A 72089-nucleotide genomic window follows, 5' to 3' on the forward strand; every position below is an offset into this window, starting at 1 on the left:
TAGGTGCCCCAAGAAGTCCTAACGGTCTTGTCACAGAGCACCGCGGAAATACATTTAACCAGGAAGTTCACACCTCGTTCCTTACCGTGACGCGAAAATATGTCCGTTCGAACTTGAACCTCCTACTTATAAAGCAAGCGCTTTAATCACTGCGCCACGGCCGCGCAAATATTAAAAATATTTAAATATTTAAAAATTCTTTAGTTTTTTAAAATTTTGCTGCATGCTTCTGATGTTTATATGCAAAACTGAAAAAGAACAATGATCTTTTATTATTTTAAAATCAAAATGATCAATAAATATTTCTATTAATATTTTTAATCAAGCGCTTTTTTCTGAAAACTGGAACCAAATTATAAAAATAAAAACCACTAACGAAGCATATGACAGTTTTCTTCAAACATTTCAAAAGCATTATAATAATACATTTCCGGAGATAACAAAAGTTGTTAAAACCAAAACATTTTTGAACCCGTGGATAACCACAGGAATAATAAAATAATAAAAAAACAAAAACAACGTTTGTTTGAAAAATTTCTTAAAAAAAGAACATTTGAAAATGAATCCAAATATAAAAAATATAAAATTATTTTTGACGCAATTTTAAATCGTTCTAAGAAAATATATTATACTAACCAATTACTAATATTTAAAGGCGACCCTAAGAAAATCTGGAATGTCATTAAAGAACTAATTGGTAAAAAAAAACAATTAAATTTAATGATATAGATATATATAGCGAATCATCAATAGCTAAAACATTTAATCAGGTTTTTGTAAGCACATGATTTAATTTAGCCTTAAAGCTAAAACCTGGTAAATTTAGCGTCGAATCATATTTAACTGACCAGTTAAATAACAAAACAACAATGAAAAACGATAAAATAACTGAAGATGAGTTATTAAATGCAGCTCATTTTTTAAAACCCAATAAAGGACTAGGGGTAGATCAAATAAGTAGTAACGTTGTAATCAAATCTATACCTTATATAACAATACCATTATTGCATATTTTTAATCTTTCGTTAAAGCAAGGAGTATTTCCAGAAAATTTTAAAATTGCAAGAGTTATTCCAGTTTTTAAATCGGGAGATACTTCTAATGTGTCTAATTATAGGCCTATCTCCATTCTTCCTTGCTTCTCTAAAATACTAGAACGAAAAATGTACAATAGGTTCTTCACTTCTTTAAAAACAAATAATATCTTTTACAACAAACAATTTGGGTTCAAAAAAGCTCATTCTACTGATCATGCTATTCTTAAACTCGCTCATGGTATTTAACAGGCGTTTGATAAAAATAAGTTTACATTAGGTATCTGACTAATAGAAAACAGTACGTTTCGTATGATTGCGTAAAAACCAACATTGAGATAATCACTTGTGGAGTTCCACAAGGATCCATATTAGGACCGCTTTTGTTTTTAATTTACATCAACGACCTAAATAAAGCTTCTAATGTTTTAGACTCGATTTTATTTGCTGACGGCACTAATTTATTTTATTCCCACAGTGATATAAAAACGCTATTTGAAACAGTCAACAAAGAACTTTTGAAAATAACCGAATGGTTTAATACTAATAAACTATCTGTAAACTTAAGCAAAACTAAGTATACCTTTTTTCATCGCCTTCATCAAAGTGACAAAATTCCCTTACAACTTCCAAATGTTAGTATTGGGAAATACAATATTAAAAGAGAAAAAACAATGAAGTTTCTAGACGTTCTCCTTGATGTCACGTGGAAAAATTATTTAAACTTAATCAAAAATAAAATTTCTAAAAATATTGGTATACTTTATAAGGTAAAAACTTACCCGAACCAAATATGCTTTAAATACATCTATTTCTCTTTTATTCATTGTTATCTCAATTATGCTAATTATGCTTGGTGCAGCACTAATATTGCTTGATGCAGAACCAATAAAACAAAAATTAAAAAACTTCTCAACAAACAAAAACATGCAATCAGAATAAAATCCAATGCACATCGTCTCTCGCCTTCACAAACATTGTTTAAAAATCTCAAAATACTGAATGTTTACCTTTCATATTTTAATTTTTATGTAAAAAGTCAATAATGAAACGATCCCTAATATATTCAAAACCTTATTTAAAAAAATACAGCACAAATACCCTACTAAATATTCAATCAATAATTATATTCATGATAAAAATTATTATGAAGTCACCATGTTTTCTATTACTACTAGGGAACCTGAAGTATAGAATATACTAATTAATAACGAGATCAAAACGCTTGAAAAACTAAACAATTTCAAATTAAAATTAAAAGAGTTAATTTTATTTAATGTAAACAAAGAAGACTTCTTCTTGAGCTGTATTTATAAATGGGTCATCAAAATAGATTGTGTTGTATATTTTAATGTTATATGGAAAGATTTAAGTTTATAAATTGTTATTTATTCTACTTTTCATTTTTATTGCAATACAAAAATGTACATATGTTTTTTTAAATTCTTTTAAATTCTTAATAATATATTTCTTAATACAAAATTCTATTTTTATTTGTTTTTTCAAATTTATTTGAAACATTTTTTATTTTACGTTTTACTTTTTTGTGATCTTTTATATCGATATTAATATCGATATTAATATCGATATTAATATCGATATTAATATCGATATTATTATCGCAATTGCTTATTTATTATTTTTTTATTTATTTTTATTTTTATTTTTTTTAATTTTTATGTATAATATTTAATGACATATATTAGCATAACCGTATGTGTGTATATGATGTGAATATATTATTTACGGAATTTTAGGGGCTTGGTGACAAGACAATTGTGTCTTCTTCTTGCCCCAGCCATTGGTAAATTTTAAATACGAAATTTATAAATATGTATTGACGGCAAACTTACAGAGAAAAAAATAATAATAAGCGGTGTGTCAAATAAGTTCATTTGAATTTCCTGGAAAATAATTATGTTTTCTTCAGACAGCTTATTTATAAGATTATCCTCAATAGGGTGTAAATTTTGAAAATGCGTTGTCATTTTAATAAATAATTTAAAAAGATTCCAAAAAAAATTTATACATAAAAACCATGAATTAAATCAAAAATTTAAAAAAGCTTACTCATTTCTGTGCGACAAATTGACAGCTGTGCTGCTGTCGATTTCTTCATTTCTGTGCGTCATATTAACAACTACTTTGTGTATATTTTCTTTAAATTCATGAACAATAAGTTTATTGTCAATGCGGCTCAGCCAGCTCATAAAGTTTTTCTCGTATTTTACGAGTCGTAAAACTAAAATCTTTATTTATAAAAACATTGCGACCTTTTAATTTCATTGCTTTTCCTAAGATTATTTTTTTATCTTCATAATCGCGAAGCTTCAGAACAATTGTTTGCTCTCGTTCTACTTTAGCGAGCCCCATTCGATGCGCTCGTTTAATTTTAATATCTTTCGCGATTGCAAGTTGCACTTTAAAAAGTTACTTTATTTTTTCTTTAGCCATATCCCAATCTTTTTCATCGCTCATTTTAATAACTCCATCTATTCTTAGGTTATTTCGTCTGTATCGATCTTTATTATCTACGCTCTTTAGTTTAAGTTCAGTATTGTCCTAAGATAATTTTCCCTGCATTTTTCTGACATTAGTTAAATCTTAAGAAATATTATTTATTTTTTCGTTTACAGCTTTAACTTTGTCTTTACATACACCACCAACAAAACTTAATCCTTTCGTGTAGCTCGCGTCGAACATCTTGAAAACTCGTTTGAAAATTATCAAACTTTTGATTTATGCTTGATATAGATTCTTAAAAAAAAGATAAAATTGTTTCTTTTTATAGGTTTAGCATTTCTCTCATTATGACAACGGAAACAAATTCATCCAATTTAGTCATTCCAGATAAATAATCGGTCAGATATTCGTCACTAATTTTAAAATAATGATGTAATTGGTCACTATTTTTAAAGTAATGGTGCAGAATAAATATGTGTTCTACAATGTAATATCAAAATTTTTATTGTAATTGTTTTATTACTACATATACCGTTTTCATTCTATAGACAAAAATATTGATTTGCAATTTGAAGCTTGACTTGAATTGGCTTTGCATAGCGTAAATATCAATATTTTCTAAAGTATAAACTACTGCCTGTAAATATAGTTAATGATTATTTTAAAGCTAACGATCGATTAGCGTTACTTGTAAATAATTATATATGTATAAACATATGTATATACAATGTTCATAAATGTATATGTTTGTAAGATCTTTTTAATATGAAACAACAAGCTATTTCGAAAAAAATATCGACTTAAATTGATTTAAAGTTAATTTTGGAGTTTAGTGGAAACGATCAACAATCAGTTGCAGAATGGCTGGAAAAAGTTGAGCTGGTATGCAAACTATTTGGTGTAACCAAATGTTGAAACAAAAAATCTAGCAGGTGTTGTCCCTCTCCGACTCACAAATGGTACATTTACAGTATATCAACAATTAGCAGAAACTTATAAAAGGAGATTTTGACCGGATAAAAAAGGCTTTGCTAAAAGCATTTGCCGTTGATACATTTACAACTTTCGAACAGTTTATTATAAGAAAGTTAAAGCTTGGAGAGGTAGTTGATGTTTGTTTTGGCAGAACTGCGAGAATTATCTTCGCTAATTGGTGGGCTACCAGACAGAGCAATTGCATTTGCCTTGGTTTATGGGCTCCCAGAGAAGTTCAACGGATGCTGAGTTCAAGTTCTCGTATGGATGATCTTACTACTATACAAGTACTTGCGCGAGGAAGAGCACTCGTGATTGAAGAACGAAACAATGGAACAAATAAAAATTTTGTTGCGTTTAAGTAAATACAAAATTTAAAAACAAATAAATATTAGGGATAAACCAAAAATACGTCAAAGCCAAGTTATGTTTACCGAATCATCAGCTTCGAAAAATTATTTTTTTTTAATTAAAATTGCTTAAGCTGGTTTCCAATAGTTGTAGAAAAATGTAAAATACTTGTGCAATTTTATTGTACAGTAACTTTTGCATTAACCAATTGGTTTCTATTTCCAAAACAATTTACAACCTAAATTTCAGGTTTCCATTGAAAAAATAAATTTGTTGTGCAACTGTTAAACGACTTTCCAACAACTATTAGAAACAGCAAGTTTTAGCAAGTGATATATCATTTATTAAATTTAACGCTTTAGTTCTTTTTTTTTTTTTTTTTTTTTTTGTGAATTCACCTCCCAAGGCCCAGACAGCTACTACAGACGAGGAGACTACTTAATTGTGTTTATAACCTTCTCTCAACTCTATAACTCCGAAACACGAACCTTGAAGAACAAGGCCGCTGCGCAGAGAAATAGGTTGAGCGCAGTACTACCAGGGACATGGTGGAGATAGAACTCGGAACCTTTCGCTTATGAAGTGAGCGCTCTACCAATACTCCACTACCGCATTTGTCTCGATAGTTTTAAGAGATTAAATCCAATATTATTACTCAGCGTAAAAAATAAAGAGGGTCAACGGCATTTTTTAACTTTAAAAAATGAGTACTTGCAGGTCATTCAGGTAGACCAGTAAACAAACAAAAAAAAGTAGAATAATGGAAAATAAGGTTTTACAAAACATAATGTGGTTATTAAATATAATATGATAATATGGAAAATAAGGTTTTATGAAATATAAAAATAAATTATATTAAAAATAAGGTTCGAAAAAAGCAAGGATGTATTTTGAAAGCACATACTTTGCCTGAGCATGAAGAACAAATTGCATTTTTAAATGTCTATTTTTATCGAATCTTTCTTATTTAGGTAGTAATAGACTAATATCTTGTATTAATATTATTAAGTTCACTCATTTGTACTAAGTGATTTTGCTATACTTTAAAGTTCAAACTAATTTATAGTTTATGATTTTATAGTTTATTAGGATTGATTAAATTGAAGCAATGAAGTGAATCAAATTCCATAACCCATACATTTGTTCATTCACCATGTAGTAACTACTAAATACTAATTAGAAAAAAGTTTTGCTATAACTTAAAGAACAAAATCTAATTTCAAACATTAAAGACCAGTGCCCAAATGCTAAGTTCAATGGATTCAAAGTTCAAATTAGAATATTCAATAAATATAAGTTATAAGAACTGTAAAGTTCTTATGCAAAGAGTCAAAGTGAAGACTTTACTTTATACCATGTATTATTTACCTTATAAGTAATGAGTCGCTAATTAGTAACTAATTTAAGTAGTAAATTAGTTACTAGTAACTTCTAACTGCACAAATAAAAAATTATTTTCTTTATGCAACTGCTTCCTGTATTGTTTCCTTTGTATGGCTATAATTTTGTATTTTTTTAAAAAATTTTGTAAAAATAATTTAGCAAAAAGGCAAAGTCATGCCTAAAAATTCTTTAACCTTGCAAGGGTATTTTATGATAATCATGATAGTTCACAAAGTGATAATGAAATATCTTGTGCATTAAAACAAGTGTAACTGTAGTATTGCAATATATACCATATATTGCAATACTACATTTGAAATGCTTGAAATTATAATAAATAGTTAATAAAATTAATCTAACCAAATAATTACAGTAATTTTTTTTAATACTTTTACACCTAAATTTTGTAATTTTTATAAACCACCTGATCAAATAGTTTTCTACTTTAAAAAATCTTTAAATGAAAAGGAAATTAATATTATTATTGAACAAGAATTGAATAATATAAATAACAAGGCTACAAGCCACCACTATTTGGTTAGAAGTTATTAGAGAACAATAGAGTTAAAGAGCAAGGAAACGGTTAAAAAAAGGTTGAAAAGTTGTATGTTTTATGAATCAGGAAAACATGAAGATGGGAAAGAGTTCCGAAAAGTTGAAGTGCAGAGAAAAAAACTTGACGAATAAAAGTGTTTAAAGCATGCGGGGACAGACACTGTTAAAGGATGTCACTCTGCTGAATACGATTCAAGCAAGAATGAGTTTTTGATGGAACAAAAGATGATATCTCCTTTAAGCTATCATGATAGTATTTGCAGAAAAAAGAAAGAGATGCAACTTTACGACGATAGGAGAGTTTGGCAGATAAAGCAGGTCCGACTATGTTTAATAATGCATTTTAGACTTTGTCTAGAAGAGATAGAGCATCATTAGATGAACCAGCCTAAATATGATAACAGTATTCCGTACAGGTAAGATTAAAATATTTTTAGAGGTAGAGAATAGAATCAAGAGTAAGATAATGGCGAGCACGATAAAAAAAAATAGCAGGTGCTAACTAGGCTATCAATTGTATATATGGTTTCCATAAGAAGTCAGTAATGAACGATAATCCAAGAAGACGTAAAGAAGAGGATTTTTTTTTTTTTTTTTAATTTCCTTTAGCAAAATTTGAAAAGAATATCGTAGTATGTTAAAATACGTAACAAAATTTCAATAAAATGTCGCAATAAAATGAGTAGTATGCTAATAAGATTATTAGCGCACTACTCATGAAACAGAACAGATTTTAGTTATAAATAGATGTTGTGATTTTTTTTTAAAAAAAAAACACAAAAACTATTTATAGTAACTTTAACCAAAATCTCAAGTTTTTTTTATTGCTAAGCTTTTATTGATTGTTATTTTCATGTATGTAACGATACATAAAAATTCACCATTTTCGAATCATAGCATTAAGATTTTTGCATCTTTACGTCTACCTTTAGAGTAAATGATTCTGCAAGCGTGTTTTCGTAAATTATTAAGTTGAAATGTTTGCATAGCTAATGAAGCTATTAGTTAGCTCCAAGTGATTTAAAACTTTGACTTTGAGAACTCAAAGAGAGAGTTATCATTCATCAATATAGGAATGTCAACAGTATTACAATTTCTTGTTGCAGTAAATAACTGAGTTTTTTTCTTGAGTAAAAATTTAAAAACCACTGCAAGTCCCAATCTGTAGCAGATGTGAGATCAACTGTCTGTTCTAAGCGATCAAAATGAAAAGACTTTTTGTCGAGACAGGACAATTAAAAAGAAATGATTTGATAATGTTTCAAAAACTTTCCCAGATACACCATATGAAGCAAACGTATTGAGAAGACCAGTATGCCAAACTTTGTTGAAAGCTTTAGATATGTCAAGAGTATTAATCCTGGCCTTGCCGTCTTCATTCAATACATAATAGAATTTTTAAATCACAGCAGTTAGCAAATCAACCGCAAAGCAAGAGAATCAAAAACCGTATTAGCTGTCTGACAGTAAGTTATTTTAATGAGATGTTAAAAATTTGTTGATCAAAGACTCAAAAGCCTTGCTAATAACAGGTAAAACACTGATTGGACAAAAGTTGGAGGGGTCAGAATGATCTTAAGAGTTTTTAAAATTAGAACCACCGGTATCATTTCCATCAGGAGAAAAGAAAACTTAGTCAAACATTTATTAAACAGTTTAGAGCGAATTGAAGAGAGTTCTGGTGAACACTTTTGGAAGACTATGAAAGGAATTTTTTCTGGATCACAAGCCATATAATAACTTAATTGAGACATGTCTTTAGCATCAGAAGCTGATGATAGGAATGTCTAACAATGGGTTTATCTGTTTAACTAGAATGGTAGGCAGAGTATCGCCAGTGTGATTCAAGAGTTGAATTGGAAGAAAAGTTCTTTACAAATAATTCAGCCTTATTCTTGGGAGGGGTAATAGTTCAGTCCTATGAATTAGAGACGGAATGTTAGACTAACCTTTCTTAATAACGCTGCTGAAGATATTCCAAAAGTCTCTAAAGTCAAACTTCTGAGATAAGACACGAGATTTAGTAAACTGGGGATAATAGAGTTTAGCATTAGACAGCACCTTTTTACATTGATTTCTTGCAATGATAAGTAGGCGTTTGTTCTCAAGAAAGTTATTCTTTAAAAAAGATGAAAAAAATGATTACAAAGGCAGCTAGACAAGAAGGTGAAAACTATGGAGTAGAATGAGCCTTAACTTGGAACGGAAGAGAAGAAATAAAAGCTTCCATTCCTCCATGGATTCAGGAGGTAATTTGAGAGGCGCATTAATCAGCGGAGAGAGAAAAGACATCAGCCCAAAGACTGTCGCAAACACAAGCTAGGGTACGTGACAAGATAAAAATCAAGGAGTTAAGGTAAGTGATTAAGGTTGTCAGGAAAACAAGTCACAAAGTTAACTATCTGAGATTGAGAAATGCAGAAGTTATGGGCTATAGTGCCAGTAGGGTCAGTGATGTTAGAGTCAAACCATTTAGTGTAGTGAGCGTTAAACCAATAGCTATAATATTGGCGGAGGAGTAAAGAAAAAGGACATGGTCAATTGGCTCAGAAATTATATCTGAAAGAGTTTATTCTTGAGGAAAGAAGAACTATAAAGAGCAAAGAGAAATAGAATAATAAAGAACAAAGAGTGAAGAGGTGCTGAGCGGAAGTACGTAAAAGAATGGTCAAGAGATTCAAACCAGATTTCCCAAAAATAAGGGACTTGACACATAATGATGTATACCCCCAAGCCAAACATGTGACTATTGGAGTAAACTGCAACTTTGACTAGCTTTTTTACTTTTTTGCTTGCGTTTATGTGCTGTTCGCGTAAAACGTTTGCGATTGTGTGCTGTTCGAGTAAAAACTTGTTTTTGCTAATAGCTATAATAAATTTGCATTTCGTTTTAACAGCGTTTTCGACGTCTTTGGTCACTCACGTTTTGTGCTTCATAGTATAAGAAATAGTCATTATTTCTTATACTTTTTTTAAGGGACGTATAATGATGTTGCTTTGTTATATTTTTTTATAAATAGTTGGAAATTATTAACCCGTCAAAAGCCAAACTCTAGTCGAACGTCGAAATATGCGTAGAGGTTGAGCTGTAGTCGGCATTGCTCCATATGCTTAATAAGCTTGTTATTTCTACGAGCTTTAATTAGTGTAAGTCGTGAGAGCGATAGTTACAGCCAAGAAGGATCAGTTTGTCGCGAAACTTAAATTTGACTTCAAATTAATCCTTCTAGTCTGTATCTACTGACCTACCACCAAATCATGCAGTAAATGTATGCAGACGGCTGTAAAATAATTGGGTTTATTAAATCGGTTGCTGTCGCTTTTGTTTGAAGGTGTGGTGAATATTGGTCTTGCTTTTTTGGGGCTTCCAGCAAAATTACGAGGAGTGCGTTGAAAAATAAGCTAGGCACTTGCCTTTGTCAGCTCGATTTAAATCGATTATTTTATTGATTTCACTTTGATCGTGTTTCGTTCAAGTTGACTGAATTCAATATGCTTATACTTTGGATAACGATGTTTTTTGATCGGATTTTGCGTTTTATGGAAATAAAATATGGACATAAAATGTTAGAAGCTTTGTTTAATTTTTTAATGTGAATTAAAAATAAAAGCGACCTTAATATAGATCCTTGAGGAACTCCAAAAGTAATTATTTTAATGTTATTATTTCCACTATCATAAAAAGCTGTTTTTTCTCTAATCATAGTTATTAAATCAAGCTGTTTTTTTTTGTTTTTTATTAATTCCGTAGTTTAAAACCGTCTTTTACTAATTAGATAGAATAATATGGTTAACTTTGTTAAAGGATTTGCTGAGATTTTTAAAAATATGTAATGTATTGTTATTTTTATCAAACGCCTGGAAAGTATCATAAATTAAAAATAGCAAAATCAGTAAAATGAACTTTTTTAAGCCTGATGTTGAATATCATTTATTAAACCATAACGTGTATGAAACAATCAGTGTTAACAAAGTCCATTCTTGTGTTCTCAAAGAACGTTCAAAATCACTCGTTATCGCTAATCTTTAAAATGTCATATTATAGTGGTGTTATACCAAATGAATGGTTAATTGCAAACCCAACTCTCTTGTTCAAAAAAAGAAATAAGTTGGATCCTTTAAACTATTGACAAATATCATTAACATCAATAGGTTGCAAAATTATCAATAAAATTATTTTCAATGTTATGACGAACCATTTGACTTTGAAAAAATTAATATCTTATATATTCTAATGGTGTAAAGATTCTTTTGTAATAGAAAACAAAGAGCTGTACTGGGTGAATTTGCTTCAAGTTGGGAAGAATTTACAAGTGGAATAACTCAAGACTCAGTTCTTGATTCACCCCTAATTTATATAAATGACTCAAAAATAAATATGTTAGAAAATTAAAATTATTTGCAGATGATACAAAAGTTGTTATGAAAGTAATAACAATGCTATTTAAGAAGATTTAAATAAGTTGTTAGACAGGTCAAATAATTGGGGCTGATACAAAGTTTGTAAAACCATCAAAAAATACTTTTAGCAGCATGTAATTTTTATAAATTAATACATAAACATTAGTTTTGAAATAAATTAAGCTTTGATTTATTTAGGACATTAGTATATTTCATCACAGCGGAAGGATTCTCTAATCTCTTTACTATAATTAATTGGTTTACATGCTTGGTTTTGGTGGTTAACATAATAGCCTAGGTGAGATGACAATGAACAAGGCTAAAGTAAAACATTTTTCAAGATTTAATATCCTTTGTTATAATATTTATAACAAAGGATATTATTGTTTCAATAAGGTTAATATATTTTCTCCATGATAGATTCTTAGTAAATAAAGATCTCAAAACTTTGTATTTTATTCTCTCTTTATTTAACTTTTATTATTTAACGGTTTTGGCAACTTTAACAGGAGGTTAATAGATTGGGTTAGCATTATGGTTACCCACTTATTTTATTAATTCATTAATTGATTGGGTTAGGATTAGGTAGTTATCCATAGACTCATATGTTTTAGTTTTATTGAACTTTTTTGTTTCTAGAAATGTATTGTTGCAATGGTTTTAATTTATTTGCAAAAATATCATGCTTTTTTAGGGTTTTTTATTCGTAAGATTTTTTTTGAGCTTTCAGAAAATAGAACTTGATTTAAAAATTCAATAGGGACGTTATTAACTACTCGTATATATAGGTATAATACATTTTTGAATTGTTAAAAGTATTGAAAAATGATTCCATATATCGGATGAAAATAATCCAATTATAATTTTTGTGTATGTAAACTCGTGTGTTATAATTTGATCCATTGAGGTCGCTTTATTTTTGGTGATTTTAGTTGGTTTAATGTATATATGGTCGGAACAAATTCATTGAAAATCATATTAGATTAAGGTTATTTCTGATTTTTCTATTTGAGTCGCATGCTTAAACATTTAAAAACACGCAAAGTAAATACACTATCAAACACTGGGCGAAGTTTAGCTCAAGTTAATTGCACAATTTTATTACTTCGTTAATAAATCTTTAGTAACATCAGATATCTGAGTCAAAGTCAGGGAAAAACAAGTCGGATTGTTCAGTAGTCTGATAAACAGATTTAATTTGTTTCAAATGAAGGTGGCAGATATGTCATCAACTTTAAAGAAGGGATGCAGGTAGTTTTTGCTGTTCTTTGATAGATTAACGAGGAATTTTAATCCTGACCTTCCAACAGCGTCCAATTTATTAAGAAGTGAATTATTATAGCAACAAATTTCTTCGTCGTATGATAGATTCGGTACAGCCAGAGGTTTGAACAAATGTACTATAATTTATGGTTGACAAAAACGAATACCAGATTGAATAACCAGAAGAATACTCTGCTTTGTCAAGATTTTTATATATTATATGTAAGATGTTATATGTCATTAGGTGAAATACTTTGATGTTACAATGCTCTTTGTACATTTCGGCGAATCGATGTTGAAGCGTAAGTCACATGACTTTTTATTTTCAAAATGGCGTCAAGGAAGTTGACGCCATTGATTCATTTACAAGGTAAAACGGGCAATTTTAAATTACTTAGTACTATCTTGTCAGTAATTTTCATTATGGTTTTAACTTTATAATTTAACGCTTAGAGTCAATAAAAAAATCCATTTAATAACGTTTTCTTAATATTGCGTTGTTTTTAAACTTAGCTATAATTTATATTATTATTTCTGCAATGTTAATTTAAGTTTAAATAATGAGGTACGGCATACCGATTTTGAAACAACTGTGACATCAGAGCAAGTATGAGAATAGGAATTAAATGATAAAAAGAAAGAGAGAAATCCGTAATAGAATGGACTGCAATGACTAGGAATTTAAATGCCTCAGTTAATTCCCACAAGAGAAACGAGAGTTACTGTTTAACAGCTTTTGGGAGCTTAATGATATTCTCAAACCACACTTTTTATGTGAAAATGCAAAACATGTCATGCGAAAAGAAAAAATAAACAAACACAAACAGTTTTATCCAGGCAAAAGTTGTCATTTGCTTACTTTTTATATCCTTAAGGTATTACTGTCAGAGTTTGTAAATCTTTCTTTTTAAATATTCTGGACATTTGCCGACGATGAACTTTATATTTTTTTAAAAATCATTTCCAAACGGATAAAAGCACACCTACCCCAAGAAAACAAGGCAAGCATACAAAATAGGCTAACGCTATTGCGGCACAGAAAGTAAATACTTTGAATTTGAATTGTCTATTTGACGACTGTATTAGCTCTACCAAGAATTTTGTCAGCAAAAGGTACTTCAACCTTGAGTGAGACTGAATGCCACAAATGATATTGGCTAACTTCATGTCACATGCAATAATGAAAGGCACATCAATTTTCTCAATTAAACTTAAATTTTTTTTGACATTTTCATAAGTTTCTGAAACATTTTCAGCAACAGCAACAAGTAGCTGACGCTTGGCACTTGTTTCTTTCCCATGTTTTACAGTCAGTAAGCTTTTGTCATTTGAGGCTGAAGTTTTTGTGACATTTCGACATCCAACATTGGAGATAACACTCAAGCTGAACTTTAGAAAAGATCCTCCACCATCAATACCTAGTTTGATGAGAGGCGATGAAGTGATTGCTCTAACACTAAGAATTGAGTTATAAAAATCTCCTAAACTCTTGCAATGCACAACATCCACCAAATCTTCAGTTTTTGTTGATGGCTTTGTAAGTGAGATTTTAGAAACTTTGAATAAACCTTCAACTTTTCGACCAGCAATTGTAAAATTTTCCCTAAATTTTGTTTCAACAATTTTTGAATTTGTAGTCTTGTTTAATGTTACAGCCAGTTCTTGCATCTTTTTATTTGAAATACCAGTATTGATTTGAACTTGAACCATGTCCAAAGTAGTTAGAGAAGTTCTTGATATGCACTGAGCTCTGGAGATACCTGGAGTAATAGTTAATGCTTTACCACTTTCTCTGCTCAACCTAATTGTGCCCTGTGGAGAGGATACCTTTTGAGTTATTACAGAGGACGCAAATTTTTCAGCAGCTCTTGAATCAGTTGCTATCATTTTCTTTAAGTTTTCATACTTGGTGGTTTGTGAACAAACATGTGCTATTCCTCTTTTGACTACACTGAGACAGTTTGAGCATAGTTTATCAAAGCTACTTGATGTTTCTTTCAAATCTTGATTGGTTAAAAAAGTGAGCTTTGTAAAATGTCCTTTTAGTTTGCCAACTTGGCAAATTAAACAATTACAAGAATCCAATCTTCTGGTTTTGGTCTAATAATCACTTTGTTATAGTCATGAAGCTTGGGAAGAGGCAAGTTTCTATCACCCTTGCCATGCTTTTGTACCATCGCTCTGCAGGAATTGCATATGCCCAATGGAATTCTATCATCCTTAAAGTCAATAGAATTTCCAGAAAAAATATCTAATATCCTTTCCTTGATGAAACCAGTAATATGTCTGTCACATTTTGAAAAACAAAAAAAGCATACAGATTGCCGACATTCATGATGAGTTTTTCTTTTATATGGCATTTCAATGGTTAAAAAACTGATCTTTGAAAAATAATTTCAGAACAAGCTTGTGTTGATAAAAAATCTTTTTAGTTGTTTAGGTTTTAATTACTTTGAAGTTGCGGCTTTTGTAATTACTTATAAGTAATTACTTTGAAGTTGTGGCTTTTGATTTTTAAATAGTAGAAACAAACTTGGTCAGAGCAATAAAAGATAGGAGGTCTAGGAGATACTTCAAAACAAAAAAAAAGCACAACAAGATTATGCATTTTTGATTTATATAAAAAAAACTTGATTCTAACATTAATACTGAAATTATTTTATAAATTACCAACTAATTTTGAATTTACAATTCAATTATAATTTTTACAATATGAAAAAAGTTGTTATTATATCCAATTTTTGTTCAATAATGTTTAGAAAAAACAACAAAGCAAACCTGTGGGTTTAACTACTAAAACAAAAAGAGGTTTTTATGCGTTTTAAATTCAGAACAACTAGAAAAAAATTTCTCTATGTGTTTTTTGCTCCTACTTTTGTACAAACAAGGTCAAAAAAAGCACTCTTTTTGCAGACAAAGTACACACAGATGCGATGTCTAACAACCATAGAATCCCATATCCACTAGTCACCTCATATTGTTACTAGATTAGTTATTTAATGTAACTTTGAATCTTTAAAAGACATAAAAACCACGAAAAACTGCTACATTACGGCTGCTTTTTCAAAGGCAGGTTTTTACTTTAAGAGCTATATCTTTTCACAGATAAAAGATATCTTGCTCCTATTTTTTTTGCCTAAAATATACATGCCAAGGCTTCATTCTATTAAATTTTGAAACTTCCATAGTCAATAATAAGGTTATAATAAAAACGTTAAGCATCCGTTGTCTCTTTTTGAAGAGGTTTTAGTGCTATACTCTATACTTGAGGTCCCTGTACACAAACCACAAATGTTGAAGAGCTAATTTTTTGTCAGGTTATAGCCAACACATATATGTAAAGAGTTTTTGATATTTTTTCAAAACTCCATAACCCAAAAGTGAAAAAAAAACAAAATAGATTCACAACGGAGCTCCAAGTGCAATCAGTAGCGCAAAGAGCTATAAAACTTTAAATGTGTTTTTCTTCTTAGGCTATAGAGATTAGATTTTAATTTTTACATCTGGTGATACAAGAGACCTTGCAGATAAATGTCCAATAGGTCGTTTTTTTGGTCCTCAAAATTGAGGTTGGGACCATTTTTGGATAGGTGTGTGCTATCCACCATATTCAAGTTTTGAAATAAGAACTTTCTAATTATCTTGAAACAGTAGTTCAACTTATACTTTACATGAGCCATTACTATAAATTTAAAAAAGTAAAGATCCTTGCATGGATTTTTGTTTACATGTTCAATTAAGTTTGGTGATATTAGTTATTGATTATAATTGGTGATATATTGATGTAAATAGTTGTATTATATATACTTAATGCCGAATTAACCTAAGCGCATGGGCACAGCTGTACCCGGCCACAAAAAAATTGGAGCAGGGTGCCCTAAGCAGAGGTCCTTGAGATTTTAAACATTTTATGCCATTTATTGTGGATTTGTTGAGACTTTTATATCACTACTGTAAAGGCATAAAAGTGTATAAAATTTCTCGCTTTTTAATACATGAAATATTATGACCGAGCAGAATAAGAAAGTTGATCAAAACAATTGAAACAAAAATTTTTACAGTTAGTTTGATAAGAGTTTGTTTTTCGTCAAATGTTTATTTTTATTTTTCGTTTTTAAATGTAGTTTACAAACATTTTTTACTAAACTGATAAAAAAGCTGAAAGAGCATAGTTTGTTATGAGCATAACTTAAATTTAAAAAGTATAGAGCGTGACTGAAGCATTATTAAGCTAATCTTACTATTACCTTAAAGTACAAGCATTAAAATACAAAAAATTAAAAATGCAATTTTTTAAAAGTAGAATAGAGGTTTTAAATGGCAGTGATGAATTTGGAGTTAAACACTTTTTTATTATCATAGACAAGTCTAAAATGTGCTTGAAAGAAAGGTTTTCTGCTTACAATTCTGTAGAGAAAAAGTATTATTTTCTAACTAGTTTTCCAACCAAGACTGCTCATGTCATTGTTGCTGCAGCCAAATCCTTGAGTAATAATTATCCTTCAGATACACAATTTTATAATGAAATTATCCAATTTTACAAGTTCTTGACAAATAAGGAAATATATAAGCACTAGGATGTTCGCAAGGAAGTCGTAGGAATAAATTGGAATCACTTTTTCCAAAGAATGTTGATAATTTTTGCATCCGGCCCCCAAGACCCTTTATCCGGCCTTGTATATACTATATAAATATATACAAAATATAAGTAATATAAAAAATTAAATTTAAATTTGTTAGAGCAAATTGTTAGCGGTTAGAAACAAAAAAAAATAATTTCAATACTACATAATTTTAACTTATTTGTTAAAATATTTATAAATTGTGTGAGTTGGACAAAATGTAATGTAAATCTTGTCGTAGAAAAAAGAATTTTCAATTTTGACTATTTCTAAGTTGATTAAGTAAGTTGATTTCTAAAATGTCTTTTTTACCACATTTAGTTGTATAGTACAAAAAAAATTAAAGTTTTATAAAAAGATATTGTGAAAAACAACAACAAAAACTTAAGTCAAAAGGAAAACAAATTTTAATAATTCAATTCCTTTTTCTTTGATCTTGCAAAAAATAAATACTAGCAAAAAGCCATATAATAAAATAATTCGAGAAAATAAAAGATATAGACGTGAAATCCAAAAAAAGCAACAACAAAAAAAAACACGAAACAAACACGAGAAAAAAACAAAACAAAAAAACACCGCGTTTATGCTTTGACACTTCAGATAAAAAATAAAAAATTGTAGTAAAAAATAAGCTGAACTTATAGATTTTTCAGAGAGATTTTTAAATTTTTTACAGACTTGTACTTGCATTTAATTAATTTAATTTAAAAAAAAACAGTAAGATATAAATGAAGGCACTAATAAAAATATATTGACGAATATTTACAAAAATGAACACATGTAGAAAAAAAATTGCATTTAACGTCACTGTGTTTTACGCGCGCTTAAATATTTACGTTTTAATATTTAGAAAGTTTTTCGATTTATATATATTTTTAAAAGATTACAAAAAGTGAAAAAAAAAAGTTTAAATCGCTTTGCGCATATAAATTAGTACTATATATAATAATTTAATATTTGGTATCTGGATTTTTTATATACATATAGCTATAAATTTAAAAATTCAACGGATGTGCGAAAATAAATTAAGTTCCGACCTTGACTCCTAAAATAGAGACGTATGTCATAAACTTTAAAAAAAAAAGGTTACAATAAAATTTTAAATTATTCAATTTACCTTATGCGTATGGCTCTTGCTAAACGTATTCCAAAAACGCAATGTTTCATCGCCAGCGCCAGTAACTACTGACTCTCCATCCGGAGACATAGACTGAGTAACAAAGAAATTTAACTTAACCTTTTTTTACATTAATAGTATTAATAAATAAATAAATGAGGTATTACCAAGTACAAAACTCGAAATGTGTGACCAGTAAGCTTTGCAACTTGGGTCAAGCTTGGATATCTCCACACCAGAACTTGATTTTGTGAATAGCCGTGGGTACTCACCTAATTTTAATACAATATTTAAAAAAAAATTCAAATAAAAATATGAAAAACTTAATAACATAACTTTAAAAAATAACTGACCAACTCATTTGAATGCTTAGACCAAGCCAAGTTGCAAACCTAAATATTACAGTAAGCACAAAATTTAATTCACTTATTTACTTTTATAATTATAATAAACAACATATATATAAATAAATTTTATATATATAAATAAATTGTTGTTTATAATATAAATAGTTGTTTATAATAATTTAAAAAAGTAAATAAATGAATTAAATCTTAAATAAAAAGGGTGGGTTATACTATTTAAATTTTTAAAAAGGAAGGGCATGGAATTTTTTTTTTTTTCAAATATCACGATGTTGAAAGATAATAACGGCTTTTTTTTAATATATCTTGTGGGACTCACGGCTTTTGAAAAATGTTAATTTATAAAACCTTATTTTATAAATTTATAAAAATGTTTCTACAATTCATAGCGAATGAGAATTCAAAAGAGAAAAAACAAAAAATATTTAGAAATAATTCAGATGCAAAAATTCAACATGAACTTTTAATGATGCAATTCTTAGAGCTTTAAATGGGCAGTAAAATTAAGAAAAATGATTCATAAAAATTAAAAGTTAAAGAAAAGCTGAATTTCGATATTTCCATAAGAAATTGTAACTTTTTTTTATATAAAAATTAATAAAAACTAGTTTTATAAGATTTTGCAATTGAGCATTCTTCCAACCTAATTAATTAATATAATTAATCATAAATCTATATAAGAATTTAATCTTAGACATTTTAAATAAAAGTTTAAAAAGCTGTTAAATAATATTCTTTTTTTACTGTCACATTGCAAGTAGTTAAAATGGTTGCCAATTCAAAGCCCATGTGAAATTAGGGTGGGGCAAAAAACAAAAACTTTCAAAAATTGCCTAACAATACCTCTAAATGAATTCTATATAATAAAATAATATCAGAAATGAAAAAAAATATTAGGGATCCTGTAAATGTTCCCATGAAAAAAATATTTTAATAAATTTAAAAAAAAATACACCTTTTTTAACTTTTAGATAAAAAGCCATATTTTTTATGCAAAAGATCCATAACAAAATTTTTTTTATGAAAAAATTATTCTTTTTGAAATCATATTATGTAATGAGCAACTTAATAATAGTATTAGTTTGCACAGAACTTGCGGCACCATATAACCCAAGTTAATGGCGAGAAAGAGTCACAGCACTTTTTAATTATAAGAAAATGTGAATGAAAGTGTATGCAAATATCTAACTTATGTTATATATATCTAAATATATAACTTCAAATTATGTAATGTTAAAACATATATCAAGTTTTACAGTTTTACTTTTACTTAAAAGTTGCATTGCAGCTACATCTCCTTAATTTTGATTTATAGCACTTATTTGCTGTTTTATAGAGTCTTTTATATATAAATATTTCCAAATGAAGACAAATCTTCAATATTATTTCAAGACAATGCTCCATGCCATATTGCACATCATACCAAGGAATGGTTGGTAAAAAATAAAGTCCAAATTTTAGAATGGCCAGCATAGTTGCCTGACCTTAACCGTAGAAAATTAATGGGTAATGCTTAAAAGAAGGGTCAGGACACATGGGATCACTTCAAAAAAAACATTTTATAGAAGTTATTGCTCTTAAATGGGCTAAAATCACACAGGCAGATTGTGAAAAATTAGTTGGTAATATGAAGCAAAGAATTACAGAGATGATAAAGGCCAAAGGAGGTGCAATAAAATATTAAAATATTAATATATTGTTTATAAAATAAATACTTTTAATGAAAAACACGCTTATTTCACTAAAATCAAACTTAGTTGTATATTTTCAAATAAGGGAAAGTGGATTTTAACTTATAGCCTCGGCTGTATATAAAACCCATGTAACATGTATATGTGCGATGGTTGTCTATTTATAGCTAATGTAATATGTCAAATGGTTGCTCATTTAAAGCTGACGAATATGCAGAGGTGAAAAATAACAAACTACTAACAAACTTGTGTTACTGTAATTGAGTAGTTTTTTTGTAAATTTTTACTTTTAAAGTATTTTTTTAAATGATTACTTTTACTTAAGTATTTTTTCTTTAAATATCGTACTTCGCTACATTTAATCATATACGTTACTGAGTAAAAAAATTTAATGTGTATGAGTATTTTAAATTCACAAAAAATATGATTTAATTTTTAAAGTTGTTAAAAATTAGCGCCTGTTTTATAAAATTGTTTCCTTTTTATTTTCACTAATGTTTTGAATCTGAAGTTACAAAGAAATTAATAACCTGCCTCACTTTTGTTTCAAATTTTAATCTTTCTTTTAAACTTTTAAAAGAAACTTTAAAACGAAGGTTTAATGTTTCCATTTTATACAAAGTACTATAAAAAACATGAAAAATAACTTTATTTTTCATGTTTTTGCAAAAAAAACATGAAAAAATATATACATTTTTATTAGTAATATATATATTTATAAATAAGTATATTTAAATATATTTTTTAGTTATTTTTAATTAATTACATATATATATATATATATATATATATATATATATATATATATATATATATATATATATATATATATATATATATATATATATATATATATATATATGTAAATTATGTTAGTGTATTTTACAAATAGAGTGCTCCATGTTCTTAAAGAACAGAGCAATAATAAATTAGTAAAAACACTATATATATATATATATATATATATATATATATATATATATATATATATATATATATTTATATATATATATATATATATATATATATATATATATATATATATATATATATATATATATATATATATATATATATATATATATTTATATATATATATATATATATATATATATATATATATATATATATATATATATATATATATATATATATATATATATATATATATATATATATATACCATCATTTTAAAGATGTTCCTTTTACATGCTTTTTGTACTAAAAAAAAAATTATTTATTCAAAGCATTTTTTTCATATATGCATTGCCCGCATATCTTATCAAAATATAATGATAAATTTGCCAATTCTATATGCTTCTGCTAATTTTGCAAGAACTGAAAAAAAAACACGCTTTAACTGATAAAATGAGTATTAATGACTAACTTTAATAGAATTAAAAATAGTAGTTAAATATATCAATTGTAAAGATATACAGAAAAAATAGACCACCTTGTTTATGTTTTGTTATTTGACAGGTTACCTGAAAATGATTGTTAAAAAAGTAGCGCAGTAACTTTTATTCTGAGTACATATTTAATGAGCTTTTTACTTTTACTGGAGTAAACACTTTGACAAGTAATTTTTACTTGTACTTAAGTAAAATTTAACTCAAGTAACAGTACATTTGCTTAAGTACAAAATTTTATACATGTATTTGTCACACATCCATTTGACATGTATTTGTCACACATCCATGTGATATGTATTTGTTACACATCCATGTGACATGTATTTGTCACACATCCATGTGACATGTACATGTCCAAAAAATATCAAGATACCAAAAAATGAAATATTTTTTCTATAAGCTTAAAAAAATAAAATCGGTGACAAAAGTAGATTACAAATACAACTAGTTGATATATCAGAGACTAATCATTAGTAAAATATTTCAATGCAGATATCATGGGACTAATTTTAAAGAAGAAAAATGCCATATGTTTTATCATCTTTATAGTATCATACTCAAAATTTTAATCAATCATTTTATTAGTGAATATTTTTTTAACACATGATGAAAGTGGAGTGCTGTATCTCTTAATACAAATAAAAAAATTATTTTGAGTTTGGCATTACCTTGTTATAATTGATTTTAACTTAAATTGCAGTAATTAGTTGTGATCAAATTTGATCTATTTTTTTCGCCTCTAGATTTTATAAAATTCATCAAGCCTTTCAAAATGTTTTAGATCTTTTTTGCTGATTTTCTTTGTTTTGCTTCTTTACAAAAAAGATCAGATATACCCATTTTGTTTTTATTATTACCATAAAGTTGTGAAAGTTAGTTAAAAAAGTAGAAAACAGTTGTCACATTGTTAAACTAATAAAAAGAGGATATTTGTTGATAAAAGGACAGCATTTGATGAACAGAAGTTGATGAACAGCATTTGATGAGAGTTTTTGTTGATAAAATGAGTTATGATATTAACAAATAAAAGGACTATGAATGAATTATTAGTGTGAATAAAACTATTGGAGTGACATAAAATGAAATAAATAGGAGAAACAATTAAAAACTATAAAACATAAATAAAAACCTGGGAACCAGTATCTACACATTGCAGCTGTTGAGTATTTAATGTATTCCAAAATCGAATTGTCTTATCTTGTGTGCCTCCTCCACTGGCTAGCAAACCATGCTAAAGAAAATACTTTTTATTTATTTTAAACTTTAAAATGAAAATCATTAAAAGATTTTATACATTTAATGCATGGCTCAAACTGCTAGACAGACAAAATAAATTATATACTTGATGGGGTGACCAAGCAATAGCTTTTACAGCAGCAGTGTGATCATTATACTGTTGGAAAGGGGTTGTCAAAGATTGATTCCAAACAAGTAACTGAAAAATATTTAAAGATTCTTTAATTTCTAATAAAAAATAAGCCTTAATGATTTAAAACCTCATAGCTCTACTTCATAATGACGTAAAACACAAAGTATACAACTAAAAAAAAAATCATAAAAAAACTAAAAATCAAATACTTTATTATCATTTCCACCAGATGCCAACAGTTGCTTGTCAGGTGACCACTTTAAACCACAAACCTAATAAGAAAAGAAAATATTTTTTGTAAATTAGAACAAATATAATTTAAATGTGTTAGATTGATTGGTAAATTTCTTTATTTCTTAGCAGTTTTCTAACATGTAAGAAAAAAAACTTTTTTGATAAAATCTCAAGATTTATTAGTTGTTTTTTTTTAATTCACTTTTCTAAGGCTAATGCAACCTTTAAAGTTATTGAGGTTACTGTTTCTGTTTCTAATTATTTTTATTTTTAATTGTTGTTAAAATCTCATTTAAATTTTAGGACTATAAATGATGAATATTTATGAACAATGCCAATGTGCAAAGAGACATGAATATTAATGAACAATGTTAAATTGCAGAGTAAAATATGTGTCTTATTAGAGCTCATAGTAAAATCCTTATGAATTGGAGCTCATAGAAAAATACTTAATACATAAATGTTTGCATTCTAAAATGGTTGGTATGAAGAACTAAAATCAATTTTTGAATTGATTCTAATTTATTCAAAAAATCATGATTTGTATTCAGAGAAGTTGCCACCTCAATTGTATATAAAATTTATTTTTTACCTCTTGACGATGACCAACCAATCGCTTTTCAGATGTTGTTGGACATCTAAAATATATTAGTTTTCTCAAGGTACTTGACACTTTAACATAATAAATGTAACTAAATAAATTCAAAAAAAATAATTTCAAACCTGACATCACGTTGAATGATATTCCGGTCTCTACTACCCGAACAAAGGATATCATTATTCCATGCTAAAGATCCTAAAATATTGTTAAATATGTTTAATACAAAAACTATTAAAAATGTACAAACACATTAATATTGTATTAAAAGTTATGTTTTCTCAGAGTTGCTATACCTGCTGATTACAAACAAAATGTATACAAAATTTAAGGTAAGCATAAATTATTAATCATTCCTGAGCATACATGTTTACTTGCGGTGGAACCTAAACCATGTATTTAAGACATGCAAACTCCAAAAAACAATTGCACATTAAAACCGTTATAGTGGTAATTTTTAAATGCCTAAAGTTTATAAAAAAAATTATAAAAAATTGTGATAATGTAGCATCATCTTAAGTAGATGTTTTCATTATATACTATGACAAACCATTTTCATCAAATACTATGACAAACCATTTTTATTAAAGTTTTTGTTAAAAAACTAAATTTAATTTTTTTTGAAACAAAATTACAACTAAATAGACGAAAATGTGTAAACTTTTCTCATGTCTGGTTCAAGACACCCAGAAAACTAAGAAAAATCAGCTTCCTTATAAAAAAACACATTTTTTCTTTGATCTCTTAGGAAACATCTGAGAAAATTTTAAAAAATTTTAAAATCCGTAAAAAAAATTCTCTTATGACTTAAATATTTTTAACATAGTAACTATGTTTACTTTATGTCTGTGAAATTAAGTTTCACTTTGATATAATCTGAAAAGAAATTTTTTTAAATTTTGAAAATTTGATTTTCAAACTGAAAATTCTATTACATCTAAAATATACATATTTTCTTCTAAAATAAAGTAAACATAGAAAAAAAATTACCAAGCATTAATCTAGAATATTTTTTTTTAAATCAAAACAAATTATATTTATAAAGGTAGTTTTGGGTAACACCACTCTAAACGCCTGGTACTCTGGAGAAAAACATAGATAACGGTAACCTTTATTAAAACTGCTGTCTAGGGAAGAATGCACAGAGTACTGCGACAACACAAGTGATGGTACTATATTGGAGAAACCCACATAAAGTACTTTAATACAAGTGATGGTACTATATTGGAGGTACTATACAAAACCAGTGGAAATTTGTTTAAGTTATTTGATACACTGACATTAGTTTTATGCAAAAAAAAAAATTATATTTGTTTTGAAGAAAAATAAAAAAATTTATTTGTATAGAAAAAACTCACCAACTCTTGTTGTGTGACCTTGCAACACCTGGATTCGTTTTGAAACAGCAATATCCCAAATTTGAATGTATCCTTTGTGTGTACCAACAGCCAAATGATTTCCCTAAAATTATATACCTTACTTAGTAAAAAACATATAACTTAATCAAAAAATCATATATTATAAAAAACATATAATAACTATGCACAAAACTATTCTACCTTATCATTCCAAGCAACAGAAGTAACAGGATCACCTTCAGATGATAGATCACACAACTTGGTCACCTTATATGTTCAGTAGTAAGTCATTTTAAATTAACTTTGTAATATAAAAAAATTTCTTTTATTAACATTATTATTAGTAGTATGATTTATCACTTCACTATAAAGCATACCTGACTGGTATAAGCACTCCAAAGATACACACAAGATCCCAACCCAACACTTAAAATATTTTGACACGACCAGTCAACCAAATTCAAGTAAAAATCATCCTAAAGAAATAATATAATTTTAGAAAGAAAAAAAGTATGGAAGTACTTAATTACAACTATAATACTTACTTGTAAATCAGGTGCATCAAGAACCTTATAAGGAACTTTTGGTATTTTGCGAACTGCCTAAAAGTAAATTTTTTATAAGCAAAGGTTGATTTAATTGAATTAAATAAGCAGTAAACAAAATAAAAATTGAAATACTTTATTAGCTACATTGTAATTATAAGCATAAACTATAAGGATGCGTTAAACAGTAGTAGTGTGCTCATTACAGCAGAACATTTAAAAAAATTGCTTTTACCTTTTTAGGAGATCGTAGAAGTCTGTGGCTAAAGAAACAGTATTAATTACTATAATAATATTTATAATTGAACTATTTTTATAAGCAAAAAAAAAAAAAAAACCTGTTTGTTCCAATAGGAGATATAGTGTAAGGGGATGAGATATCAATTGAATCAAGTAAATATTTGCGTTTATTAGGAGCTCGACTCTAGTAATAATAACAAATTTTGATACAAATAATGGTGGAAGTTTTTGCAACATGAAACAGCTCATAAGAAACTTACTTTAAACAGTGAACGCACGTGCTTGGGAGTAGACAAAGCATGGCGTTCATCATTTTCATCCTAGAGTACAAAAAATTTCATTTTAAAAACATGAAGTTAAAATTATTTACAAAAACCAATTAAGTATTTTTAAAAAAAAAACAGTATATGCTGAAAAAAAAAACAGTATACGGTGAGAGTTTCAATCTCGTCTCTTAAGAGTTCATTTCGAAGAAGTGAATTATAGAGAAGAAATTCTAAAAAAGATTAAAATATTAAAAACAAATATATAAAAATTAGGAATAAAAACTTTATTCATAACAACAACATATAAAATACAAGTTTTATTAAAGAAATTATGAAAATCTTATTAAAGAAATTATAAAAAATAAAATTATATTTTGCTGTACCTTTATTTTCTGAACAGGGAACATGGTCTCTAAAAGATAAACGAAAAATGCCATATTTAGAAAGTTTTATTTCTTAAAATAAATCATAAAATATCTACTATATAGTAGACAAAAGTATCCTCAAAATCCTCATTATTTTTTATACCAAAATTAAAAAATAATAAGGATTTTGACAATGCTTTTGATGCTCTTAGTGGTATAATATACATATATATATATATATATATATATATATATATATATATATATATATATATATATATATATATATATATATATATATATATATATATATATATATATATATATATATATATATATATATATATATATATATATATATATATATATATATATATATATATATATTTGAGAGTTTATTTAAGGAAAAACAAAGTAAATATTTGTAAGAAATATTTACTGCTAGTTACATAATATATTACATAAGTTATAAATTTTCAACAAATTCATAAACTAAAAATGTTCAATGATTTTTTCAAAATCTACACAAAGTTTTTTAATGTTGATAAACTAAGGTGTCCCAAAAATGTTTTTGTTTATATTATTTACATTTGTCTGGTAGGTTTTATAAAATATACTGTTTATGTTTTTTACATTTGTCTGGTAGTTTTTATATTTTTGACATTTGTCTGGTAGTTGTTTATATTTTTTATATTTGTCTTGTAGATGTTTATATTTGTTACATTTGTTTGGAAGCTGTTTATATTTTTTTAGGTTTGTCTGGTTGCTATTTATATTTTTTATATTTGTCAGGTAAATGTTTATATTTTTTACATATGTCTGGTAGATGTTTATACTTGTTACATTTGTCTGGTGGCTGTTTATATTTATTACATTTGTCTGGTGGCTGTTTATATTTTTTACATTTTTTACATTTGTCTGGTAGCTGTTTATATTTTTTTTACTTTATTATATTACAAACAAAATGGCATAACTTTTCTTTTGCTATCAATTTATAAGAACTGGCATGTTAGCCAATGTATGCTAAAGGGGCCTGCATGTTTCAAGATTATTATATTTCTATTAGCAGTAGTCAACATTAAATATGGAAAGTTTGATTACAAAGCCAGTGAAGACTTACTTGACATATTTGGTAAATTCACTTTCAATTGAAAATGAATATTTACATTTTATTATATGAAAAATGTTTTAATGAATCTTAAAACAAGTAAGTTTTTAACTAATTTTATCAAATTTATGGATGGATATTTTATCAAATTTATGGATGAGGTTAGTAAGTTCTTTTCTGTTTCCTTTAAATATCAAAGTAGTGATAACAATTTTTTTTACAAAAACACCAAAAAAAATTATAAGAATTTAGAATAAAGTTTTTTATTTAATAGACACCTCTACTAAAAATGTTACAATTTTATTATCTTTTTAAGCAAATAGTGGCATCGAATTTGAGTTTAAATTTCATTTCTGAAAAATTGAACAATTAAAATAAAATATTTTATTGTGCCGTTGAAGTAACAGATTCAAATAAAATAACAAATTCACATAAAATGTCTGATTTTCCAAAAAATTTATTTTTTTGAAAATCAGTTTTTTTTTTTTTTTTTTTTTGTGACTCTTTATGAAGATTTTATCAAGTAACTGATTTCAATTGCTCATATGGTGAGCAATTGAAATCAGTAAAGAAAGTAAATAAATATTATAAATTGAAATCAGTAAATAAACAGTATAAATAAGAAAAAGATAAGTGTTGATAAAACAATGGCTACATTAAAGTCTTATTATACACACTTCAGAGAAAGTCTTACTGATATGTTATACTCACTTTAATTTTAATAATTGCTGATGCATAAAGTCCAATTCTTTAAAACCCAGGCTAAGCATGTAAAACAATACTAAGATCACAAGATGAGACAGCTGAACTCAAATTAGTCTCACAAAGTGTAAGTAGGTCTGGTGAACTTTGCAAGAGATAAGACTCAATAGAAAAAAAGACTACGAATATTAGTGAGTAATAGATTTAGAGAACTTGGTGATGACAATGGCTTTTTGTGTCTTATAGTTTTGGTACTTTAGTTATATTTTTGGATTTGTTAAATAAATTGACTCAGATAGTGAACATATTTTGATTAAAGTGAATAAATTTGATTAGAGTGAATATACAAGTGAATACAGTAAAAAAAAAAACAATTTAAATTTGTGTCTAAATTTTTAGCAATTACAGAACATCAATTATCTTATTATTTTGCAGAGATGAAATTTAAAAACAAAGCCTAAAATAGTTGCCATTCAAAACTTCTGTATAAAAATTTTATACAGCATGAAGCAATTTCTTTGCATTTGTTACTTTGAAAACTTACAAAATGCCAGTAAAACTCATACCAACCATACCATAACCATACCAACTTTTATACATTTAACCTAAAAGATTTGTACCCCCACTATTTTAGATTAACCTTTTTTTGATGTTACGTATATGAGAAACTGCATTTAAAAGTATTTTAAACACTAAAGCTAATTGTGTTACTCAATGCGCCTAATGAATGGTGCAACAGGAAAATTTGCAGAAAGAGGCAATCATCTTAGGCAAAAATCTTCTAAATTTGAGTGTCAAACTCCTTTTTTTGTTAAAGGAGTTTGACACTCAAATTTAGAAGATTTTTTTCACAAATATTGAAACAAGTCATTGAAATCAGTTAAAACATGATAAATATAAATACACAATATTTCTACATTATTTTTGCAATAATTTCTTACTTTGTTCCAGATAATAATGCAGGATCCACATTTTCCTAACATAAAAACATAATACTATTTTTATAAAAGTAAAATTATATAGTTAGAAATTTACCAGTCAAATTGTTTGATTAATTTAAAACAATTTACAAAAACAAAAAGGTTCAATTAATTTTCTTACATTTGGAGGCGTTGAAAGAAATCCTTTACTTAAGTTAACCACAGCTCGATTAGGAATAAATCTAAAACAAGAATACAACATACAGATTAGAGGCAGAAAAATGCTTTTTTATTTGTTTGTTTATTGTATTTTTTTAAATAAAAGTTAAACTCTTACTCTCGAGTCCTTAATACAAGGGAGGGGGGAGGAGAGAGGGGGGAGGGGGAATAAAAGGATGGGGAAAATTTTAGTCCAGATCAAACAAACGGAGGGGGGGAGGGGTTAATAAAAGGTGGGGGGAACTTTTTTACTTTACAATATATATATTTATTATAAAAATGTTCAGTTTATAAATCTGAACTTATATTTATAAAAAACACGCTTAAAACTATTTTTAAACAGCTGTTTTATCATAATTTCAATAGGATTTAATATGCTGATATAAGTTTTATACCTTAGTGAGAAATAAACCAAAAGCTCATTTTCGACAAATTGAGATTTATTAGGCCAGCAATTTTTAAAGCCTGTTTACGCTGAAAGCTTTAGTTTTTATCAGTTACTGATTGAATTATTTTCTAATTTTTAAGACCAATTTTTTTTTTTTTCTTAAGAGATATAAAGTTTTTGCTGACAACAAGTGAAAATTAATAAACAGGGGTGTCTTAATAAGCTTGGGGTGAATGGGAAAATTTTCCAAAAGTTAATAAACATCCCTCTCCCCCTTTTATTAAGGACTCGAGAGTAAAGGTATTCTAGTTTTATGTCTTAAAGCAGTACAGGCTAATTTTTATTTCAAATAAAACTTGGAGTTTCTTATTTGAATCAAAGTATTTAAAATGCATTAATTATCTATTGTATTATATATTATCCACAATACTCTTGAATATCTACATTCTCAAAATTATCAATTCATTCTTTCGCATTCTCCTGAACATTTGAGCTCCATTTGAAATCTATCATTGCATTTTTAAGCAAATAATGTCAATACTGAAAGATACTTTTATAATACAATAAAAGGCTAACTAGTTTACACTAAGTTACCTGCCTTCATAAAATTTAATGCGAGACAGTCTTTCAAATCAAGTATACATTAGTAAAATCTGCATAGACGAGCCTCTTTAGAAAAATCCTGCATGGGCTTTTTGGAGATCGCCTCTGAGTGTGATGAGAGTGTGAGTCCAAAGCAGAAGTATGAGATAAAAGATTTAGAGATGTTGCATAGTCCAAATCACTTAAAGGGAAACTTAAGGGAGGAGAAACTGAACACAAGCTATGGTTAAAGATAAAACACAAATTAAAAAGTGAAGGTAAGTGACTAGGATTGGCTGGAAAATATCTGAATAAGCAATTGAGAAATACAGAAGTTATGAGCTTTAGTGCCAGCAGGATCAGTGGTGTTAGGGCCAAATCATTCAGCAAGATAGCATTAAAGTCACCAAAAACAACATTATTATCTGAGAGATAAAGAGAAAGGGTTTAGTCAATTTGATTGTAAATTATATCTAAAAGAGTGCAGTCATGAGAAGGATAATAATATAAAACAAAAAGAAAGGTGATTGAGTGAAGTGGTGCTAGACAGAAGCACCTAAAAGATTAGTCACAAAATTAAAATTTGATTTCACTGCAGATAGATGAAATGATGCATTAGTATATGTCCAGGTCACACATGTGATTATCGAAGTATTTGCAAATCAATGAATAATAACAGTCAAATATAAACTAGTCTCACAAAGAACAAGTAGGTCTGGTGAATTCTGCAAGAGGTAAGATCCAACTGGTGAATAGTTATTTATACTTATTATATTATAAGATAGAAACAATTGGTGGCGAGGGTTTTTTTATATAATAATTTTAAGTACTTTAGCCATGCTTTATATTAAAGAGAACTCAACTCAATTATAGAGCATGCTACCCTAAGCAATCAGCTATGCAATCGCCTCACTCCTGCTAACTAACTTATAAAGTTAGCACTTAAATTCATAACTAAGGAATTCTATTGTGGTCTCAATGCCCACCAATAGCACTAAGAGGAATATCATTCATGCACAAAATTGCACTTTTAATACTTTGATGTTTTACACCTGCTGATGAAGTCAGCCTATTTGAAAACTAACACAGATTTCAGAAAACCTTACTACCAGTTGGCTTCAGAACTATTTAACTAAGTCTTTGAGCTGAACCCACATTAGAAGATGACAGAAAGAGTTGCATAGCTTCTATCAAAAAGGCCTAAGATGAGTATTTTATTGAGACACTGTTTCTATTCAAAGCCCTAAGGTACTTAAGTCAGTTGATTACTTGAATAATGGGGGTATAAATAACCCCTAGAAATATTGTATTATATTATAAAGAATTTTATAAGGATAAGTTTATATACTATAAACAGATGTTTTTACTTAATTTAAGTATTTAAGTCAAAGTTTATTTTACCTAACCTTTGCCTAGAAAATTAAATCCTGCAAGGCAGCAGGATATGGGGCAGTATATGTCACCAGAAGCAGGTTGATAATGATGATCCTTTTGTAAAAAAAACTTCTGTAAGCAGTACTTTAACATATTGAACATGAAAAACATATTATCTATTTGAATACTGGAAATTAAGGTGAATGGTAAAATATACAGTTGTAATTAGAAGGTAGTAACTGACCTAACACTACACCAGAGGTTCAGACAGAACACAAACATACATACATGATAAATAACGGAGGAGTGAACAGAGTAACTAAGACACCTTTAACTATATAACAGACAAAAGCAGATACCACTGTAGACATGACAGATATGAGATAGCATTTGATAACAGGAAGTTCACTTTTAGCCTTTGCTTAGAAAATGAATCCTACAAGGCAGCAGGACATTCAACAGGTTGTAATGGATTACATAATACCATTAACAGGGAGATCATGATGATCCAAGTCTGACCTAACCTAAATTAGGGCCTATATTCAGCAATATCGACCTAACTGCCTATATAAGAGTGTCTGAGGTCAGCAATTATTTGACAACCTTGTTTCTATATTATTCTGGTGAAACCTTTGCATTAAAAATTTTGTGCAGAACTTATGCCAACCAAAAATAATTTTTTTTTTTTTTGATTTGGAGAGCTGCCTAATGATTTTTATTGTTATTGTTATTATTTGATACATTAAATATATTATATACAATACATTGACTTTATAGATATTATTATAAATTACATGTAACGTTTATATAAAAGGAACAAATATCTACCTATCTAACCCAGCATCTTGCAACCGCTTGGTAGGCGTTACCTGCCCAGGACTTTTTCCAAATGGTGAAGACTAGGTAAAAGTTAAATCTTTAATAAAATTTGAATAAAAAATAAATGATTTCAAAAAAGATTAGCAAGTTTACATAAATGCTATATATATTATATAGTGCCAGTGCCTAGTAAACATCCGAGCTATAAGGTTTACTGTCTTTATTGAAACTACCAACTTGTTGTGTACCAACTGATTATAAATGTTGAAGTGCATATAAGCATGTTAATAAGTCAAGAAAGTAGTCTGACAAACAGGATAATAAAAGTTATATGCAACCTGATTAAGTCATTTTAGTTCATAAATCACTAAAATGGATTACTTAATAGCTCTCTACTTCATACTATATCTTGAAAAATCTTGAACAATCTTTTAATTTTAGAATTAAATTTCTATATGATTAATGTAAATAAAAAACTATTTAATAGAATCACAAATAGTGTACTAATAAGATAAATACTGTTTATGTCATACAGCTCTAATATTATATATTGTTTAATATAAATGGTATTTTGTATATCAGCTACAAAATACAGCAAACTGTTTTATGAATGCATGTTCACAAAGCTCTTTCACAGAGTTTGAACAATACTATCTGTTTAGAATATTTAGAATTATTCTTTATTTAGATTACTTTAGGTATTTTACAGAAGATTACTATCCAAAGTAATAATAACAGTAATATCCAAAATGTAAAACTGTATACTGTGTAAAATTTTGTGCTTTTTACACTATAGGAGCAAACTAGCTTAATTACAAATCTGTTTAATAGTTTAATAAAAATAAAAAAATGACTTAAAAACTTTAATAAAGACTAAATATATGTATGTATATATATATATATATATATATATATATATATATATATATATATATATATATATATATATATATATATATATATATATATATATATATATATATACATATATATATATATATATTTATGTTTATATATATATATATATATATATATATATATATATTTATATATATATATATATATATATATATATATATATATATATATATATATATATATATATATATATATATATATATATATATATATATATATATATATATAACATTTGCACAAACACTGGCTTAACTGGAGATTGCTATAAACACAGAATAGCAAAAATGATAAGTAAAAACAAAAACAAGATTTTTCAGATAAATTTTTGAAATAAAAGTGTTTTGCATCATAATCAAAGTTGGAAAACTTAAAAAACTAATAACCAGCTCAATGAAATTGTAGCTCAGCTTTTAATTATGCTAATAACCTCATGGTCATTTGCTACTTTTCTGTAAAACTTACGATGGAGTAGTTATTCAACCAACTCATTACAGGTGACCTTTATCAGAGATATCATGAAAATAGTTAAATGATGAAGAGTATAAAAATGTTAAACTAAAATTTGTTTTACACCAACATTCATTGCTTGCAAAATTACCATCACAATAACTTAAATAAAGTACTATCTTAATTATTTTGAAGTATTTCCAACATTTTTTTATTGTGACTACACACATATTATACTATTTGAACATTCTTAGTGTAAAATACAAAGAGAAAAAAACAATTTATATAAATTTTCTGACTGAGTTTAAGTTTTTTATACCATTAAGTTATTTAAAATACCTTTAAGTTAAAGTTAAGTTAAAATAACTTCAAGTTATTTAAAATTCTTTGACTGAGTTTAAGTTTGTTATACCTTTAAGTTATTTAAAAATTAATGCATATACGCTAAAATAAAAATGAAAACATCTTAACTTACAATTGGACTTTTTGTTGGAGTTTTAATTCCATTAACTTGTCTGAATAAACGTTGTTCATAAGCCGGATCCATTTGATTGAGAATACAAAGTTTCAAAATAAGAAATATAATTGTTTGTATGTTTAAATTAAGAACTGTTAAAAAATAAATAAAAATTAAAAAAAAGTAACTCTTATATGTGTATACATAAAAATTTATGAGTTATTTAGAAAATATTCTTTAGTAGCTCTTTGCATTCTTTTTACAGCATAACATTTGTAGATGTTTTTTTACAATATTTGACATATAAAACAGACAGGAAATTATTGTAAACATTCAATATATTTTATATCCGGAGGGATGTTCTATTAATTACAAAAATTAAAAAAATACATTAATTAGATATTACCATGTATTTCTATTGTTTTATATTTGAATACTGTCGTTTGTTTTTTGTTGTTGTTGTTTTTTATTACTGTGTTGTTATTTTTCTAACTTTATATTTTTACTTTTTATAAAACAAACGATAATATATATGTAATATAAAGTAAATAGAAAAAAATACATAGGTCAAGAAAACAATAAAATTAAATAAATTTTGAACATATATAAATTATAATATAGTATTGTAAATGCAAACTGTAAAAGATAGCTTGTGTCAAACACTTTTTTTTTAATGCAATTTATAGTCCATTTAAAAAGTAGCGGAGATCAAAACAAAATTTGAAAATTTGAACTTACGATCAAACCGAAACACCAATTTTTAACGGTTTTTTTAATTAAAATAGTTTCGAGTGATTTCTGTATGATTGCCAACATCTACGAAAATACGCAATATCTTAAATTTTAGAAATTTAATATTTATTAAAGTTTATTAACCAAAAATTGAAAAATTACACACTTTATTATAATTTTACAAAATTAGGTTAGATGTCACTCATAAAGTTGAAAACTAGTCATTGGAGTTACTATAAATCACTATAAATGCTATAAGCGCACAGTTTTATCATATCGTTAAAAAAAATTTCAAAACTAGTTTTTTTTTTTATCCAACTGAAGCATATATAATAGATTATCGCATATAGTATATATTATTTACATAATAGATTATAGAATATTTGTTAGAGCGTATCTCCTAACTCACGGGAAATAAAAATGTATTTTTTGATAATACAGGTCTTATAAAAAAAATGAGTTTGACTAAATACAATTGAAGGGCTATTGTTTTAGCCATGTTATCCAATTCTACCATAGAATTAAAGTTTAGAATACACATTTAAATTCTCAGTTAGTAATTTTACAATAACCTCAGCTTGTTCTACATATTGTAAAATGTTTCCGGTATATTATTATTATATTATATTAGTATATTATTATTTTAGTATTGTTGTTTAAGTTATTATTTTAAGTTTACGAGCTTTAACTATCGTTTACTTTTTTTATATGATGATATCAATGTAGATAACAACGGATATTTTGATAAGCAATAATAACAATAATCACAAAAATAATAGCAATAATAATAACAATAATAATAATAATAATAAAACTTTTTATTCTTACTTTTTATTAAAAAGTCTATTATTATCTTATAGAACTATTTTAAAATCTTGAACCATCACTTAATCTACGCAACAACAAAACATATTTCTTATATTTATAAATACTTTTAAAATGTGTTCATATTTACTGAAGTTAATATTTATAAGCCATTCCAAGAAGTAGTCAATCTCGGGATGATTTTTCCGAATCCAATTTAAACCAAACAAACTATAACTATTAAAGAATTAATATAGTAAAAAAAATTTTTTACTGCACAATAAACTTTTTGCTATAATGTTAATAATAATTTTGTTATAATGTTAAATATAATCTTAACATAAATAATAACATGTTAATAATAACAATCTTCTCTTTACTTCATTTAGAAAGAAAAGATCTTCCTTTCACTTAAAAAAGATATTGAATATTTTTGAAATCATTTTTTAGGCTAGCAGGTGTTAGAAATATTGTACATACATTATGTCCTATTTACCAAATCATTTTGAAAAAAAGAACTCTTGAAAATCAGGACCTAAATAGTCATACTTGAGTCTTAATTATTGAATTTAATTTTTTTTTTCTCTTGAAAAAGAGCAAAATTAAATATAGTCAAGCAAAAAAATATTAATTATATAGAAGCAAAAAAATATTAATTATATAGAAGCAAAAAAATATTAATTATATAGAAGCAAAAAAATATTAATTATATAGAAGCAAAAAAATATTAATTATATAGAAATTACCACAGCAATGCTAAAAATGATAGCCTTAGATAAAAATAAAAAAAATATACAAAAATACAGCACAGTTTCATCGAAATAATAAGATTAAAATACCATTTTTACCCCAAAACCCAGCTGTTATCGTTTAAAGTCATGCCAGTAAATTTGGCGATAAAGTTAAAAATTTCTTTTTTAGAACAGTCATTGCACTATACTAAGGAAAATAGATGAAAAGGAGATTAACCTCATCAACTTTTTTCCAGTGTTTGGAATTATATAAATGTATGTTATGAGGTCAAACTCGGGACAAATTCAAAACTTTGGTCTAACTTTTTTGATCCTTATAGTTACAGGGCCAAGACATGGGTTGTTATTTTTTTTTAAAAAAAAGGTCCTTTAGAAAAAAGTGTCTCCGGCACCCCAACCCCCTCCCTGGTGTTGTCGGCTCTGGGTTAGGCAGCATAGTAAACATTCAACTGCTCTTAGAACAAAGAAATGACCAAGCAGCCATAGGCAAATGTGATGCATCAATAGCAACTCATGAGCGACTTATTAGACTGAAAAGCTAAAAGGACTGTCTACAATTGAATGCGTTAGTGCAACATAAAAGAATGAATTTTTGTAAGAAATTATTCTCTTTGTATTCTATATACTTAATGTTGAAAAGATTTCATATTGCAAGGCAACAGATAATTTTCATCAAAAAGGTTATATAACTTAAATAATAAATTTAACTTTTTTATAGTTCTTAGTGTAATAACTTATAATTCGAACAATGTAGATTACGTCACAAAATTTAGTTCGTTGCATTACAACTTTAATAACAATTACCAGCAAACATTAAGTTCGAAAATAAACTTTTTGGAAAAAAGGTTTGTCTAACATAGCAAGGTTGTGGTCTAGAAACTCACACTTGACGTATTTCAGCTCACAAAAACTGCACTTAGTTACCTGTTAATTAAAATAAGCAGTTATTGGACAGCGGTTATTTTGAGCTGCCATGACGCAGTGGTTAGAGCGCTTGCTTTAAAAGCAAGAGATCCAGGATTTGATGGAAGCTCTTGGGAATATTTCGCGCCATTGGTAAGAAAGAAAGCGTGAGCTTCCGAGTTAAATGCTTATTTGCAATGCTTTGTGACAAGACCGTTAGGTTTTCTTGGGTCACTGAAAACAAAAATCATCAAAAAAAATTATTATAATAATAATGAGTACTCTCTATTTCTTCGTTACGTCACATACCAAAGTATAAACATTTTTTATGATTTTTGAAGTTTTTTGACAATCCTTAAAATAGGTTATTTCAAAAAATTATCCAATGATTTTATAAAAGATTTTTTTTTATTCTATCTTGCAAACTCTTTAACTGTACGCTACGTTACATTAGAAATAACTGGTATAAAAGTAAGAATTTAAAATCAAAAACCAAGAATTTAAATGTCAATTTTTCTTTTATTAATTACGATTGTAAAAATTTTTTCTTTACTAACTGGCAAATACATAACATTATATTTAACTAACTTCAATATGTCAAATATGTTCGTGTATTTTATAAAAACTTATGATGTTCCGTACGAGAATCATGAGTTTTTGTAAAATACACCACCTGTTAGTGATTTGAGACAAAGAACTGTCGCATACAACATGTTATTGTAGACGTTTATTATAATTAGGGTTTTAGAATTTTTTTTAACAGTATATTTAATATTTAATATATAATCATACTTTTGTATAATTCTATCAAGTTACCCTGCTGGCGCTATTGCAACAAACAAGTTAATAACTCAGATACGGATCAACAGCTTCATGCATAGTTTTTATCATATTTTTATAAAATACTTTATTTTTATAAAATACTTTATGTAATAAAGAAATTTCTTCCATAGCTCAAAATGCAAAATTAAAATTAAGTTAAATAAATAAATGCGAAATTAAAAATAATGATAACTAAGTTAAAATCGTAATAATAGTTAATAATAATAATTTTTTTATTATTTTAAACTTCTCTAAATATGAAACCACGTTTAGAAAGCTCCATAAAAATAGAAGTCATTTAAAATGCAGTGCATATAGTGTGCTTCATTATCTTGCAGATTTTATTTATTTATTTTTTGGCTAGAATGATATTTTGTTTTCATATACCATTCCTGATCTTGTCTTGTCTTTTCATAAATTATTGATGACAATGTTTAACGAGCGTCAAAAATGCTTGGAATTTACTCAGGTGGTACTTAAGTATGCATAAAGAAGCAATGAAGCTTCAAATTTTGTTTCAGAACTTTTAACGCCAGATAGATTTAGAAATTAAGTCCTTTTTTTAATGAAATTAAAAAATATCTTTCAGAAAAAGAACAGGTGTTCCAATGACAAGTACTTGTTTCAAAATAAACTATGCGAAAGAGGTAGTAATAACCATAATAGAAAAATACATTAATTCGAGAAAATTATTAAGAATTTATCATAACTATAGTCACTTATTTGGCCAGAGAATTACCCAGCAACCCAGCATTACCCAGCAACTGTTTTTTTTAATTAAAAAAATCCGGGTTTTATACTGTGCAAGACTTATGTACAATAAACGTTACATTTCTAAGTAAGCCATGTTATACTTACAAAAAGTTTATCGGCTCACGGTTGTAAGCAAAATATTTTTGGAAAAATGAAGTTCTGATGCACTGTCAGTCAATCAAAAGTACATCTTTAACATTTAGATCGCAGCAGATACAACCCTTTAATTCTTCAGGCTTATTTGGTGTTTGACTTACGGTTAGTTACGTTTATCCTGTTTGATGAATCAATTCCAGCAGTTGAATGATAAGCATAGGTTTTACAAATGGTTAACATTAATAGAAAAATTATTAAGTCTGGAAAAGCATTTTTTTATGCGGAAAAAAGATACTGATGCTTAGCTGTTGTTCTGTTTTCACAACTTATGATAACAATTTTAAAATCTTTGATATACTCTCATTATAGCAAATGAAGAAGAAAATATTATTTTTTTTGAATTAATTTAAAAAAAAAATCACCAAAGAAGATCAGTTTAAACATTTATTCTGCGGACGCACAACCATTTTAAACTGTTGAATCACAATTATTCTTTTAAATAAAAGTTGACCAAATACAAAACTTTTATTTATACAATAGCAGTAAACTCTTTGCATTTTGTCCGAATTTGTTGATGACTTTAAATATAAAATCATTTTTCTTTTCAAGAGTCATCACTCCCCTCCCCTTCGACCGCAATTGTTTTCTTGTAGTTAGGTAATTTCAATTAAGCATCTAAACATAGACACCCATTAAAACTTGGTTATTAATTTTCCCGTAGAAAATCAAGAACAAAGATGGTAGCTGCTCCAAAACGTACAAGTAATACAAAGTTTGTCCTATGTATCAAATAACTGTTCTTTAAAACATAAATAAGATATTTTAATAAATAAAGTTTTTTTATACCACTTTTTTTTTGATAAATACTCTTGCAAAAAATAAAAAGTAAAATAGATATTAATATCTAATCAAGATATTAAAAAAAATCGATAATAACAAAATCAATAATAGTAAAAAAAAAATTATTGGTTTTTCTATTTATTATCCTTAGTTATCTAAATTCCATTTGACAAAAAATTATAACAAATGCCAATATTATTAACAACGTTTTTATGGAACCATTTCCTAAATATGTGATTCATCATTTCTCTCGTGATTCGTTGATTTTATTTTTATCTTTTTCTGCATATAATGCATTGAAAATGATTGCTGCTACTCGCAATGTTTAAGATGCTTTTTGATATTTTAATAATTTAATTTTGCATACTACTTATTTCTTATTGCATTTTCGGTTTATTTTTGTTATTGTGGAATTTATGTGATTACTTTTGTTTTCTTACCATAGAAACAGAGGTAATTTTAGGGGGAAAAGAACTTGTTTTAAAGAATCGCTTCCCCCCCCCCCCCCTCATTTTATTCGTAAAATCGCCTCTGCCTAGAAATTATTTGTCACTTACGCTTCTGGAAGCAACAAGTTTTCATTAGCAGACATTCTGCATATTGATTTATCTGTAAAAAAAGAAAAGTTATATAAGTAAAAATTTATATGTATAAACTGCATTTTGTAATTATAAGTAAATATAAGATTGCACACTTTTATGTGCATTTTAACCTTCTGCGTCATGCTGCTACGAGATGTAGTTTGTGCATCTGCTTTAGTTTTTGATTAGGAGCAGCTTTATAATCTAGCTAGCAATATTGATTGAATAATCAAGCAACATGGTTTTAATAAAAAACAAGCAATATGGTTTGAATTGAAGTACTATTTTGGGATTCAAATAAGCCACTGGTTGTCACATGAATTCTACAAGGTTAATATATTTGCGTAGACAAATTTATTACATTTAAATTATCAACAGCAATTTGTTTGACTTGTCTATTGGTTGCATGGTTTATATAGTCATGGCCTTTAAAACTCATAAATATTTTATGGCTAAATACTGTATTTAGTAGAGTTATTACTGGGAGCAATGTTGCAACTTTATCATAAATTAATGAAAAGGTTTTGAACACTTCATATTTAGAGAATACACGTCTTGTATGGATTTTTAGCCAATTAACTTGTAATCGCAAAATTGTAAATATCCAACGATTTCCTAAATAACAAACTAGTGCTTACTTTTAAAAACATCCATTGAAGTCTCACATCCATTGAAGTTAGTGAAACAAAGGCTAAGTTTAAATTTCTTATAGATCATACATTCAAGTGGCTCGTGAAACGACAAAGTAAGAAAAATTTTAAAATATTTAGATGATAAAAGAAAGTCTTTAACAAATTGATATAATTTATAAATTATAATTTATATGGACGTAGTTGCTCAATATACTATCAACGTTTTAATAATTTCAATTAAAATAACAATCAAGATTCGGAATAAGATTAGATACAGCAACATCTTTGACGCCATGTACATTCAGATAGAAACAATATTTTGTGGAATAACGTAGTTATTCCATAAAGTATAAGATTTGTAGACCAATTATGCTGGAGTATATAAAAGAAAAAAAATGGTTCCAAAATTAGGGAGGAAATTGATAAGAAATTTTTTAGTTCATATTTTGCTAAAATTTACATTCCAGGACATAAATATGTTTTGATCAACTATAGTTTTGTCCTTTTAATTATTGATGGGAAAATATTAGTTTACATAACGGACACTTCCTCGATACAATATTGTTTGAATTTTCAAGCTAACCCTAACCCTTTGTCACCATAACCCTAACGCAATGAGCAATCTAAATATATATATATATATTTTTTTTTTTGAATTTAGGTACTCCAAGAAGATCTTATGGTCTTGTTACAGAGCACCGCGGAAGTGAACAATATTTAATTAGGGAGTTGTTTCAGATGGGCAGGCATTGTGCTTTGGCATTTCACACTACATGCTATGGTTAGTTTTTTGTTTTACAAATGTCACATAGAATTGAAATAAAAATTCAGAAATTGAAAAATTAAAGATCAATATTTATCGAGATAAAAGTTTATTTATTTTAGGGTGCTTAAAAAATTCGATTTGAGAGTTTGTGAACCAAAAGCAGGAACAAGAAATATCGGAAATTTATGCCGACAAGATTTTTCTGATTTTTTTCTATTTAACAAAACTTTAAAAATTAATGAGGAAAATATTATCAGCCCAGAAAAAATTTTTGTAGTGGCTTTGCAGTGGACTTTTATACATATTTTAGGCGCTTCAGTGAAGTTTTGCTCATCGGTTACTTAGTGAACTATTAGTAGCATTCGCTATTAGCGACCAGCCAATAACTTTCCAGCATGTGATATAGTGGCTAATCATAGACTAACCACATTAGCGGTTGTCACTATTGGTTCACTAAGTAACCGAGGAGGAAAACTACAGTGAACCGTTCAAAATGCCTATAGAGGTTCATTGAGGTCAACTATTGTTTGCTGGGAGGTTACATATAATAAATGTTAGAGACATAATATTGATTCAAGGTTTTAGCTTCCATTTACTAGAGTATTAGAACATGCTGGTGAAATCATCATTAATTCACCAGTTCCACTTGGTTTAAAGGGAGATGAAACAACTGAATCCTAACATAGGAGTTATAAATTTGACCGTAAACACGATACAAGGAAAAAAAGCAGAGCAATGAACTTATTTGACATCTTCATTTGAGCAACACATACTTCAAATTCCCTAATTAGTTCAATTTTTATGACTAAAGGGTTACAAAATAAGAAATTTTTGAGCACACCGCAAAATGCAAAACGTTTTTTAGCAGTTTAGAACTGCGATAGGGAGTTCATCTGATATAAAATCAGATGAAATTAATGACATTCGACAAATTATATTTAAATGTTAACAATGTGGTCGTAAATTGAAAATTAGATATAGATGCAGACGAATAAAGTTTTGAACTGTATATAAAGTATAGCTTTATAGTCGTTTGTCTATTATGTATGTTTGTTAAGTTTATATTAAAATATAAAAATAAAACATTTTAAAAATTGCAGTGATTGAGCTCCTATAATTGGAGTTGAATACAATAATAACCCATAAAGTTACCCTACCCCAACCAAAAGGGTAAAGAGTTAATAAATTATTTTTTCTTTACTATTTTGAACTAAGTTTAAAATCACTGACAGGTTTTAATTTTCATCTATTATTTCGTTAGAGTTTGAGCGATTTGACAGTATAACGTTTTTACCATCCCTAAAATGAGGGGGTTATAAAACTTACATGATCATAAGTTTCAAACAATAAAATATTATTCAATGAAAGTTAAAACCTGTCGATGTGTTTATATTTATTAAAAAGTATATTTTATTAACTCATTGACTTCACATCTTGGGTGGGGGAGAGCTAAACTTTGCACCTGATTCCCTTACTTGCTGCGTCCATAACTTGGTTCAAAGACACTAATAAAAAATATCATATTTTAAGTTTCTAAGGCTTTAAAGCTATTTAAGGCTTTATATCAACATAAATACAAGAATTATATTTTTGGCTACCTATTTTAATGAGCTGCTATCCGTGAGCACTGTGCAACTTACTTGTAGTTGGCATTGCGCGTGTTTGACTAGATTTGTGTTCCATTGATCCACCTTTGGTCTAAACAAGCCTTATGTACTCCTCAAAGTTTGTAAAGTTGTTTACTTAATTATTTAGTTATTTAGTGTTATTTTTTTTATTATCAGACAAAAAAAACTTAAGAATGTTGTCAATCAGAAGGTTAGACCAGCTAGCTAAAAAAATTTGCAGCTTTTTCACTGTTTTTTTTTAATTACTCTATTTGATGGCATAGTGGATTGTTCTCTTCCAGATAACTAATATCAACAGAGATTAAATACCAAGATCCTCAAAAACCGGTTCAATTCACATGGAGACAAAACCAGTTACCGCGGACTGAGCATAGGTGTTTTGGAAGAATGAAAACGTAATGTGTGAAAAGTAAATGAAGTTGAAAGTACGTCTATTAAAAGAGCACATTTATTGTCTCATTTAAGAAATTTAAATTTTTTATTTCATTTGCAAACAAATGTACTGTAATTAAATAATCTTGTTAAGTAATCTTACTAATGCTATCTTGTTAACTAATCTTACTAATACTATCTGAGTAATGTAACTTATACTTAAGCTTTCATTTTAAGTTTTTTTAAAAAATTACTTGCTGCGCAAGGTATTGTGCAACCATCTTAATTACACAAACCAAATGCTACTAATATACCAACTCGACATCAACTGTATTTCATTGCTGAAATATTTAGCGCAAATTGCGATTAGCCCTACTGAAAATCCAATTGAATTGTGCCAACTAGCATATGTTACCGACCTAACTGCAAATCCATTGCGGTTAAACCAATAATATTGGCTACTTGGGTTACGATTGCGCTTTCAGTTGGATCAGTTGTATTAAGAATTGTTTTAAATAATTATAATATACAATTAACGAACTAATTTACTAAACTATTTTCGTAAATAATAAGTAATATATTTACAAAATTCTTACTTGTGATTTTTAAAATGTAGAAAAATTTTGCTTTTATTAAGTATTCATAAAAGAGCAGTTGAAGGTTTAAACATTACTTTTTACCTTGTACCTTGTCCGTAAACTGTTTTTGCTCTACAATATGTTTAACAAAAAAAAAATTATTTTTGAGGATTTTTTTTTTTTCTGTATTGAACGTTTAAATATTTTATTACAAAAAACGACGTTTAACTTTGTTTTTAATAAATGAAAAGAAAATATTAAATGTTTTTAAAAACAAAAGTAAAAACTTTCTATTTATGCGGTTGGACCCAAACTCGTTGTCGTAATAGTGAAAAGATGGTACATAAAACTGTTTAATTTTAAACAAACTTTTAATGTCAAAAAACTGCTTAATTTTTAACAAACTTTATTTCTTCTTATGTTTGTTTTTTGATTTTTATTTATAATTCCAATTATTTTGGTTCTAACTTGTACTTTTGCTGAGTATTCCCGAATAAGAATATTACAGAACAAGAATATTCCCCAATAAGAATATTTACATACTAGTTGCAACCCGTGAACAAATATTTGTGTAACAGTTAAAAACTGTTTGTTATATATTTGATTTACTATTGATTAATTTAGACTTTAGTAGTTAAAAAAAAAATATTCATAAATCTCTGATAACAGTTTTTCTTCGTTTGTGGAATTTTTCAACAAATTTACAATTACTTTACATTTATTATATTAAAGTCATTTTTAGAAGTTTTAATTAGAGTAAAATATACCGGCGCACAATGTGGTTAATGGCGCACAGTGTAATAGTCTATCGATTTAGGCAGCCAAAAGTCATAGTATTCATACAAGGCTGATCATATATAATTGTTTATGCGTTTCTTTGCGACATTTTTTTTTATATATCAGCATTGACTATAGGTTGATTAAAAAATATTTTGAAAAAAAGTGATTAGCGAGTTGTAATGCTGGTAAAAAGGAAGTAAATAAATTGTAATTTTTTTATATGCAAGAGCGTTTTTTAAAGACTTTATTTTTTCAAGTTTCATTGCAAAACTATATGTTATTAGTTAAGTAGCCGTGAGGCAGTGGTAGTGCACTTGCCTCAGAAACAAAAGATCAGTGGTTCAAATCCAACTCTGGGCAAGTTTTGCGACATCGGTTAGGAAGGAGGCTTGAACTTTTAATTAAATTCTCATCCGCGGTGCACTGTGATAAGACCGTAAGGACTTCTTGGCTTAGGGCACCTAAATAAAATTTAAAAAAAGTTGGGTGACCAAATAAATGCTCTCAAAAAGCTATTTTTTGAGCGCTTTCGTTATCATATAAAAAACCAATTTGAAGCAGTTAAAAATAAATAGAATATGATCTATAAAATTTTTTTTTTTCGGTATGTATATATGTAATAGTTGCTAATTATTAGCATTATTTTATTTTACTATAAAAACAGTTTTGTTCATAAAAACAAGTAGCCAATGAAACCCAGCAAAATATATTTCTTTAACTACCTTTTTTGTTAAAGTAAATAAAAAACATTTCATTTAAATTTTAAAAAAGAAAACTTTGTCCAATGAGGTTAAAAAGGTCTTCTCAAAAATGTAGTTTTATGTTGGATTAAGGGCTAGTATACATTGCTCTAAGAATTCTTTAAAACGTAAAAAAAACTATTAAAAAACCATCGTTTTTTTAATAGAAAAAGCATATCTTTTTGCAAATCAAATCAGATACATCAAATTTATATAACCATTGGGTTGTCATGGCTTCCCCTTAGATAGGCATAAAAAAGCTAAATTAGGTCAACAGAGGAGATACTAAATGTTATTAGTATGTCCTTCTTTAAATCCACATGTTCTAAAAAAGTATAGTATTCTTGGATGGCATATAACATCAATAAATATTATAGTGCACAAAGTTACACCAATTAAATTGCTAGTGTTGCATTATTTATTAATCCAACCAAATACTGTAATTACTTCTTGTTTAAAGCTCGCGTTTATCGCTACGGCTTTTCGCTTTCAAAGCGTGCAATTTTGTAATTTCTTTCTATATATATTTACTTCTTGAGTGAGAACGCTGTTTTAATAATTGTTTCTGTAATTTACTTAAAAATAAGAAAGTAGTTAAACAGCTAGTATTACAAACTATTGCTTAATATTAAAAACTATTGCTTAACGCTGTTTTAATATTGTTTCTGTAATTTACTTAAAAATAAAAAAGTAGTTAAACAGCTAGTATTACAAACTATTGCTTAATATTAAAAACTATTGCTTAACATTAAAAACTATTGCTTAATATTAAAAACTATTGCTTAATATTAAAAACTATTGCTCGAACTGTTGCAACAACAATAAACATCTAAACGAGTTTTTAAAAACTCTTTAACGCATTTTTTTTGGAAACCATACATTGGTTTGATAAGATTGTTGCTTCGGAAACATTCAACAAATATTTCCAAAGTTCTGCAACAAGAGATAGCATTTAACATCTTTTAGTAGAAAAAATGATAACGTATAATTTTACAGTACTTTTATAGATCAAATTAACTACAATAATATATTTTTTAAATAACATACTTATTTGCAGAGCTAAGTTTATGCAGAAGATGCTTATTAGATATTCTCATTAAATTCTTTGCAATATTGAAGTTGCTTTATTTCAAAAACAGGTAAAACCGTTAAACATCTATGGTTAAATTTTAACCTCAAAAAGAACTCCCTGACCCAGAAAAACCCTAATAACATATTGATGGTTTAAACCACAAAAGACACATATTCATACTTGATAGTTTCAAAAACACAGGTCTTTAAAGTGAAAACTTTCAAAACCGTTTTTCTTAAAGTGATTAGTGAATTAATCAACTTACTAAAAATTATTTTAGAATATCATTAAAGTTGTAACCTTTATTTATTTTTAACGTTATTAATTATTAATTTTTTATAATATTTATGACAAGAATGTCAATTATGGTCATGTGTTTTTTCATTTTATTATTATCTAAATTTATGGAATACCCAATGTATTAAATTTACAAAATAAAAAAAAATAAAAAAGTTCTTTCTATTGACTTTCACTTTCATTTCTTCAAGAAAATCATTTTTTTTTAAATGTCATTTTGCTCTTTTGCATTTCAGCACCAGGCGCCGACTGGGGCTGCAAATCCCACCGGGAGGAAAAAAGGGAAAGGCGCTATAGGGGAAGGAAAAAGGTAGAAAATGGGTTGGGATGGGGGTATTAGCTATTTGAAGTTACAACATTTATTCTTATAAAATTTTTTTCAATTTGAATACGAATAGGTAAAATAATAGTACACTTCAAAAACTAAATGTCATTATTCAGGCTTACAATATAATTTAATCTGTCATGTTACTTATGCATGAAATAATTGATACACATAATAATTAAATAGACATTAATAATAATAATAATAATAATAATAATGATAATAATAACATAATGAATTTTATAATGATAACTGCCTAATAACACTCTTTTTAACTCACTACAGATGACAAAAAATCAAAAGTGGAGTGAGGACTGTGGAGTGGAGTGTGGACTGTGTGGTGTAACTGGTATTTATAATGTAACTGATTACAACCTCTTAAAATAATTAATAGAAGCAACATCTTTGATAACTATACAAAATCTTAATACAAATAGCCAATTACGTCGTGAACTGCAATTGAATCCAAAATGTCCTTCTCGGTTGACATCAACATAAATGTCTCAAGCTTGTCATTACCTAGTGAGGAACGCAGCCTAGTTTTGAGGATTTTCAATTTACTATATGCCCGTTCACAGCTCTCTTGTGAGAAAAAAATGAAAATAGATATTTGTAAGCAAAAACAGATTTGAATTAGTGGTTGCATTCAAGGAATATTTGTATAAAATACAATAACAACATTTTTAATATTTTTTACAAAACCCTACATAACGTTCAAAGTTCTGAAAATCTCTGTCATTTTCATTTTCAGTAGATTTGTTGAAATATCTTTGACTCTGAGACTGATTTCAATTCTTCTGAATTACCTTCACTAAGATTGGCTGAAAACTCATCTCGGAGTGTCTTTGAGTGTCCATCAAAGTTTATAGCAAAGCTATGCAATTCAGCTCGCAAACTGTCAGAACCAAAATTTGTTTCCTGAGAATTTTTTGCAAGTCATTTTTCTGGAATACCATTTTCAACATATTCTTTAAAACGTCTGGGATAAAAATATGTAGTTCCTCTAATGATGTACCTATCAACTGAGAAAAGTTCATCTATGCTAGTGGTAATCTGATCAATTGCTCTGCTGAAAACTTCCACTTTTAAACGATCAAGAGGATTCTCTGGTATGTCATTAAACGCAAGTTTTCCTGTCATACGTTTCTTTCAATGAACTCGTTCAACACGCAACTCTATTTTAACGTCTGAATCAATTTCACTGGCTAAAAGAGTGTTGATTTCTTCAACAAACTCAATTGACTTATGAATGGACATCTTCAAAAGATATTGTCTGCAGTTCTTGTTTTGCTGAGTCCGCCATATTCCAAGCACTTAAACGATCCAGACCCCTTGTTTGAAAATAATCGGAATCTTGTCGCAAAATAGTGTACCCACGTAGAAGCAGAAATATATATATATATATATATATATATATATATATATATATATATATATATATATATATATATATATATATATATATATATGTATGTATTTAAAAGCCCATTCCCCCCCCCCCCCTTCACTCCTAAAAAAAAAAGGGTCAACCTGATTTTGATAGAGATGAATTACGTGGGGAATTGCAATTGCTTAGAGAATTACTTTCTCAAGAAAATATGGGGCTCGTTAAGATTTTGAAAGTTTTGAAGCAATTTCATTATTTATCCAATGCGATGATTGCTTATAGAATATTGTTGACTATTACTGTTACAGTTGCATCTGCAGAACGAAGCTTTTCAAAGCCGATGTTGTTGAAGTCGTATTTGCGTTCTTCAATGTCTCAGGAAAGACTTAATGGGTTGGCGGTGATTGTGATCGAGCATAAGCATTTGGAGAAAATTCAAAGAGTTAATTGATGATTTTGTTTTTAGAAACGCTCGGAGAATTGCATTTTTCAAATGAATATTTTATTTATGCATTGAATGATTTTTATATTTGTGTTGTTATTTATAAAAGAAAAAGTTTATTGAGGGGGCCTCATTTTATATTTTGTATTATTATTTATACTATATTATTTTATATTTTGGCACACTGCCCCTGATATCTATGAGATGGCCCTGTATATATATATATATATATATATATATATATATATATATATATATATATATATATATATATATATATATATATATATATACATATATATATATACACACGAAGAGTACACGGGAAAAAACGACAGTCACATTTAAAAAGTTTTAAGAAAGTATATATTAATCATTTATAAAAAGTCTTTGTATAAAGTTATATATATATATATATATATATATATATATATATATATATATATATATATATATATATATATATATATATATATATATATATATATATATATATGTATATATATATATATATATATCGAATCTGAAGTTATTCAAAGTTTTCGTTTATTACAAGTGATTTTTTGCTCCCCTTAATTAAGGGGAGCAAAAATTGTTTGTTAATTAACAAACACCCCGTTAGTTAATGGAAGTTTTTCTCTGACTCAAGATACCAATGCATAGCATTTCAAGACAACTTTATCGAACGTAATCAAAATTTATGCACACATGTATGTAAAAAAATGTTATTAGATGTAAAAAATAATCAAAAACAACAACAACAACAATATATATTCTGAAATAAAAGTTTAGATTTCAAGGTTGTTTAAACGTAGACATTAAATGTAATTTAATGTCTACGTTTAATTAAATCAGATAAGTGTTTTTACTAATATATATATATATATATATATATATATATATATATATATATATATATATATATATATATATATATATATATATATATATATATATATATATATATATATATATTATATATAATTATTTTTTACAAAACCACTAGTTTGATGAAAAACATGAAACTTTGTAAAAATTATAAAACTGCAGCAAACAGTATAAATCACATTGCTCTGAAAAAATAAATTGGGAGAAAACTAAAACTCTTAAAGTTGAAATATAAAAATTCGACCGTAAAGTACGAGAAGCACTCGAAATACAGAGGCACCAATGTTTTCCATCGAATGACGGAATAAATCTCGATAATGGGCAATTTGTCAAAACTAAATTTTGGACTCCATTTTTTATATTCTTGCGTAACGAAAAACGAAGCCATTCAACGGCTGATGTCAGTAATAAAAAATTTATATTAAACTGTTTTAATAATAATAATAATAAATTAGTAAAAAACCACTTATCAAACTTAAATCATTTTACACTGTGTTTAATCAATAAAGGCTTATAAGAAAGAAATGATATTTTCAGAATTAATTTATATATATATATATATATATATATATATATATATATATATATATATATATATATATATATATATATATATATATATATATATATATATATATATATATATATATATATATATATATATATATATATATATATATATATATATATATACAGTGCCGGTTTTAGCACTACCAGCGCCCTGGGCGAGATTTCTACGGCGCCCCAACTCAATTTAACCCCATTCAAAAAAAAGGCAAAGGGTAAAATAACCAATTCTTTTCGCCCCTTTAGATTCGGCGCCCTGGGCCATCGCCCAACCAGGTCCTACCCTAACGCCGCCACTGTATATATATATATATATATATATATATATATATATATATATATATATATATATATATATATATATATATATATATATATATATATATATATATATATATATATATATATATATATATATATATATATATATATGTATACATATGTCAAAACATAACAAGTTCCAAAAAACAAATTTTTAAAAGTTGCGACTTTTGTTCTCTATTATTGTCATCTCCATTAACACATTGCGTAAGAAAAGATACGCACTGTCTCACGAAGCTTGAAAGACCATGTTCAGTAATGTGCTCACAACCGTTCCTCATTCGTTCTAATAAATCGTTATTACCGATCGGAGTTATTTGTCCTCTAGTAGTATTCTTTATTTTCGAGAGTCTTTTTACAAGGATTTAAAAAAAGTTGTGTATTGGGGTAAAAAACTAATATCATAGGGATAACTATCATAAAAATCTGATAATGAATGATGAAAGTTAACGTTGTCCATCACCAAGGTAAACTCTTCTTCCTTACCTGAAATACTTTTAAATGTATTTAAGAACCCTTTAAAGATCTCTGCTGTCACCCCTACGTCAATTATTGCTTCACTGTGGACAATGTTTAATCAACTTAATGCTAATATTATGGTTATGTTACGGCCTCTTGATGACGACACACGTTAATTTAGGGTCGTTCCTCGGAGACTCTATCCGTGGTTTCTTATCATATGAAGTTGGAACGGACTTTCAGTATAAATGATATTTCTGTAACGTTGTTGCAATATCAAGTTTAAATACCATGAATCATATGTTTTTAAAATTCTGTGACAAAATTTTAAAACATATCTTCTTAAAATTTAGTATGTATAATTCAATTTTTTTAACCATCGCTATAATGTAGAGACAATGACATCAATTCCCAATTCTACCTTTATCTCCTTTGATTAAAGTTTATGTTATCTCCAATTAACTCGTTTAGCTTTTTTCTTATTTCCTCAGTACAACCTGATTCTCGAAAACCACCTCTAATACCAGGATCGATATAACCTGTTGATATATATGTTGATATATATATATTGATATATATCAATGGACCAGGCGTCGTAATGAAGTCTCAATTCTATACACGAGTTCTGATACTTCTTTTACACTTTTCCCTTCGTTAATTTAAAGATTAATGATCAAATTTCTTACTTCAACATTAATTTTTGAGCGTTGGTTCGTGCGTTATTCATTTTAGAGTTTTAACAAACTAAAGAGAAAACGGGCTTAAATTGTATATAAGGAAATTAAATTAAATGAAGCAATAAAAGCAAAACTACTTATCGTGATAAAGAAAAACTGCCAGAATGAATGCAAAAAATCGCCAAATTAAATGCAAAAAACAGCCAGATTAAATGCAATAAACCGCCAGATTAAATGCAAAAAACCGTTAGATTAAATGAAAAAAACCATCAGACTCGTGCAAAAAACCACCAGATTAAATGCAAAACAGCTAGAAAACATTGAAAACATGTTCAATTCCTCTAGGTTGTTAAAAAAAGTTCACCCGCAATTAAAATTACAAATTGTCATTTTATTTAATCTTGTTACTATTACTACTAATACGTGTGGCTTCGCTGAAAATCATTTAAAACTTATATAGATTAGAAGTGTTAAGAACTTTAGAATATTTTGGAAAATTCTAGAATATTTTAGACAACTTTATAACATTCTGGAACAATTTAGAACATTTTAGAGCAATTAAGAATATTCTCGAAAATTTAGAATATTTTAGAACAATTTAGAACATTCTGGAACAATTTAGAATATTCTGGAACAATTTTTTTTGTAATAATAAATAGTATTTATATAAAACACAAATTTTTCTTGAAAAATCAAACTCAACTATATACAAAAATTAATATACAAAAGAATTATATACAAGTATCAACTTAATAAATGTATACATACACACTATATATACACCTATCAATAAGTGTATATAGATTCTAATAAGACAGCTAAGTGAATCTATATAAACTTATTATTAAGTATATTTATAGTTATAATAACTACATTTCTGAATCCTCTGCCAACCCTTCTGCCACCGGGAGTTTTGTATTTAAAATAAGGCATGTCATTACCTCCATTCTGGTCCCATAAGCGGAAGGCCCTTTTTAATTTAGGCCCAGGGTGGCTTCGGCGCCAAACCCAGAAACCACTCCTAGACAAGCCTATATTTAAAAAAAAAAGTTAAACGAGTGTTCAAAAGGCTAAAATGAAAAACAAAAACTAAAACATAGTAAAAAATTTAACAAAGAGATCTTAGTTTTCACTCTGGGTGCCAGATAACAGTGATGACTTGGAAATTACAGTGAGCAGATTCATCTTTAAAGTGATGAATCTGCTCACTGTAATTTTATTTTTTTGTGTGTGTATTTTTTCAGATCTGGGATTTCTGCCCTTAAAGCTTTAATTATTTTTTCTTTTTGTTTAACATATTGTCTTAGAACACGTAATTGATTTGGCATGCTATTTAATTCAGCTTTTAATAGTGCTATCTTCTTTCTTGTAAGAGTTAGCAAACCGAGAAAACAAGTAAGATAACCTACCTTTTAGTTTTTGTTTTATAGGACCTAATTTCTATCTAAATATATGTTTACTTACGTCTCATTCGCTATAACCTACAAATGTTGATGTTCCACTAGTTAAAGGAGATAAAACATTCGTATTGGTATATGAAACATCTGAGGAGCCTGATGATAATACAATATTAGGCAAACTTGATATATGGCTTAAAAAAGGTTTATTGCAAAATTCAAAAAAACGTTTAGTGTCCTCAGCCCTGTTAATATTTTTTAGCCCAATACAATGATGTATTTATGAGACACTTAAACTGATTTTTACATGTTTCTATCTTGAAATGTTTAGTGACTTGTTGAGATGTTTTAAGAAAAGAATTACTATTTTTTGTAAATAATAAAAAAATATGTCCATTTCTACAAACTGTATTACACTTTGTATTAGAGTCAATGCCTATTTGCGACAGTTCAAAATTAGCAGTTAAATACTTTTTGCATTCACCCTAAAACACAAACTTTGTTTTTGGCCCCATGATAGCAGAAAAAAAAGTTTAATTTTTATAGATAAAAAATAATATATTTAAATTTTGGTAAATATAATGGTATTACAATTGCTACATTACAACTATTTATTTTACAAACTACATTACAACTATTTAGTACAACTAAATAATCTATATGCGAGTGCATCGCATTATTGAAGCTTAAAACAGTTATCTAATTGGAGTATAATGTTAAGGTGTCTGGGTATGCTTTTTTTTTTTTCAATGAAATAAGGCAGGTAGTAAGAAAAAAGGTTTTTAAAGGCTAGAGAATGTATTAGAAAAATGAACCAGCATTCCTTCGATATATACTTTATGTCCAAAAAACAGGCATATTTTTAACAACAATCAAATTCATAATAAATAAAACTTTACATCAAAGTATTCCATACAAAATTAAAGTTCCATAATTCTAGTATTCAAAAAATATCTATGTTGATACATATTTCAAAAAAATAATAGAGCAAATTAAGTTTATACCATGCAACTTTTCAACAAACTTGAAAAAGCGTGTCACAGAATTTGGCCGAAAAAGCGGTTCCGTAAAATCCGGATTTACGCGTACCTAATTTTAGGGGAAGAACACCGAGACAGATCATGTTTCAAACCATTACGCTAACACTCACGCACACGTTCATTCGGAATGCACGTCGGATCAGCGCTCGCTAACTATGTGCTCGGATCTAAAATCTCACTCCATAGCACATCAGTCCACACCAGCACGGGGCAGTAGCTCTTTTGACTAAGAGCGATGGCTTGTGGCCTACGGTGACTAATGTGTGTATTCGATCAATTGAAATCCATTCTGTAGGTCTTACGTCTGGCTCTGATGTGCTAGCCCATAAGCGCAAGGAGTGAGTGTGTTTAGCTTTCTATTCACCCGATTTGAAAGTGAACGAAAACATAACGAGACCAGACGAGACGACTAAACGATACATACTAATGCACTACACCATCACACCTGTAGACATCAACAGTCTCTAAAATCAGTTTATCAAATACTTGTTCTTTATTATATACTTTTGTTCATAATCTTTTTTTGACCTTATCCTTGTATATTTATTTAGATTTGTGTTATTACAAGTGAATGAGACCGCATTTTTGTGAGAAGCATAACAGCGCCAAAAAATTTTTCACAAAATTACGTAGTAGCGTATTTTTATAACAAATGTATTCTTGGTTTGTATGTACTGAACTATTCCACTAGATAAGTTTAGACATATCACAATCTTATAAGGTTTTTTGTTTCTTTGTTGTTTCTATCTAGTTTTCTTAATCTGACGTCGCCAAGTTAGTTTGTTGTGGTTTGCACTATACAGTGTTTACTAACGTTCGTAAGGTCGTTTTGTCAACAACATTGTTTTTAAACGTTACGTTTTTCAGTGGTTATAAGCTATAAGTAAAAAATCGCATTTATTGTCTCATATGTTTATTTTTTTACTATTCTCTGCCTACTGATTATATGTCTGTATCTTTTTATCTCTGGCTAATCATTTTTGTCTCTACTTATCAGGCAAGATTTATATTTCTCATACTATTGGAGTCACCAGATTTTCTGCCATATTTTCTACTTACTACTTTTATACTAACGACAAACATTCTTAGTTTCGATGATTATGAGTGGTATTTACTTATTATATTATAAAACACATTTTAGCCATAAAAGTTACTCATAATTATTAATTACTATTTTCCATTTGCTTTAATTTATTTCTATACATTATATTGTTTATTTTTATACATACGCATACATGCATGTGTACACGTTTGTCTATTCTAATGTAAGTGTACATGATATTTATATGTATTAACATATTTGCTTATATTCACACCACGCGCATCCCTTACCACCCTCATGAGATCTCTAAGAATGTTGGAGCTGTATTAAAAATTGGGTTAGGGATTGGGATTTTTGGCTTTTGTAGAGTAGTCCTGTTATATTGCAATATTGACTAGCATGACGTAGAGTGCAGGCGGTGAGATTTGTTGCAGGGACACTGCACTAACGCCCCTGACGAGTGGCGTTAGTGCAGGTCTCGGGCTCTCCGAAACGTCATTGGTGATCGTAGTGCATTCCTGAGGAGGGGAATCACCATTATCCACTACTTAATTCTGATTGGTTACCATGGCACCAACATTTTTTTACCTCTTTCACCCACGTATTATAGCGCTTTGTGAGCTTTATATTATGAACTTGTTACATTAACGACATTTATATACTTTTATCTCACACAGGTGATTATCAGTTTTCATTTATAATCTAGAGTTTAGACCATAAATAGTAGCACACTTATTAGCCTATTTTTTCTTTTTATATTGCCCGTACGATCATTTTTGATCATTTTTCTTATTATTTTGTTATCTACTTATTTTATTTTATTATTTTTTATATTGACTTGTTTAGTCATAGACTAAACATTGTTTCATCATTTGTTTAGGATGACTAGAGCGTGAGTTATTTTTCACCCTATCCCTGAGTCCTAATATTTTATTCCTCCTGAAGAATAGTCTTTACATTCATTTATGATTCTCACTCAATGACATCATCTACAATCTACTTCTATTTTCAAATCTCCCAGGTCTACGTAACTGGACGGCTCTGTTGGTCACTTACTGCAATCATTGTGTCGCATAAACAAACAGAAGTATCTTATGAGGACATATTATAAGGTCCATTAGCTTATCTAATTTCACTATAAGTACTTCTTTTACTTTTGCCTTAGTTCTTCCCCATTCAACGTTTTCTACTTTCTCCCAAAGGGTTTTAATTCTATGATAAAGCGATTTCTCACCAACAATAACTGGTTGTTGAAACTAAACATTTGCTTTTCTCCATTGAGCAAGAACAAATGGAATCAGATCGCTAGCAAGATCTTTGTTAGAATATTTATTATGGTGTAGATTGCATGTTATGCTTTTTTGTTCTTTTAGTAAAATTCCTTTTTAAATAACTGCTCTGTTTGTAGGCAGCTCACTAGGAATAAAATCTTTTCTAGGCTCAATGAAATCTGAAATAGCAGTGGTGGATGATCTAGTCTTAACTTCCGACATTTATAAATATCTCAATTAAATAACTAATAACGAATAAAAGAGTAACAGACTACGATCTTGTATAAAGCTTTTATACAGCGGAGAGCCAAGTGAAAATATCTTTTAAAATTAATTCGGCGCTTATTAGGAGAGTTTATTACATAAAAACGGATTTTGTTTATTTTATAATAATTTAAGTTTTTTTCATTTTAATAATGTGTAAATATGAAAATTTGGGTATCAAGACGTTTTCTGATCAAAAAGTGGTCCATTACAAACCTACCTTGAAATTTAATTTTACATATGAATACACCTTTTCTTAGGCTTGAATTTTATTTTTTTCAAATTCATATAAATCTCACTCTACCCTAATACGCATGTTTTAGGCTATACGCATGTTTTAGGCTATACACATGCTTTTTTAGTTTTACGACCATAGCTTAAAAGTATTCAGTGGAAAAATTTTGAATTATTGTTATAAAAAATATTTAATTATGGAAAAAGGCATTTGATAATGTTGGTATAAATAATGAGGTATATATTTTTTTATTATTACTGTAAGTTTTCAATATGAAAATTTCAATTATTTTAAAATAAAAACAATTATTGGAGAATATAAGGAAGTTATAAAGAAATTATTTTCTTTTGTGGCACAATGTAAAAATAGAATTGCATATTTTTTATTAACCTTTAAATAAACCAAGCTCATTGCGCTGTTGCCTTAATCCAATTATTCCTTTGTGCAATTCATTTCTAGAGTGCAATTAAAATTCATTTCTAGAGTACGAGTAAAAACACTATGTTATATATTTTTCTATACTTTTTTTTAAAAAAAGCTGTGAAGAATGCATGTCTTCATTCAAGATCTCATCAGGGCCGTCTCGAAGTGGTCTCTTTAGGGGGGGGGGGGCATGGTAGTATGTATTTTTTGCCAACTAGTGACACACACACAAAAAAAAAAGGTTCTCAATATTTGCAATTTGCCAACTATATTTCAAAACTTGCTAAATTTGCCAACTCAAATGCTTATATGACAGCTTTGGGGGGTGGGACACCACTACACCCCCCGTTCGGGACGGCCCCGGATCTCATGTTCTAAATTGTTTATATTTAATTCAGGAAACAGTGCATCATTTGCAAGTTATTGATTTATTAAGTGCACCATCAATTTTTTAAGATTATTTCTTGAAGATATTTCCAGATTGTATGGAAATATTTTCAAGAAATGAAGAAAAATGTTCTCACATTTTTCAACAATCTTTAAAGCACTATAGAATAGAAATATTAAACTAACCAGATTTTTAAACATTATAAAACTTTTCCACAGTAAACTGCAAAATATAGAGTATTGATGATCTATGGAAAAACCCTGTTAAAAAATCAAACTATTTGCACATGTCAATTTATAGTTTCCTTATAAACAGAAGAAGAGACTGATAAGACGCAACCAGCAATGCCTTTAACATAGTTTAAATCCTCACTAGATATTTTATTTTGTTCAATAAAAAGATATCTCTTTTTACTCCACTTTAATAAAAAGATTGACCCAGAAGATCTTTGGTCAAAAGTAAGACAATTGCTAAATTTTGATCCTATAATAGATTTCTTAATAAAAACCTTTTTAGAGCAGATTTTAATCCTGGATTCTTATTGAAATTATTTTTTCCACGAATACAAGCAAGTAACAATTGAATGTGATCTTGTGACATTTTATACATCATTTTAAAAGGATTCTCAAATTTTAACAAAAGGTTAAGTGATAGGTAAATCTCTAACATTCATGGTAACCCTAACCCTGGAAAGGTAAATTCTAACATTCGTGGCTGCTACAATAAAACAAAATACAAAGCTTCTATGAAACTTTTAAAAAATTTTTTTTGAGTTTAGCAAATCGAGAGTTTGGCTAATATTCTAATGAAAACTTAGAAAATTTGATGACTAGAAACTATCTAGAAAAGTTGGATGACTAGAAATCATCAAATATATTTATTATTTTTATTATTATTGTTATATATATACATGTATATATATATATACGTATATATATGTATATATATATATATATATATATATATATATATATATATATATATATATATATATATATATATATATATATATATACAAATCAATGAATGGATTAGTTATTAATAACAAACCGTAGATTGCCGCAACTTCCCGCTCTCAATGAGAGTTCGTCGCGTTGGTTTAACAAGGTTTTAACTGAAATTTTTTATTTTAGGAGAATTTAAAAAATTATATTTTAATTTTTTTCAATGATTAATTAAAATTATTTATATTACTATTTTTTTATTTGTTTATGTATTCTTTTTACACAATAATAATATGTAAATGATACACCGTATGAAGAGAGCTTATAGAGAAGACCAACATACCAAATTTTATCAAATTTTAGAAATGTTGAGTGCAATAGACCTAACCTCATAAAGGGACAGTAGACATTTGTCAGCAGGAAGATGAAAGATTTTTACCCAAAGGCCGTCACAAAGAAAATCAAGGAAAGAGTTCTAGCCAGTTTAAAATAGTTGTAAGAAGTATAATGATTGGGGGATTCTGATGATGAAGAAGAACGAGATAACAGTTTTAGAGAGATCAAACCGTGATCAGAATCACCTAAGGGTAAATGTGAAGAAATTGAGCACTGACTAGGATCAGAAACAATAATGTAAAGAAAATGAGCACTGACAAGGATTAGAAGCAAGACATAAATCGAGTAGAGAAGGTAAATGATTCAGATTGTTAGGAAAGCATATTGGAAAGCTGATTATTTGTGTTAGAGATTGAGAAAGGAAAAAGTTGTTGGCCTTAACACCTGCAGAGCCACTGACATTAGAACCAAGTCATTCAGTGTGATGATCAATTAATTCACCAACAACAATGATATTGCCTGAAAGATAAAGAAAGGGCTTGGTTAATTTGATCAGAAATAACATCAAAAAGAGTGCAGTCTTGAGATGAAGTAGAGCGATATAGAACATAGTTAGAAAAATGATAGAGTGAAGTGGAGCTAAACGAAAGCACATAAAAGAACGGTCTGTAGATTCAAACCTAGTTTCCCAACAAATGAGTGAATTCTTACAAATGTAAATGCCTAGGCCAAGCATGTGACTATTGGAGTCTTTACAAATTAAATGAAGATAGCCATCTAGTTTAAATTAAAGGAAGATAGCCATCTTTACAAATTAAAGGAAGATAGCCTACCTAATTTGAACTCAGCTGTCTCATCACAAGATGAGACAGCTGAACTAAAACTCGTCTCTCAAAGAGCTTGTAGGTCTGGTGAACTTTGCAAGAGATAAGAAAAAAATCTCAACAGATTAACAACAATTTACTTCAAAGACCACGAATATAAGTGATTGATTGATTTGATGATGACGATAGTTTTTTGTGTTTTATAGTTGGTGATGACGTTTTGTGTTTTAATTTGGTGATGACGATGGTTTTTTTTGTGTTTTATAGTTTTCGATACTTTAGTAATTTTTAAGTTTGTTAAAGAACTTGACTAAAAGCACAGATAGTACTCAGTACACTATATAATAGTTCAAGCAATTGCCTCATTTCTATTAATAAACCCTAAGTTGTAATAAAGACTCCAAATGAGGCCTCAATAATGCACACTAAAAGTTCAAACATGGACACTATGTATGCGCAACATGGCACTGTTAGTACTCTAATATTTTACAGCTGTTGATAGAATCGGTCTCTCTGAGAGTGACAACAGAGTTTGGAAAACCTGGCTACTAGTTGGCCTCAGAACCATAAAACTGAGTTCTAGAGCTGTACTCTCATTAAGATATAATAGAATAAGTTGTCTAGTCATAAAAACAAAGACACAAGCAAAATCCATGATTTTTTTTTTATTTGTTTGTTTATTTTTGCCGTTCAACAGCTTTTACAATTTAAAAGTTTATAAATAAAAACACTGGCGGGGCAAGTAGAACCCATTATTTTGTCTTACCACCGAGCCCCAATCGTACGTATTTACAATAACCGTATAATATATTTATACTTTACAAATTATTTATTGAAAATTATAAATGTAAAAATAAATAGCAATTAGTTTAAGAAATACTTCAATAACAATATTCATGTTAAGAGTAATAATCATGTAAACAAGAAAAATCGAAAGAAAAGTAAAAAAGAAAAACAAAAAATAAATTCATTAATTTAAGAGCACGTATTTACTAGAGCCACACTATATACGTATATTATACAAAGTATTTTTTGAAAAATATGAAAATAAAATATATAACAATTTTTAATAAAGTAATATTTAATTAAAGAACGAAAAATTAAAAATAAATAAGTACTTAATTTACAAAAACCGCAATATTTATGTATATTTTGAAACCAATTTGTATAAAAGTAAAATAAATAACAATTCATTGATAGTTAAAAACCGGTGTGATTCAGTGTGCAATTTTTAATTTTTTCTGGTCAATACCTGTTTTAAAAGAAAGATTAAAGATGTGAAACAAAAGAGGTTTGATCATATCATAAACAGGTTTTACAACATTAACGTTAATTTTATAAAATCCAGCACTTTTGTTAGTTTTAAGATTATAAAAGGCGGTTCGCAATTCAATTAAATTAAGATAAGGTTCATCCATAACCTTATCATAACTTTATAATAAGTTAAAAAGATTCAGCATTTAACATTCTAAACTGGAAACAATGTATAATAAATACATCTACGCCAGCCTAATAAATAAAGAAGGAGTGCAAAGCTGGTCAACAGATAGAATCTGTTTACCCCTTGCATGTGTGAGCATGACTTGTGTTGTGTTGGACTTCTTAGAACTTAAGTCTTGATCCCGGTTTTGTAACTCTACATCTCTCTCTCACTCTCTCTTTCTCTCTCTCTCTCTCTCTCTCTCTCTCTCTTTATATATATATATATATATATATATATATATATATATATATATATATATATATATATATATATATATATATATATATATATATATATATATATATATATATATATATATACATATATTATAAAAATATAAATATGAGCCTCTCAGTGCACTCTTTGGTTAACTCCATAAAAATAAAAGTTAAGTAAAGCAATGAAATAAAATACATATATTATATAAATTCCCGTTATGATATAATAATACTGTAGCTTTAATTTTTATTATTTGTGAAATTTATTAAAATGCAAAAAGATAAATACATTATAAACATAATAATTATAAACATTATAAACATAAACATTACAAGCTAAATACGTTTAAACATAAGATTTTTCAAAAATTGGAGCTAATCGAAATGTGACACTTAGAGACTCAGATACATATATATATATATATAAATATGTATATATAAATATACATATATGTATATATATATATACGTATATATATACATATATATGTATATATATATATATATATATACATATGTATATGTATATATATATATATAAATATATATATATATATATATATATATATATATATATATATATATATATATATATATATATATATATATATATATATATATATATATATACATATACATAATACATAATACATAGTTTTGTATAGTGCCAAGACCGGTAAGAAGTTATAAAAATGAATCGCAAAAAATTAAAAAAGGGGGAAATAAGCCTAAGTATATTGAATGTATATTTTTTCATACGGTATACGGTAGAATACGGTACAGTAGAATTTCGACCAGGAATAAAATAATATAAAGCAAAAACTTTGTTCAAGTAAACACAACGTGATAATTGTGATAATTCAAAGAACAAAAGCCCCAATTATTGTAGCTCCGAAAGGTGAACATTTTCGGCCCATATAAAAGAGTTACACATAAAAAATTATTTACCGTTGGAACGATTTAATTAATTCTGATTTATATTCGTATAAGAAATGTGGTCTAAAAATGAGTATTCAAGAGGTTGTTATTAAATACGCCAATCAAAAAATTATCAGTAATACAGATATACATTGTAATTTGACTATTGAAGTAATCCTTTTATAGAAGATATAATTTATACAAAGTTAAATCTCTTGTATATAACTATTCATTATATAAATAAAATAAATTTCAAATCCAATTAGTGGTGTGTGTTGACTAACCACGGATCTATGCCAAGGGTGGATCCTTAGGAAGGGGGAGGCAATCGCCCCCTAAGACATTTGCAATTTTTTTTTTTTTTGTGTAAATTTTTATATTAGCACAGCACTTTTTTTAAATTACGTGAGTAAATTAAAGAGGCTATTTAAAATCAGCATGATATATTATTAAATTGTCGGGTGCAAAATTTAAATTATGGACTTGCTTGCTTAAAAATTATCAACCCCCCCTCCCCGCTTCATAAGTAGTCAGGATCCACCAAATTGAAAAAACATGCCTCCCCCCTCCTATTGCTACAAAGTCTGCCCCCCACTAGCCATCAGACAATACTATGAACATCATGTTATAATTAATATTAGCATATGCCAATTACAATACAGCCTAAAATCGATTTTGTCATATGTCAATTACCATGACATTTTTTTCAAGTGTCAAAAGTATAACAAAGTAATTTTTCATTATTTATTTTATTTTTTCATAGATATAATAAAATGAAATGTTCCATAATAATACTAGAGATTATATCACAGATCTTAATAAAGCATTCAAAACTCGTCTGTCTCTTCTGATATATTGCTTAGAAGGCTTTAACTCATGAGATTTGCAGTCCTTTTCTTTCTTTTCAAGGATTTCAAGGTTTTACTTTTGTCATAGATTGCTTGTGAAGGGGTAGCTTCAAAGTAGGTTTGAGATTGAGAGTCTGGAGATGATTGTATTTCCTCCACGGGCTGATCTTCAACATCCTCCTTGCTGAGGTACCACTTTTGAACAGAAGGTGACAGTCTGGAATAGTTGCCTTTAATGAATATGCACTGACTTGCCAGCTCTGGTGACAAATTGAATCTTTCTCTTGTTATGACTTGTCCTGAAAAAATGCTCTTTCTGAAGATGCAGATGTCGCAGGTATTCCAAGGAATCCTCTTGCCAAATCAGCAAGGAGTGGGAGAAGATGTTCATGTGTCTTCCACCATGCCAAAGGACAGGTATGCTCATCAGCTCTTGGTAAACCAAATTAATGAATGAACTCACGTAGTGAATTACTACGTGAAATTACTAAATAAACTAAGTACAATGTACTTAGTTTATTTAGTAAGAACTAATCATCTGGGTATCAAAACTTGCCACATTTTGATACCCATTTGGCTTGTATACATAAAAAATAGTTAAACTAAAATTTAAATTTATAAAATAATGAATAATTCTTACCATCAATTTTTCTGAAATATTTCCAAACAGGAGATTGCATATTGACCTTGAAAAAAGTCTTCTTTTTGCTATGAAATTTTGTACACAACTAACAATTATGGACAAAAACTGCCGATTATATATCATTTTTTCATGTTCACATGCCCTACGATGCTTACTTATTAAATTTGCAATAACGAAAAATTAATATTTAATCGTCGAATGAAATGGCATTCGTATTACAACTTAAGTATCATAATTAAAATTCAAATGCCGAATTCGAACAAAAAATTACGAAATAAACATATTTATGAGAAGATTTTTTCGTCTTTGTCATTTTAAAATTGAATTGGCATCATTTCGTAATATTTATTTTTTCATTTTTTCAGAAAAAATTTGTCATTGGCATAGTATTAGTATATAACACTTATCTGCTATGACGGCATGTCTAATGATACATAACAATTACAATGCCAAAATCATGCCAAAGAGCTAAAACCAGCATGGTATTTTCTGATGGCTAAATATGAAAATTTAGCCTTCAGAAAATTCTGATCGTCAAAATATGCAAATTTATAGAGACCATTATCCTATATCTTGTCTTTTCTGTAAAAGAATTAAATAGTCATGTTTTTTCTAAACTTATTTTTAATTTATTTTAAGTTTCTATCCTTAAAGTATAATATTGTGGTAATTTGAGGCTGGGAACTAAAATATCCCAAAATTTTGACACTATTACCCGAGATGTGGGGGCATTGTGCTAATAATTTTTTTTTTACCATCTTATAAAACATTCAAATTTATCAGCAGGTTTTTTAATTTGATCAAATAACCTTATGTTTAAAAGTTATAATCATGTAAGATTTCACCTTCCCTAAAATGAGGGGGTTGTATACTTTACTGGATCATATTTTTGGAATACTTAAATAAAATTAAAAACCTAGATTATAAAATAAAATTAAAAACCTGTTGACGAACTTAAAAATATCATAAAACTGTGTGAAAAAAAAATAATTAAAAAGGAGTCAATTAAAAATAATAATTTTTAAGATTATATTTTTACAAAAGCTTAGAGCAGTTACTACACTTCCGCTCCATGACTTTAACATCATCTAATTCAGCTATCATTGTACATTTTACATGATACCAAATGTCACAAACATTGCAGCACACCCACTGATCACCTTTATCTCATCAGCCACCACATTCAGGACATACAATGTTGCTGTTGTCATCATTATCATTTTTATAATTTTTTTGTTTTGTTTTGTTTTTTTGAAGCTCTTCTTTTGTTTGTTTTAAACATGCTTCTGATGTTAAACTTTCACCATAATAAAACCTTTTAACCGTGCAGATCTTCCACGAAGAGAGATTTCTGCACATTTAGACTGTAATTGTTTAAGAAAAAAATCTTTGATTTTGGAAGTCGATGTGGAAATTGGTAATGATGAAGTAGATGATATTGATGTTGAAATGAAGCATCGTTAACACAAATGCTTTAAAGATTAGGCATTGAAGATGATCTTGTGAGATGATTATTGGAGAATGTAGGTTTCTTTACTGGTAACTGAAAACACTGATTAAATAAGCGTGTGTCAATAGCATCTTTGTTAAGAGGGAAAATGCCAGTTCCCTTAAAACCACTTTTGACTTGTTCCATAGTAAAGGAACTCTGAAAAAGGGTACGTAGTAGCCCTGGAAAATATTTCTTGGATACTGGTCTTATATGTGTTCTTGCATATTTTATAAGCAAACTTTGCCATTTAGATTTTACAGGTTGAAAAACTAATGTGTCTAAAGGTTGAAGAAGATGGATGAGATGAGCAGGAATGCGTAGGAGAATAACATTTTTTTTTTTGCCAAATCAATAAGTGGGGAGCTAATATAAGAAATATGACCATCAAATATAAGAACAAGTGGGCGGTTTGCAAGATGCTTTGTATACATTAGAAATATGCTTTGAAACCATTCTAAAAAATGTGGGTACTCCATCCAGCCCTTACTACTAGAAGTATAAATAGCTCCATCAAGGCCACCTTTAACCCAGTCTATATACAAATTTTTTCCTTTGTAGATAATATATGGTGGCAATACATGCCCACTAGCAGAGCATGAACAATTGATAGTAATTTGCTCCCGGCCTAATCCATCAATGCTTTATGACACTCGAGAAGCACCTCGTTTTGCTAATACAATTTGCTCCTTTGGGTCAGTTATGAACCCTGATTCAATATTTGACTAGGAAGTCAAATTATTAATTTCTGCATTTTTTAAAGTTTTTTTGACTAGATCAAACCAAATTTTGATGGTCTCAAGATTTTCAGCATGGCATTAAGACCTACAGGGGGGGGGGGGCATTAAGACTTGTTTTAAAATAAAAGTTTTACACTCTAAGTAAACAAATAAATAAAATTTTTTGAAACAAGTATCTCAAATAAGTCTTACCTTTGCTTGAAAAACAAAAAAAAATTGTGTGCAAGCTAATTTTAAAGGTATATGTTTAAAATGTCAAAACCTTGATTGAACGGCTCAATAACTCAATGTTTTTTACTAAAGAAAATGACATTTAAATTATTATTTTTATGTCTAAATATTACTTAAGTAAAATGTGTAACTTTAAAAAAGAACTTACTAAACTTGGATAGTACTTTACTTTCAAGAAAAAGAAAAGCAAACTACTTGGTATAGACTTTTTAATTAAAAACTGAGGAGCACCGATATCGGAAAAGTTTTTCATAAACTTCGAACAAAATTAAAAACTGCCATAAAAAACGTCGGTATGGAAGACCAAATGAATAATGTTAAAAAATTAGTTGTTAGTCCAAGAAATGTTTTAAACTACTCTCTCACGTAGTAAGTAAATGTATATCATGAAAAACTTAGTAAATTATTATTTACACAATAGCATAAAGGAATTTAGCTTTAGCTCTGCTCAAATAGATCTTATTACCCCTCTGATCTTATTACCCCGTCTTACCCTCTATATATATATATATATATATATATATATATATATATATATATATATATATATATATATATATATATATATATATATATATATATATATATATATATATATATATATATATATATATATATATATATTTATATATATATATATAGAGAGAGAGAGAGAGATTCGTAACCACCGGGGGGCCGGGGGCCAGGGGGCCATGGCCTCCGCAAAAAAATTTTAAAATTATAATTATTAGGGAAAAACATATAGATCTACGTAAAATATTTTTAACAAATATTTTATCCCCTCCCTTGTTTGACGAGATAAAGTTAAAATTAACTACATATTTACTACTAAAAGTTTCATGTCTTAGCAATCATCAGGTAAAAAAAATTATCAATAAATATATTATTTTTTCCGTTAAAAATTTTATACAATTATTTTTACTTTATTTCGTCAAACAAACATATAAGTCTCTGATAAAATAATTTTCTTCACAACGTACAGTGTTTCGTTTTATACAAGCTAGGTGGACAAAAGTCAGTTCAAGAAATCGACTAATTTATAATATTTTCACAATTACAGTCCCGCATTGGTAATAATTTGCAGTGTTAATTATAAAAAACATTCTAGAGCAATTAGTAATAAGCAATTAAAAAGACTTATTGTTAATTTTTCAACTTATACAACTTTATGTATCCACATGTATTCAAGTATCCAACTTTATGTATCCAAGCTAATTTTTTAAAAGTGTAATGCTCAAGTCCTAAGGTGCATAATGATGTAAAATTATTCAGCACATCAATACACATTTTTTAAAAATTCAATTATTTTCAGATCACGTGCGCTTTTTTTCAAAAATGAAGTTATTTGAAGTATGGCGGAATCATAATCAAGAAGAAAGAAACTCTCGTTTATTGGATTTTATTTTACAAAGATTTTGTGTTACTGGTGTAATGTATCTAAAGATTCAGAAAGGTCTTTGCAGTTAAAAATTTCATGTTTGGCATCAAAATTCGCAACAAAATGGTCTGCAGCATTAATGATGGTGGACCGTTTTTTAAACAAAAATAAATGTTGGTTAGAGGGAGCAGATGTAGAATTTGAAATAAGTATATATCAGCGACGTCCCTTTTCATCATCTGGAGGATTTCAAGGACGGCCCAAAAAAATCTTTGACGACTCGTCCTTTCAAACCAAAAAGCGGAAAGTTGAAGACTTAGTAAAATCCCAAAGTGCAACTGAGTTGACCTTTTCTGCTGAAGTAGCATGTCGTAGTCGGGGCACAGAAACCAAGCTACTTTAATCAGAAAAAACTTAGAATTATCAGAAAAAATAAAATCAAAAGGAACTATATGTGGTGGCAGGCAGTTGAATTGTAACGAGGCATTAGCTTATTATATTGACTCTAAATGTAGAAGTCATTCTTATAAACAGACGCGAAAGTTGTCTTTAAAGGCAGGGCATATTGTATTTCCATTTTATCATAATCTATGCAAGACAAAAAAGTTTTGTTATCTATTAGATGAACATATTTTTATTACAAAAACACGTGCCGAAATTAATCTACAAGCCAGACTTGATAAAACTACTAAACGCCTAATTAAAGCCCAGTGTGAAGTTTTTAAAAATTATACTTTTACTACGCCGTTCACATTAATTAGCGAATGGGGATGTGATGGGAGCTCTGGTCACAGCACGTATAAACAGAGATTTACAAACTCTGATGCTCCTGATGAGTTTCTGCTTGTATTTTCATTTATTCCATTGAGAATGAGTGACGGCCAAGAAATTATTTGGCAAAATCCGCGACCATCATCCACACTTTTTTGCCGAACAAAAAAGTTTATTTTTTTAAAAGAAACAAATGTATTTACTACAACAGAAGCTAACCAAGTTTTAAAAAAAGTATCATCTTATTCCAACATCTAGAAGATTTGGCGAATCTCAAATTGCTGATAAACATGACCTAATACTCTCAATGATAGATGGAAGAAGAAAAAAAAGAATTACATATGTGATGCAACTCCAAAAAGGATGAACGGTGAACTAAAGGACTTAGTTGTTAAAAAAGAACATTATGGTTTTGGTCTGTCTGCTTTGCATGTGTGGATTCGCTTTTTTGAGTGCAAGTTACACATTAGCTATCGTTTAGATATAAAATAATGGCAAGCTAGAAGCGATGAAGATAAATCTAGTGTCCAAAAAGGTTCAAAAGATATCAAACAAAAATTTAAAAAATTTTACAAAATACTTGTACATAGCACTTAAGTTATAAAAACATGTCTTCTTCCAATCGGACAGCTATCGGAAGAGTCTCAAGAAGCCGTAATTAACTTTTTTTATTACTAAAATTTAAAAGTTCTTAAAACTTTAAAAAAATACTTACATATAAAACTTAAAAATAATCAAAAAATGTGTAACTAATCAAAATATTATTAATTACATTCTTTGGAATCAAATCGCAGAACAAAATATTTTTGTCCACCTAGCTTATATAAAGCGATTCACTGTGTAACGGCAACCTAAGTTGGATATCTATTAAATATACCGTAAAATTGCCTAAGTTTGATCACCGGAACTTCGGTCATATAAGAAAAAATATAAAAAAAGCATACAATACTCAAAATTTACAAACTTTTTTTTTTTGAATAATATTTGTAATCACTTCGTAAATATAAAGCTATAAAAAAATTTTTTAATGTTTATTTGCAACCTGCAGAAATAATTCTTTAGCAAAACAACAATTTAAAAAAAGACACTATTAAAATGTAAAATAAGCAAAGTATTAAAATAAATGATCAAGTTAAACCAGAGTATTATTAAGGATCACCAAACTGATTATATTTACAAAAAAAAATTATTAATTTTTAAATATTAACTACCTTTTTTCTTAAAAACTAGTGAAATTTTGAAATACTCTAACTTCGGTCATTCATAGATAAACAACGAAGGAGCAGGAATGTTGTAAAATGTTGATATGTTAAAAATGTGATTTTGTGAATATGAACTTGTTTTGCGATTGCGTAAATTTACAGGTAACTTTACCTGTAAATTTACTAGTAAGTTTTGACATTTTTATAATGAACACTCGTCATGGTATTTTATTTAAATAAAGAATTTGTTTATAATTTTAAAATTAACCAGTTTTAAAATAAGGTTTACCGGTCAATTTGCAGGTAAGTTTTGATTTTAAAATGGTAAATTTAAACCACTGAATTTGAACTAGTTACAAAAGAGTAATATATATTGCAACGCACTGAAACAGTTCTTTTTTTAAGTTAATACATCTATGTCATCTATGGATTTACATGAGAAAGCTCGGATGGCTTGTGGTTTGAAGGCTGTGGATAGAGGAATGAGTAAAAGGAAAGCAGCTATAACATTTGGCTTCAAAAGATCAACTTCCATCAACGGTTAGCATACTAAAAAAAAAAATTCCAAAAAATTATTTTTTTATCTTTACACAAACTTCTTCGAGCTCATTAAAACAAAGACCTCCTTTCACATGTTGCACTACTGCTGGTGAGCATTTAAAGGTATCAACTTTAGATGCTTTACATGTTGGTCTGCCCAAAGGCTCCGTATCAGAGTCAAAACTAAATGTTTCTAATATATTCATGCGCCTCATGAAAAGTTACAAGATGACTTCTGAAGAAGCGTTGATAGAACTTAAAATAAGCAAATAAAAAGCAACAACAACAGCAAAAAAAGCTAGAAAGGTTTTGCGTGAAAAAATAAAATATGAGACTAATTCAATTAGGACTCAAAAACATTTGGCAAAGGAAGCTGGTTTGCTTAACCGACCAACTATTAAACAATGTAAATGACAACTAGTGGAGGTAATCAAAGTTCCGACTATATCAGAATCCAAAGCTACTTTCATATATCAACACTGTAAAACTGATGGTTCTTTGAATTCAAAAAAATGTCAAACTTGTGACATTTTTTTTGGAGATTTTTTTGGAGAAAATCACAGCTCAACAACAACTATTGATGTGTTTCGAATTTTGTGACATTTGGTTGTGTGGATCTTGCTGTTCTACTTTGGTCGACGACATGTGCAAGAACTGACAATAAACATACAAAGCTTATTTAAAGTAAACTAGTCTTTTTTTTGTTGAA

At 27.8% G+C, this 72089-nt stretch overlaps 1 protein-coding gene across 2 annotated transcripts; it reads right to left on the reverse strand.

The window, feature by feature from the left end:
* Positions 1 to 17436: 17436 nt before the first annotated feature.
* On the reverse strand, positions 17437 to 34727 carry LOC100203201 (fizzy-related protein homolog). 2 transcript variants are annotated; one of them, XM_065801675.1, is made up of 22 exons: positions 34560 to 34726; positions 32729 to 32799; positions 29519 to 29579; positions 29359 to 29393; positions 26626 to 26654; positions 26408 to 26472; positions 26237 to 26296; positions 26075 to 26160; positions 25972 to 25999; positions 25737 to 25793; positions 25569 to 25667; positions 25393 to 25458; positions 25192 to 25294; positions 23959 to 24031; positions 23828 to 23873; positions 23211 to 23273; positions 22975 to 23067; positions 22762 to 22863; positions 18518 to 18556; positions 18332 to 18436; positions 18165 to 18257; positions 17437 to 18092 (listed from the first exon to the last, which is right to left on the reverse strand). In XM_065801675.1, the coding sequence occupies exons 1-22, from the start codon at positions 34629 to 34631 to the stop codon at positions 18051 to 18053; spliced, it is 1488 nt and encodes a 495-aa protein (XP_065657747.1). In that variant the 5' UTR covers positions 34632 to 34726; the 3' UTR covers positions 17437 to 18050. The 2 variants fall into 2 exon arrangements, with proteins under 2 accessions (XP_065657747.1, XP_065657748.1); XM_065801676.1 differs by lacking the exons at positions 22762 to 22863; positions 22975 to 23067 and having other exon boundaries at positions 17930 to 18092; positions 34560 to 34727.
* Between the last annotated feature and the right edge of the window lie 37362 nt (positions 34728 to 72089).

The sequence above is a fragment of the Hydra vulgaris genome, chromosome 07 (genome assembly GCF_038396675.1).
Source record: "Hydra vulgaris chromosome 07, alternate assembly HydraT2T_AEP".
NCBI classification, from domain to species: domain Eukaryota; kingdom Metazoa; phylum Cnidaria; class Hydrozoa; order Anthoathecata; family Hydridae; genus Hydra; species Hydra vulgaris.

What these genes read in the sequence shown, in the direction of transcription:
- LOC100203201 (XM_065801675.1), bottom strand. Translation starts at nt 34,631, where the DNA reads ATGGATCCGGCTTATGAACAACGTTTATTCAGACAAGTTAATGGAATT. An exon ending in TCTCCTATTGGAACAAACAG is followed by an intron (nt 26,000 to 26,074) that starts GTTTTTTTTTTT and finishes CTGTTTCTTTAG; the next exon opens with CCACAGACTTCTACGATCTC. An exon ending in CTGTTGCTTGGAATGATAAG is followed by an intron (nt 25,295 to 25,392) that starts GTAGAATAGTTT and finishes ATATAATTTTAG; the next exon opens with GGAAATCATTTGGCTGTTGG.